Genomic DNA, 70,068 nt, shown 5'->3' with positions numbered 1-70,068 from the left:
GTGAAAGGAATGTCAAGCTGGAAGCCTGTCCCATAGGCATGGAGACAAAAATGTTATCTCCCGGATTTACAAGGGACCGGGTTCCGGAGAGTCCATCCACACAGCCAGGGCCCTTGCAGCCAGGTGGACCGGACAGATGGCTGAGAATGTGAACCTTCTACCCCTCATAAACCCTGAGCCCTAGCCCAAGAAGAAGATGGTTGTGTGAGGCTCTAGTCAGGCATCTTCTCACGTTCAGAAGCACTGGCTCAAATCTGCCTCCCTTGCAGATTTTGATCTTCTGTCAAAAAAAGACTTGACTTTCTGAAAAGGGGGCAGTTTGAACCTTCAACTCAGTAGCATAACCATCTGATTTTAGAGTCTTGTTGTCACTGCCCCCAAGAAAAAGACAGGTCCTACCACTAACAGTTGCTTCTCCCCCTCCCCTTTAGCCCTGGGCAAGGAGATGACCAGAAACTCTCTGGACATTTCCTATGCCGGGATCATACAGTGGCCGTGCTGCTGGGAGTGGCTTCTATCAGGTCGCATAAGGTGTTCACGCTTTAGCCATGGGTAGCGTGTGTTGATACTTTGTTCTTTTTTCGTGGCACAGTGATAGTCCACTCTATGACTAGGTTACACTTTGTTTATCCTCTCATCAGTTGCCTTTGAGTTCTTTCTATTTGGGGCTCTTATGAATGAAGAAGCAGTAACAAGAGTAGATAGCATAATGGTTATGCAGTGACTCTCATGCCTGAGCCTTCAAAGTCCCAGGTTCAATCCCCTGCACCACCGTAAGCCAGGAGAAGAAGAAGCAGTTCAACAGACAGGTACCAAGTCATGTGACACACGTCTTCAGTTGTCTTGGAAAGATTCGTAAGAGTGGAACTTTTTTTTTTTACTTCTTTTTTTTAATATTTATTTTATTTATTTATTCCCTTTTGTTGCCCTTGTTGTTTTATTGTTGTAGTTATTATTGTTGTTGTCGTTGTTGGATAGGACAGAGAGAAATGGAGAGAGGAGGGGAAGACAGAGCGGGGGGAGAGAGATAGACACCTGCAGACCTGCTTCACCGCCTGTGAAGTGACTCCCCTGCAGGTGGGGAGCCGGGGGTTCGAACTGGGATCCTTAAGCCGGTCCTTGTGCTTTGTGCCACGTGCACTTAACCTGCTGCGCTGCTGCCCGACTCCCTTTTTTACTTCTTTATTGGGGGATTAATGGTTGACAGTCAACAGTAAAATACAATGGTTTGTACATGCGTAACATTTCCCAGTTTTCCACACAACAATTCAACCCCCACTAGGTCCTCCTCCGCCATCATATTCTAGGAACCTGAACCTTTCCCACCCCACCTCGGAGTGTCTTTTACTTTGGAGCAATACACCAACTCCAGTCCGAGTTCTGCTTAGTGTTTTTCAACTTCTGTCCCTGAGTGAGATCATCCCATATTCAGCCTTCTCTTTCTGACTTACTTCATGTCACATAGTTCCTTCAAGCTCCATCCAAGATGAGGTGAAGAAGGGGAATTCACCATTTTTCAGAGCTGAGTAGTGTGTGTCACCTTTTTAAGAAGCTGCCTAACATTTTTCCAAAGCAGCAGGCCATACATGACAATAGCAGTGTAAAGGCTTCTAGTCTGTGCCAGTGTCTGTCTATGTTCTGCGTCAGCCACGTTACTGTGACTGTGCTTAGCCTGGCTCAGTGCCTCGTGGTGTTTTGAGCCTTTGCCATTTGCCTCCTGGTCATTAGATCTCTAGAGAAATTCCTACCCACCTGCTCGGATATTTTAGTTGTGTGTTTTGCCTTTTTTTTTTTTCATTTTTTAATATTTATTTATTTTCCCTTTTGTTGCCCTTGTTGTTTTCCGTTGCCGCTGTAGTTATTATTGTCATTGTTGTTATTATTGTTATTGTTGTTGGACAGGACAGAGAGAAATGGAGAGAGGAGGGGAAGACAGAGAGGGGGAGAGAAAGACAGACACCTGCAGACCTGCTGCACCACCTGTGAAGTGACTCCTCTGCAGGTGGGGAGTCCGGGGCTTGAACCGGGATCCTTACGCAGGTCCTTGCGCTTCACGCCACGTGCGCTTAACCCGCTGCACTACCGCCCGGATTCCCGTTTTTCTTTCTTTCTTTCTTTTTTTTGCCTTTTGTTGTTAGGTTGTATTTGTTTGTTTTGTTGTTTTTGTTTTTTAATTTCTGAGGATATTATGTGCTTTTATTTTAATTATATTTACTTAGTTATTGGATAGAGACAGCCAGAAATCAAGAGAAACAGAGAGACACTTGAAGTCCTGCTTCACCACTATAACGCTTCCGGTCTGCAAATGGGGGCCAGGGCTTGAACCCAGGACCTTGTTAACTTTAATATGTGTGTGCACTTAACCAGGTGCATCACCGCCTAGCCCCAGGTGTTCTTTACATATTCTGGATATTGAATTTAGATCTACAAATTGCAAGTATTTCCTCCCCTCTGGTGTTTTTCCTGCATGTATTTTTTTTTTTAGTTATAAAAATGAAGCATTGACAAAACCATAGGATAAGAAGGGTACAGCTTTGCACAATTCCCACCACCAGAACTCCGTATCCCATCCCCTCCCCTGATAGCTTTCCTATTCTTTATCCCTCTGGGAGTATGAACCCAGGGTCATTGTGGGATGCAGAAGATGGAAGGTCTGGCCTCTGTAATTGCTTCCCCGCTGAATATGGGTGTTAACAGGTGGATCCATACTCCCAGCCTGTCTCTCTCTTTCCCTAGTAGGGTGGGGCTCTGGGGAAGGGGAGCTCCAGGACACATTGGTGGGGTTGTCTGTCCAGGGAAGTCTGGTTGGCATCATGCTGGCATCTGGAACCTGGTGGCTGACAAGAGAGTTAACATACAAAGCCAAACAAATTGTTGACCAGTCATGGACCTAAAGGCTGGAATAGTGCAGATGAAAGAGTTGGGGGGTCCTCCATTTTGTAGATAGCTCCTTAATATGGGAAAGGGCTATAAATATTGTTGACTGTAAACCCCATCGATTTGATGTGATCTGGGGCACATAATTAGCTTAGGAGCCTATGTGACCTCTGCATCCCTGTAGACCTGAGCTCACACTCTGTGGTCATGAGTAGGAACATTCCAAGCTGCCCCAATATCAACCCATCTTCCTCAGGTGGAGCATAGAGTATGTTGTCCAGCCTCCCTTCAGAGGATGGAACATTCTCTACCATTGTTGATCCAAGTTGAGGGCAAGGTCCATTTGGGGACCACAAAGGGGTCTATTTTGTTGTTCCTGATAGAAATGACTGGTAACAATGGAGAGAGGGATTTATTCGAGGTCTAAGCCCATCAAGTCTGTTTGGGAATCTTAGGACTCCCCAACTAGGGCCCCAGCTGATGGGGTGGCCTGACAGTGACTGAAGAGTCATCGTTAAAGTCTGCCAGTCTCTTGACATTATTCAGCTTTTGCAGTCCTTGTTTTGATGAGGTTAGCTTTGGAGTGAGTGAGAGAACTGTAATAGGAAGTAGGTGAGGAGGTTATCTAAGTCTAAGTAGACAGTATTTCATGATGATACTGACTCACTGTAGACTATTGTGTATTTTTGCTTTCAGGTATATATTTTGCCCTAATTCATGAATACATGTGAACATATGCTCTATCTTACAGGACCTGGTCTATATATAGGTTTTGGGACTTTGTTAGGAAATGGACCTCCTAGAATGGAATTAGCAAAAACTATGAAAGGAAAGGTCTCACCTGAGTAATGAGGCTGAAGGGTTGACATTCCATGCCTGACATCTCTGGACACAGTCTGAAGTGAAGCTTGCTGAGGTGGTACTCATTGCACTGATTAGGTTGGGATCAGCAGATGCAATATCATTTGGTATGAGTTGAGAGAAGCATGCAGGGAAATGAGCCCCACCCCAGAGGTTCCTTTTTAACTATTTATTTATTTATTTATTTATTTATTGGGTAGAGATAGAGAAATCAAGAGGCTGAGAGATAGAGGGAGAGAGACAGAGAGACACCTGCAGCCGTGCTTCACCACTCATGAAACTCCCCCCCTACAGCTGGGGACCAGGGGCTTGAACCTGGGTCCTTACACTCTGTTATATGAGCGCTTAACCAGTTGCCCCACCACCTGACCCTGCATGTATTTTAAAAAATATTTTATTTATTTATTTATTTATCCCCTTATGTTGCCCTTGTTGTTTTTTTATTGTTGTAGTTATTATTGTTGTTATTGATGTCATCATTGTTGGATAGGACAGAGAGAGATGGAGAGAGGAGGGGAAGACAGAGAGGGGGAGAGAAAGACAGACACCTGCAGACCTGCTTCACCGCTTGTGAAGTGACTCCCCTGCAAGTGGGGAGCCGGGGCCTCGAACTGGGATCCTCACATCGGTCCTTGGGCTTTGTGCCATGTGCACTGAATCCACTGCACTACCGCGAGACTCCCTTTTTTTTTTTTAAGATAGAGACAGAGGGGGAGTCTGTCAAAAGCAACAAAAAGGAAATAAAGAAATAAATATTTAAATTATTTTAAAAAAATAAAGACTTATAAAAAAGAGGGGGTCAGGCGGTGGTGCAGTGGGTTAAGCGCATGTGGTGCAAAGTCCAGGGACTGATGTAAGGATCCCTGTTCGAGCCTCCGGCTCCCCACCTGCAGGGAAGTCGCTTCACAGGCAGTGAAGCAAGTCTGTGGGTGTCTATCTTTCTCTCCCCCTCTCTGTCTTCCCCTCCTCTCTCCATTTCTTTCTGTCCTATCCAACATTGAACAACATCAACAATGGTAATAATAATAACCACAACGAGGCTACAACAACAAGGGCAACAAAAGGGGGAAAAGATGGCCTCCAGGAGCGGTGGATTCATGGTGCAGGCACCAAGCCCCAGCAATAACCCTGGAGGAAAAAAAAAAAAGAGAGACAGCGGCAGGAGATATAGCATAATAGTTATGCAAAGAGACTCATGCCTGAGACTCCAAAGTCCCAGGTTCAGACCCCACCACCACCAACACCACCATAAGCCAAAGCTGAATAGTGCTCTAGTAGAAAAAAAAAAAAAGGGGGTGGTGGTGGTGGTTGGGCAGTGGTGCACCCAGTTAAATGCACAGAGTACTAAGTACAAGGACCCAGGCAAGGACTTTAGTCCAAGCCCCCCGGCTCCCCACCTGCAGGAGGGAGTGGCTTCACAAGCAGTGAAGCAGGTCTGCAGATGTCTATCTTTTTCTTTTCCTCTCTATCTCTCCCCCTCCTCTCAATTTATCTCTGTCTTATTCAATCAGATGGGAAAAAATGGCTACTAGGAGCAGTGGATTCATTGTGCTGGAACTGAGCCTCAGTGGGGGGGGGGGGGGGGAGAGAGAGATGGACCACAGCACTGAAGTTTCCCTTCGGTGTGCCAAGGGCTGGGTTCAGACCTGGACCACGTGCACGGCAAAGCCGCACACTCCAAGGAAGGGCGGTCACTGGCCCAGTTCTTCTTTTTTTCGCCTTTTATTTATTTATCTACTATTGGATAGAGAGAAATTGACAGGAGAGTGGGAGATAGAGAAAGAAAGAGACAGAGATACACCTGCAACAGTACTTCCCCACTCACGAAGTCTTTCCCCTGTAAGTGGGGACCAGGGGCTTGAACCCAGGTCCTTTGCTCACTGTAATGTGTGCTTAACCAGCTGCGTCACCTCCTGTCCCCCTGGCCCAGTTCTTGCTTGTTCTTTTGTGAGAGAGGACAGAGCGCCACTCAGCTCTGGCTTGTGCAGTGCTGAGGGTCAAACCCGCAGCCTTGCAACAGCCTCTCTGGCGGTGTGCCGCTCAGCTGTCTCCCAGGTGCTGTCCTGCTCTTCCTCCTCCTCCTCTGCCTCCTCCTCCTCCTCCTCCTTCACTGTTTGTGGTTTTGGTGCTAGTTTAGAAACGTGGACTGGGTGGGATGCATTGCACCAAAGCAAGGATGGGAGAGGGTGAAGAGGCCTTGGAGGCTTAATATACGATAGCAGGAAAGGCCTCAGGTGGGGGTGAAAGGGCCCTGCAGACACCTCTCATGAGGAGGTGAGAGATTGTACCCTTGTGTCAACAACCATACTGTAAAGCCCCCCAATAAATAAAAAGGGAAAAAGAAAGAAATCATTGGTGATCCGGGAGGTGGCGCAGTGGATAAAGCATTGGATTCTCAACCATGAGGCCCCAAGTTCAATCCCCGGCAGCACATGTACCAGAGTGATGCCTGGTTCTTCCTCTCCCACTTTCTCATGAATAAATTAATAGATTCTTTAAAAAGAAAAAAGAAAGAAAGAAAGAAAGAAAGAAAGAAAGAAAGAAAGAAAGGAAGGAAAGGAAATCTCTGCAGGGGCCAGGTGGTAACACACCTGGTTAAGTACTCATATTACCATACTCAAGGATTCACCTCCCGCTCCCCATCTCTGGGCGTTGGGGGGGGGGGTTTCTTCACAAGTGATGAAGCAGGGCTGTAGGTGTCTCTCTTTCTCTTTCCCTCTCTCTCACTCTTTTTTAAAAATATCTATTTAAATTTTTTAAAAAATATTTTCCCCTTTGTTGCTCTTGTTGTTTATTGTCATTGTTATTATTGTTGTTGTTATTGCTGTCGTTGTTGTTGGATAGGACAGAGAGAAATGGAGAGAGGAAGGGAAGACAGAGAGGAGAGAGAAAGACAGACACCTGCAGACCTGCTTCACCACCTGTGAAGCGACTCCCCTGCAGGTGAGGAGCCGGGGGCTCGAACCGGGATCCTGATGCCGGTCCGTGTGCTTTCTGCCACGTGCACTTAACCCGCTGCGCTACAGCCCGGCTCCTTCTCTTTCCCTCTATATCTTCCCCTCCCCTCTCAGTATCGCTCTGGCATATTAATAAAATAGAAAAAAAAAAGGGGGGGGTCGGGCAGTAGTGCAGCGGGTTAAGCGCACGTGGTACAAAGCGCAAGGACCGGCTTAAGGATCCCAGTTCGAGCCCCTGGCTCCCCACCTGCAGGGGGGTCGCTTCCCAGGCGGTGAAGCAGGTCTGCAGGTGTCTGTCTTTCTCTCCCCCTCTCTGTCTTCCCCTCCTCTCTCCCTTTCTCTCTGTCCTATCCAACGAAAACAATAGCAACAACAATAACCAAAACGATAAACAACAAGAGCAACAAAAGGAGAAAAAATGGCCTGCAGGAGTAGTGAATTCATAGTGCGGCACCAAGTCTCTTTGATAACCCTGGAGGCAAAAAAAAAAAAAAAAAAAGGAAAGATGGCCACCGGGAGAAAATGGCTGTCGGAAGCAATGGATTTGTAGTGCCAGCACTGAGCCCCAGTGATAAACTGGTGGCAGAAAGAAAACAGAGCAAAAGAAAGAAGTCATTGCCATAAGGGGCCGGGTGATGGCGCGCATGTTACAACGCTCAAGGACCCGGGTCCAGCCCTCGTTCCCCAGGTGCAGGGGGAAAGCTTCACAAGTGGTGAAGCAAGGCTGCAGGTGTCTCTCTGTCTCTCTCCGGCTCGATCACTCCCTTCCCTCTCAATTTCTGACTGTCTCTATCCCATAAATAAATAAAGAGAAGAAGAAGAAGAAGGAGAAGAAGAAGAAGAAGGAGAAGAAGAAGAAGAAGGAGAAGAAGGAGAAGAAGAAGGAGAAGAAGAAGGAGAAGAAGGAGAAGAAGAAGGAGAAGGAGAAGAAGAAGGAGAAGGAGAAGGAGAAGGAGAAGGAGAAGGAGAAGGAGAAGGAGAAGGAGAAGAAGAAGGAGGAGGAGAAGGAGAAGGAGAAGGAGAAGGAGAAGGAGAAGGAGAAGAAGAAGGAGGAGGAGAAGGAGAAGGAGAAGGAGAAGGAGAAGGAGAAGGAGAAGGAGAAGGAGAAGGAGAAGGAGAAGGAGAAGGAGAAGGAGAAAGAAAGACATCATTGCCGTGGTTGAAGAGTTAATTCAGCAGCTGAAGCACAGGGCTTGCATAAGGGAGGGCACCAGGAGAGCACCGCATATGCCAGCAGTGCTCTGGGCTCTTACTAAACAAGCTGCCCTCAGAGAGAAGCCAGAGGTACAACGCAGGACTCGCAGATGTTTGGTCCGAAGTTCGATCCCCAGCAACGCAAATGCCAGAGTAATGCTTTGGTCCCTTTCTCTCCTTCTCCCTCTCCCTTTCATAAATAAACAAATAAATAAATATTTTTTTTTAATCTTTAAAAAGAAATAAAAGTCTCCAACTACCCACAAATCATAGAGATTTTCTTCTCCTGGCAGGGATAGTAACATAATGGTTATGCAAAGAAACTCTCATACCTGAGGCTCAAAGTCCCAGGTTCAGTCCCCAGTATCACCATAAGCCAGAGCTGAGCAGTGCTTTGGTAAAATAAATAAATATTCATATAAAAAGGGGTGTGTGGTGCTAGTGCAGCAGATTAAGCGCACATGGAGCAAAGTGCAAGGAGTGGCGTAAGAATACCAGGTTCGGGGAGTCGGGATGTAGCGCAGCGGGTTAAGTGCAGGTGGCGCAAAGCACAAGGACCGGCATAAGGATCCCGGTTCGAACCCCGGCTCCCCACCTGCAGGGGAGTCGCTTCACAGGCGGTGAAGCAGGTCTGCAGGTGTCTGTCTTTCTCTCCTCCTCTCTGTCTTCCCCCTCCTCTCTCCATTTCTCCCTGTCCTATACAACAACAATAATAACTACAACAATAAAACAACAAGGGCAACAAAAGGGAATAAATAAATTAAATAAAATATTTTTAAAATTATTTAAAAAAAAAAGAATACCAGGTTCGAGCCCCCCCCCCCCGCTCCCCACCTGCAGGGGAGTCCGTTCACAGGAGCTGTAGCAGGTCTGCAGGTGTCTGTCTTTCTCTTCCTTTCTCTGTCTTCCCTCCTCTCTCGATTTCTCTCCTATCCAACAACAACAGCAATAACAACAACAATAGCAACAACAACAATGATATACAACACGGGCAAAAAAGGAGGAAAAATGGCCTCCAAGAGCAGTGGATTCATTGTGCAGGCATCGAGCCCCAGCAATAACCCTGGAGACAAAAGAGAGACAGAGGGAGAGAGGAAAGAATTAAAAAAAAAATAACTATTCTTTCCCTTGTAAGTTATTTGGCAACTTTATGGAAAGTCAATGGCCATAAATATAAGGGTTTATTTCTTGACCTTCAGTTCTCAGCGTATGTTCATTTTTGTCTCACCCTGAGTTACCAAACATATTTCCATCTTTGAAGTGACATCTTGACATCTCTTCTTGTGTACCTATCGTCTAGTCATGTCTTCTGCCAAATTTTTCCTTGTATGCTTTTTTTTTTTTTTTTTTAATCCTCCCAGACTGTTAGAAGTTCTTTAGTGTCTGAGGTAATCTTTGCCCCTTTTATCTGTGCTGGTAAATTGCAAGCATTTCCTGCCTTCTGGTCATTTATCTTTTGACTTTCTTTGTGGTGTTTTCAATCATGGAAAAGTTTTTATGGTTCTACTACAGCCAGATGGATAAACATTTTTCAAATGTCGTAGCTGGATTTTGAGACATGGTTTTAAAAGCCTTTCCCCACATTAGAAGAATCCACACATGGTTTCCTCTAGCCCTTATTTAGTCATCTGGTTTCATCTTTTGTGTTTAAAACTCTGACCCATTTGGAATGTCTTTTTGTGTGTGGGCTTAGGAATCATTCTGGTTTCATCATTTTTTCCAAATACTCCTCCAGCAGCCTCAGCACTTACTAAAACTTCCCCCATTTCCATCTGAATTTTAACACTATCTTGCCCAGTTTACGGAAATAGTTTATTAGTATTTTTCTCCAGCCTGGGTTAAATTTACAGATAAACCTGGGGAGAGCTCTGAGTTACTCAACCAAGGGAGAAAGGGTGTTTCACCGCTTGTTCATATCTACTTTTGTGTCTTCCGGGGAAAGTTCAGGGTTCTTATGGTTTTTCTGTCCATAATTTCCACCCTCTTTTTTTTCTTTCCATAATTTTTATTTTCATAGTTATTTCTCAATGTTTTGCCTTCTCTGTATAGCTGTTATACATTTTCTCTACAACATTATTCAGATGATTGTTGATGTAAGAGTGATTGCTTGGTTTTACTTATATACCTTGGGAAATTCTTTAACTATCTGGGTTAGATTATCAATGATTCTCTAGAATTTACTAGATAAGCTATCCAGTCTCTGGCAACAGAGTTAGTGTTCATTTGTTTGTTTGTCTTGGGATTTATCTTACTTACTTCACAAGATAGATAAGTAGGGAGCAAGGGAGGGAGAGAAATGGCACAACACTCTGACATATGTGATGCTGAGAATTGAACTTGAGACCTCAAGCTTGAGATTCCAGTGCTCTACCTACTTACTATGCCACCTCCCAGGCCAATATTTTTCTATTCTTATGCCCATCTTGACTTCTCTAGTCTGGCTGCACGGGCTTATACCTCCAGGACAATGCTCACTGGGAGTGAATTTGGGGGATGGCCTTGCCTTATGGCTGGTCTTTAGTGAGAGTGGCTTGAGGACAAAGGCGCTCATATTTTCTCAGTGCCGGCACTATGAATCCACTGCTCCTGGTGGCCATTTTTTTCCTTTTTATTGGATAGGACAGAGAGAAATTGAGAGAGAAGGGGAAGATCCAGAGGCTAGGGAGGGAGAAAGAAAGATAGACACCTGCAGACCTGCTTCACTGCATGTGAAGCGACTCCCTATATAGGTGGGGAGCCGGGGGCTTGAACCTTAATCCTTGTGCTTTGCACTGTGTAAACTTAACCCTGGTGCACCACTGCCCAGCCCCCTGGGAATATTGTTTCTTTTTTAAAAAATTCTTTTTTTCTGTATGACTATTTTATAATAATAGAAAGTTGAAAATGCTACATGCTAGCAGACAATATGATACACAATCTTGGCAGGAGGGGAGAGTCAGAGGGAAAGTATGGCTGAGGCCACTGGTTAGACTAAGAGCCTTTCAATGCACTGCTGAATAGACTGGACCTGCTGCTTCAGCTGGGAGCCTTCTCTGATGGTGACAGAACAAGCAATGACAGGCCTGGAGACCCCACAGGCTTGTCCTAGAGCCCTCTTGGAGCGCGCAGACGCATAGGGCTCATTCTTGTCTTCACACAGTAGGGGAAGGTGCAGGATTATTATTTCCAGGGGCTCAGCATCTGCAGCCGTCACAATGAACTCAGAGATGCCTCTGTGGAGAGTTTTAGTGGCCTCACTGGCTCCTTTCTGAAGCTGCTTGTAGTTGCATGACTGCTGAACGAGGTCCAGTAGTTTCTTGGTAAGGTGGGCATCTGCGAGGGGGTAGGCCTTTGGATTGACATCAGCCTCAGTCATGGCGGCAGCCCCACGCTCTCACCACTCTCCAGGAAGCACGGCCGCCCTCAGAGCAGGAGAGACAGACTCTTAATGAAAGCCGCACGGAAAACGGAGTAGAAAATTATTTAAAATTTTTTTTTAAGGCTTTACGAATGAAAGAGACCAAAGCACCACTCAAGCACATGTAGACTGAGGGAAAAACCCAGGGCCTCAGACATGCTGCCTGCTGAACAACCTTCCCTACCACTGAAGCTGCTTTTTGTTTTAATTTAACTTATTTATCTTCCTCCAGGGTTATTGCTGGGACTCACTGCCTGCATGACTCCACCACTCCTAGAAGCCTTTTTTCGCCTTTTCTTCCCCACTAGAGGGTTAGAGTTAGGGAGAGAGAGAATGATGAGATCAAACAGTACACCACCACTCACCACCACTTGGGAAGGTTATTATTTTTATTCTTATTGATGTCATTGTTGTTGGATAGGACAGAGAGAAATGGAGAGAGGAGGGGAAGACAGAGAGAGGGAGAGAAAGACACCTGCAGACCAGCTTCACCGCCTGTGAAGTGACTCCCCTGCAAGTGGGGAGCCAGGGCTCCAACTATGATCCTTATGTGGGTCCTAGCGCTTTGCCATGTGCGCTTAACCCACTGTGCTACCATCCGACCCGCCCCCCTTCTCCATTCTTTTTTTTTTTTTTTTGCCTCTAGGGTTATCACTGGGGCTCAGTGCCTGCACTGTGAATCCACTGTTCCTGGAGGCTATTTTTTTCCCTTTTGTTGCCCTTGTTGTTTATTGTTGTTGTCATTGCTGTCGTTGTTATTGGATAGGACAGAGAGAGAAATGGAGAGAGGAGGGGAAGACAGAGAGGGGGAGAGACAGACAGACACCTGCAGACCTGCTTCACCGCTTGTGAAGCGACTCCCCTGCAGGTGGGGAGCCGGGGGCTTAAACGCCAGTCCATGTGCCCTTTGCACCATGTGCATGTAACCCACTGCACTATAACCTAGCCCTCCCTTCTCCATTCTTATGTGGTGTACTGGGGCTCAAACCTGGGACCTTGGTGCTGTTTTTTTTTTTCCCTCCAGGGTTATTGCTGGGGCTCGGTGCCTGCATCATGAATCCACTGCTCCTCTGTTGTTGGATAGGACAGAGAGAAATTGAGAGAAGGGAAGACATAGGGAGAGAAAGATAAACACTTGCAGACCTCCTTCACCATTTGCAAAATGTCACCCCCCCTTTTAGGCTCGAACTGGGATCCTTGCATTGGTCCTTGTGCTTCCTACTATGTGCACTTAGCCCTGTGCACCACCGCCCTCCCCCGCCAACCCCATGCTGTTGTCTTTAAAGAGTCTGTAGAGTGGCCCGGAAGGTGGCACAGTGGGTAAAGCATTGGAATCTCAAGCATGAAGGCCCAAATCAGGCAGTACATGTGCCAGAGTGATGTCTAGTTCTTTCTCTCCTCCTGTCTTTATCATTAATAAATTAATTAATCAGTAAAAAAAAAAAAAGGGAGTCGGGCAGTAGCAGAGCGGGTTAAGCACAGGTGATGCAAAGCACAAGGACCGGCCTTAGGATCCGGGTTCGAGCCCCCCGGCTTTCCACCTGCAGGGGAATCACTTCACAGGTGGTGAAGCAGGTCTGCAGGTGTCTTTCTCTCCCCCTCTCTGTCTTTCCCTCCTCTCTCCATTTATCTCTGTCTTATCTAACAACGACGACATCAATAACCACAACAACAATAACTACAACAACAATATAAAAAAACAAGGGCAACAAAAAAAGGGGAAAATAAATAAATAAATAAATAAATAATTTCTTTTTAAAAAATGAGTCTGGGAGTCAGGCAGTAGCGCAGCGGGTTAAGCACATGTGGCGCAAAGCACAAGGACCGGCACAAGGACCCTGGTTCAAGCCCCCGGCTCCCTACCTGTAAGGGAGTCGCTTCACAGGTGGTGAAGCAGGTCTGCAGGTGTCTATCTTTCTCCCCCCACCTCTGTCTTCCCCTCCTCTCTCCATTTCTCTCTGTCCTATCCAATAACAATGACAGCAATAACAATGACAATAATGACTACAACAACAATAAAACAATAAGTGCAACAAAGGAAAAATAAATAAATATAGAAAAAAAAATTTTAAGTGTGAAATTCTTTGTGAAACCATCTAAGTGTTTTGATGAGGGGTAGTTCTTTGTTAACATTTTATTATTCGTCTTTGACTCAGATTGATTTTTTTTTAAATATTTTAATATTTATTTATTTATTCCCTTTTGCAGCTGCACTACCACCTGGCTCCCAGACTGATCTTTCACCTCAGGGATGGGATGGTTGAGTTTTCATTAGGCATTACTCACTGCAGCAGGTTTACACATTATCTGCACAGGGCTGGAATGTGCAGATGGACCCTGACGACTTTTTTTCACGGTAATAGAATAGGGAGTGAACTCGATGGGTACTGGATTTTCTCTGGGGGTGATGAAACCGTTCTGGAATCTGATAGCTGCGGTAGTTGCGAAACGCTACACATGGACTTAATGCCACTGAAATGTACTCCTCAGAATAGTTGAAAGTGTTTTATGCTGTGTTATTTCTTTTGAAGTCATCCCATAGATCTGTTTTCAGTATCTCTTAATCTCTTTTTGAGATTTCTTACTTATTTTTTAGTTGTCGCTAATTTGTCCTCGATCTTGCTAATTCTGCCTTCAGCCTCATTTATTCTCTTCTCTCTCCCCTCTACTGTTTTCTGGAGTTGATCTATTTTGTTACCCTGTTCTGATACTGTTTTAGCTCGATCAGCTAGTTGTGTTCTTAGCTCAGCTATTCCACTTTCAAGCTCTCCAATAACCTTGAGATAATTAGTGTTTTCTTCCAGAGTCTCATTTGTTGTTTCTGCATTTCTGATGACAATTCTTTGAAATTCTTTGCTCACTCCTGTGACTATTTCCTTAGCAAGTGTTAGGATGTTGACCTCACTATTTTGTGGTACAAACTTTGGGGGGCTTTTAGCTGGACTCTTGTCCTGGTTCATTTCTCCAATATTTCTTCTTGTTGGTTTAGCCATTCTGTGTAGTATGTTATGAGGTCTCTCTCTCAGTACTTTTCAAACTACTGATCACTCTTGCCTGGATTGCCTTGTGTCTAAGTAAAGTACTTAAAGAGTTCACAGTTGTGGAAATTAACAGTTGTTTCAATATTATTTCAATCCCTGAGTTGGAGCACAGAGGGTTTCAAAAGCCTCTTTTGGGGAGTCGGGCACAGTGGGTTAAGCGCATGTGGCACAAAGCGCAAGGAGTGGCTTAAGGATTCCGGTTCGGTTCGAGCCTCCGCTCCCCACCTGCAGGGGAAGCAGGTCTGCAGGCCTCCCCACCTGCAGGGGAAGCAGGTCTGCAGGTGTCTATCTTTCTCTCCCCCTCTCTGTCTTCCCCTCCTCTCTCCATTTCTCTCTGTCCTATCTAATGACGACAATATCAGTAAAAACAACAATAATAACTACAACAATTAAAAACAACAAGGGCAACAAAAGGAAAAATAAATATATATTTTTTTAAAGCCTCTTTTGTTCTTTTTCTTGCCTGTAGGCTATGGGAGCCTGAGGGCTTTTAAATTATAAGTAGGCTTCTTAACTTTATCACTCACTTCTGAGCAAGAGATAAAGCAGGGTGGGGAGAGATAGCACAGTGGTTATGCAAAGAGACTCTCACACCCCAAGGATCCAAAGCTCCAGACTCAATTCAGCTTCTCTGCCAAGCCAGGCAGCACTGCTGGGCCCTGTGAGTTTCTGAACAAGTCCCGTTTATAGCCTGTAGGTTCTGAGGCAACTATTCACCATGTTCTCATCAGGAGAGCAATGTGGAAAGGCTCCCACCACACAGCCCCACTGCTAGGCCACCAAGGTGTAGCTCTTCTCCTGAGTTTCCTGGTCAGCTCTCTGTCCCCCAGTGTCAGCACAGGGCCTCCCCCTGCTGCTCCAGCCTCTGAGGGCAGTAGCAATGGAGACTCACAGTTGCATTTGGTGAGTCTTAGGGGAGTCTTCTCCTCCCTTTAGCCATCTTTTTGTTGGTAAAGCAGAGTGGAGGTGGTGCCTCAACTGGTAAACTGCCGGACTGTTAGCAGCCGCTCAGCCTCTCCCTAGGCTCCTCCCTGTCACACGTGTTTGCACTCACAGGTGGTTTGGGTGGGTTCCTGCAGTCATTGTAGTTCCTGCCTTGTTTCGGTGCCAGGTGGTCTTGGGGTTGTATTGTTGTGTATAAATGTTACACATGTACACACTATTGTATTCTACTGTTGACTGTAAACCGTTAACCCCCCAATAAAGAATTTTTTTTTGCCTCCAGGGTTATTGCTGGGATTCAGTGCCTGAACTACGAATCCACTGCTCCTAGAGGTTATTTTTTTTCCCTTTTGTTGCCCTTGTTGTTTATCGTTGTTGTAGTTATTATTATTGTTGTTACTGCTGTCATTGTTGTTGGGTAGGACAGATAGAAATTGAGAGAGGAGGGGAAGACAGAGTTGTGAATCAACCCCCCCTGCAGGTGGAGAACCGGGGGCTCTAACTGGGATCCTTAAGCCCATCCTAGCGTTTTGCACCATGTGAGCTTAAACCAATGCACTCCTGCCCGAGCCCCATGAAATATATATTTTAAAATACTTTCTTCTTTTAAAATACCTTTTTGTTCTTTTATTTATTTATTTACTTATTCCCTTTTGTTGCCCTTGTTGTTTTATTGTTGTAGTTACTGATGTCGTCGTTGTTGGGTAGGACAGAGAGAAATGGAGAGAGGAGGGGAAGACAGAGAGGGGGAGAGAAAGATAGACACCTGCAGACCTGCTTCACCGCCTGTGAAGGGACTCCCCTGCAGGTGGGGAGCCAGGGGCTCAAACCAGGATCCTTAAGCCCTTACGTGGGTCCCTGCGCTTTGCGCCACTTGCGCTTAACCCGACTCCCATGAAATATTTTAAAAGAAGAATTACAAGAGGGCACTGAATTAAAGTTAAGACAGAAATGGGTGGGAGTCAGGCAGTAGCGCAGCGGGTTAAGCACACCTGGCGCAATGCACAAGCACTGGCATAAGGATCCCGGTTCGAGCCCCCGGATCCCCACCTGCAGGGGAGTCCCTTCACTGGCGGTGAAGCAGGTCTGCAGGTGTCTGTCTTTCTCTCCCCCCCTCTGTCTTCCCCTCCTCTCTCCATTTCTCTCTGTCCTATCTAACAACGATGACATCAATAACAACAACAATAATAACTACAACAACAATAAAAAGACAACAAGGGCAACAAAGGGAAAATAAATAAATAAAATTTTTTTAAAAGATAGGAAGGGGCAAGATACCATTGCTCTGAACTGGAAGGCTTGATACTGTATAGATGACAATACTCACTAAATGAAATTGTTCTTTGCCTTTTGTTTATTTTGTCCTTTTTGTGTGTGTCATGAATGGTGGGTTCCAAGATTATAGGATAACAGTGTGTACTCCTCACCACACCCACCACCAAAGTGCTGGTGACCTCACCTCACACCTCCCAGAGTTCTCACAAAGTCTTAGAAGAAGTTTGTTTGCTTTTCTTTTCCCTTTCTCTCCCCTTTTTCTTTCTTTCTTTCTTTCTTTCTTTCTTTCTTTCTTTCTTTCTTTCTTTCTTTCTTTCTTTCTTCCTTTCTTTCTTCATGAGAAAGATAGGAAAGAGAAGGAACCAGACATCACTCTGGTACATATGCTACCAGGGATTGAACTCGGGACCTCTTGCTTGAGAGTCCAATGCTTTATCCACTGCGCCACCTCCTGGACTATGATTGCAGAGGAGTATTCCATGGAGTATAAACTCCATGCTTTCTTTGGTCAGTCACACGCCAACAGACATTTATGCTGCTTCCGCCCTTTGGCCAGTGCACTGCTCAGCTCTGACTTCTTGTGGTACCAGGGACTATGCCTGGGACCTTAGAGCCTCGAGCAAGAATTTTTTTTTTTTTTTTTTTTTTGCTTAACTGTTGTCTTTCCAGCCCCCCCCCCACTCCCCTCCCACTCCCCTCCCATTGAAATTACCTGCATTTTCATTTCTTCAGAAAACAGAAGATTTTGGGGCCAGGAGGTGGCGCAACTGGCTAAGTGCACATGCATGGGGTGGGATAGACAGCGTGATGGTTATGCAAAGAGTCTCTTATGCCTGAGGCTCCAACATCCTAGCTTCAATCCCCCATAACACCATAAGCCAGAGCTGACCAGTGCTCTGGTAAAAATAATTAATTAATTAATTATAAAAAATCAATAAGTGGTACTATGCACAAGGACCGCTCCCCACCTGCAGCAAGGACACTTCATGGGCGGTGAAGCAGGTCTGCAGGTGTCTATCTTTCTCCCTCTCTGTCTCCCCCTCCTCTCTCCATTTCTCTGTTCTATCAAACAAAAGAAGGAGAAGGAGAAGGAGCAGGAGGAGGAGGAGTAGAAGGAAAAGGAGAAGAAGAAGAAGAAGGAGAAGGAGGAGGAGGAAGAGGAGGAGGAGGAGGAGGAGGAGGAGGAGGAGGAGGAGAAGGAGAAGGAGAAGGAGAAGGAGAAGGAGAAGGAGAAGGAGAAGGAGAAGGGTTGCCAGGAGCACTGGATTTGATTTGTATTGCCAGCACCAAGCCACAAGCCCCAGCAATAACCCTGGAGGCAAAAAAAAAAAATATTTTGAAAAGGAGAATAAATTTGAGGGACTTATACTTCCCAACTTGAAGACTATGAAATCACAGTAATCAGGACAGGCTGGCTTAAGTACAGACCAATGGAATAGAGCTGTGAATCTGGAAATAAAAGCTCTTAGACTTATGGCCAATTGATGTGTTTTATTTTATTCTTTTTAGATAAAGACAGAGAAGTAGAGGGAGAGTGAGAGAGAGCGCAGCACTGAAGCTTCCTCCGGTGTGGTGGGGGCTGGGCTTGAACCTGGAGACACACTGCCAAGCAGCATGCTCTCCAAGTGACAGCTATCTTTGCTGGCCGGGTTAACTGATTTATAACAGAGGTCTGGAGATATCGGGGAGTGGCCTCTCAGTAGGGAAAGGAGATTCACCCACAAACACTGCCACATAGTGGAAGTTCGCACAGGAAAGGAAGAGACTGGGGCACCCGCCTGGTGCTCTGTGTCAGTGTGAACTCAACATGGATTAGACTCAGAACTAACAACTCCTTCAGGAAATCAAGAGATTTGCTCCTGTGACTTTGGTTAGATAGTAGTTTCTCTTGCGTGAACTCCAGAGCACACGCAATCAGTGGGGGGGGGGGTGAGACTTGACAAAGATAGAAAGCAGGGCTGGCCGATGGCACACTGGGTTAAGCATATACAGTGCAAAGTGCCAGAACCGGCGCACAGATCTGGGTTCAAGCCCCGGGCTCCCCACCCACAGGGGGGTCGTTTCGCAAGCGGTAAAGCAGGTCTGCAGGTGTCTCTTTCTCTCCCTCTCTCTGTCTCACCCTCCTCTCTAAAGCTCTCTATCCTACCCAACAATAACAACAGCAGCAACAATAACAGTAACAACAATGGGAAAGACATGGCCACCAGGAACAATGGAATCTTAGTGCAGGCACTGAGCCCCAGCGATAACCCTGGAGGAGAGAGAGAGAGGGGCGGGGAGACATGGGGCCAGCAAATGCTCACCTGCATAGTGCACTGCTTTGCCGTGGGCGTGACCTGGCCTTGAGGAAGCTTCTATGCTGTGGTTTTTCCATCTCTCTGCCTCTATCCGAAAAGACAGCAAAATAAAATAATAAATAAATAAAAATAAAAGTTTTTTTTTTTTTTACCAGCGTGAGAAATAGCCCAGTTGGTTGCAGCCTTTTCATTGATGTCTGTCAATGTTGTCTGACTACAGACCCCTGACTTTTTCATGTCTACATGACTACAACCATGCCTTTTCTTCAAAATCACCTTAGACTTCCCAGCCCCTTCCTAAATCTCCCATTCCCATTATAGCCACATTGTAAACTCAGACTTCCTGGCCAAAAGCCCCTTCCTCAAGCTGTCTTTCCCAGTCTAGTCACATTGTCCTGGCCAGAATCCCCTTCTTTGCACTCCCTTTCCCACTATAGCCCCCCACCCCCTTTTCCTGATTGTAAGTCAATTCCCTCTCACCAAAGGGGAAGAGGACAGGTTGTTCCCATGTCCTGTGATGTATAAAAAAGGCTCTGCAGATGGCCTTTGGTGTGCTTGCTGATTTATACCCGTATATATATGTAAAACTTTTGCTTTGCTTATGACTCTTGGTGTCTTAGTCCTTATTTTCAGGCATAGACAGAGTGCGTTTTGCACTATTTCCCATACCAGCAGTGTAGCTTAGTATTTGAGCACCGGACTGACTGCCATGCTTGAGGCTAGGTTGTCACTCCTATCACCACCACCACCACCCCAGCATGGCAGAGCTGAGGAGTATTCTGGCCTTTCACTCTTGCATAAAAATAACACTAAATAAACAAAAGACTAAACTTTCATGTCTCAAAGGGCACTATGGGAGAAAATCAAAAGGCCACCCACAGTGAGAGAAACTAAGGCATTATCACATACCTGCTAAGGATTCAGAATGCCTTTACAACAATGCAAACAGATAAGAACTGATACTTGGAAAATGGGCAGTGGATCTAGGCTTTATTTTTCTTTAGCAAAACTAGATAAATGGTCCACAGGCAGCTAAAAGAAGTTAGAAGGGCAATGAAATGCAAGTCAAAACCGCAGTAAGATGCCCCACACCACCACCCACTGAGATGTCTATAAAAACAGACAATAAAAAGTTTTGGCAAAGATGCAGAGAACTAGAGCCCTCATAAGCCCTCATAAGTGGGACTATCATTAATGGTTTAGAAAATAGTTTGCTAATTCCTGAGGAGGTTAACTCATAGAGGTCCCACGGGACTGAGCAACTCCCAGGACCGGCCCAACACAATTCCAAAAAGGAAGGCTACACAAAAGTCTGTTCCTAAGGGGCCAGGCTGTGGCGCACATTATAGTGAGCAAGGACCCAGGTTCAAGCCCCTGGTTCAGGAGGAAAGCTTCCTGAGTGGTGAAGCAGGGCTTCAGGTCTGTCTCTCTCTCTCCCTCCCCCTCCCCTCTCAATTTCTCTCTGTTCCTATCCAATAATAAAGAAATATATTTTTTTAAATGTTTGTTCCCAGGAGTCGGGCGATAGCGCAGCGGGTTAAGTGCACGTGGCACAAAGCGCAAGGACTGGCATCAGGATCCCGGTTCAAGCCCCGGCTCCCCACTGCAGGAGAGTTGCTTCAGTGGGGGGTGAAGCAGGCCTGCAGGTGTCTGTCTGTCTCTCCCCCTCTCTGTCTTCTCCTCCTCTCTCCTTTTCTCTCTGTCCTATCCAACAACAACGACATCAATAACAACAACGATAATAACTACAACAATAAAACAACAAGGGCAACAAAAGGGAATAACTAGGGAGTCGGGCGGTGGCGCAGTGGGTTAAGCGCAGGTGGCCCAAAGCACAAGGACCGGTGTAAGGATCCTGGTTCAAACCCCCGGCTCCCCAACTGCAGGGGAGTCGCTTCACAGGCGGTGAAGCAGGTCTGCAGGTGTCTTTCTCTCCCCATCTCTGTCTTCCCCTCCTCTCTCCATTTCTCTGTCCTATCGAATAATAAGGACATCAATAATAACTACAACAATAAATCAAGGACAACAAAAGGAAATAAATTTTTAAAATAGAACTTTAAAATTAAAAAAAAGAGAATAAATAAATATTTCTTTTAAATGTCTGTTCCTGAGTGTTGTCAACAGCCAAAAGGTAGGTACAACTCACATGCCCATCAACAGATGAATGAATAAACAAAAAGTGGTGTGCTCTACACAACAGAATACTCTTTGGCTGTGAAAAAGACCAAGGTTCTGATCCATGTGACGTCATGGGTAGACACTAGAAACATCACAGTACCTAAGGGGGGCCAGTCTCAAAGAACTGCTTATGGTTCCACTTACAGGAAATGTCCACAATAAGCAACCCTGCTTGGAACTGAGGCTGAGGGTTGGAAAGAAGTGGGAATGAGGCAGATGTTTGGGGGGAGGGGCAGGGGGAGACAGCATAATGGTTATTTCAGACTTTCATGTCTGAAGATCTAAAGTCTCATCACCTGAAGGTCTGATCCCTTGCACCACTGTAAGTCAGAGCTGAGCAGTGCTCTGGTTTAAAGAAAGAGTACTACTCAGCTATTAAAAATGGTGATTTCTAATCATGAACCTAAAGACTGGGAAAATGCAGATGGTTTTGTCAGTGTTTCCTTTTTATAAACAAAATTTAAAAAAAAAAACTAAAAAAAAGAAAGAGAAAAAGAAAGCAAGAATAGAAAAAAAAATAGTGATTTCACTGTTTTCAGCCCATCTTGGATAAAGCTTGAAGGAATCGTGTTAAGTGAAATAAGTCAGAAACAGAAGGATGAATGTGGGATGATCTCACTCACAGGCAGAAGTTGAAAAACAAGATCAGAAGAGAGAAGACTAAGCAGAACCTGGATTGGAGTTGGTGTATTGCCCCAAAGTAAAAGACTCTGCGCTGGGTGGGCAGGGAGAGTACAGGTCCTGGAAAAGAATGACAGAGGACCTAGTGGGGGCTGTATTGTTATGTGGAAAACTGAGAAATGTTATGCATGTATAAAGTACTGTATTCACTGTCGACTGTCAACCATTAATCCAGTTAAAAAAAAAAAAAGGAAAAAAGGGAGTTGAGTGGTAGCGCAGCGGATTAAGCGCATGTGGCACAAAGCGCAAGGACTGGTGAAGGATCCCGATTCTAGATTCCGGCTTCCCACCTGCAGGGGAGTCGCTTCACAGGCGGTGAAGCAGTTCTGCAGGTGTCTGTCTTTCTCTCCCCTTCTCTGTCTTCCCCTCCTCTCTCCATTTCTCTCTGTCCTATCCACCAACAATGACATCAATAACAACAACAATAATAACTATAACAATAAAACAAGGGCAACAAAAGGGAATAAATATTTTTTTAAAATAGGAAAAAGTGAAGAGAGAAATGAGGGAAGGGAGAGGAATAACTGAGAATGGGTATGGAGTTTCTTCTGGGATTCATGTATATTTGGAGTTAACTGAATGTGCTAGAAACCAGTGACTTACAGTTTAAACTGGTGACATTTACAGTATATGCATTGTCTGACTAGAGATGTAATAAAATAGAAAAACACAGACACAGAGAAAGACTGCACTTTCTGTAGTAGGAAGGTCTTTTTTCCTTTTTTCTTTTCACTCTTTTTTTTTTTTTTTTTTTTGCCCCCAGGGTCATCGCCGGGGCTCGGTGCCTGCACCGCGAATCCACTGCTCCTGGAGACCATTTTGTCCCCTTTTGTTGACCTTGTTGTTCCATCATTGTTGTGGTTATTATTATTGTCATTGTTGTTGCTGTCGTTGGATAGGACAGAGAGAAATCGAGAGAGGAGGGAAGACAGAAGGGGAGAGAAAGACAGACACCTGCAGACCTGCTTCACCACCTGTGAAGCGATTCCCTTGCAGGTGGGGAGCCCGGGGCTCCAACCGGTATTCTTACGCCGGTCCTTGCGCTTCGTGCCACGTGCGCTTAACCCGCTTCACTACCGCCAGACTCCCCTCTTTTCACTCTTTTGACCAGAGCACCACTCAGCCCTGGCTAGTGGTGGTGTTGGGGATCAAACCTGGGACCTTTCGCCCTTTAATATAGAAGCCCTATGAAGCTCAGAACATGAATAGAGGCAAACAGATGGGGAGACTGAGCTGTGCAGAAACTGAAGCCTGAAGCTCAGATGTCGGATCTCCAGTGCAGGATGAAAGAAAAAAAAAAAAAAAAAAAAAGCTTGGCCAAGAGGTGGTGGTGCAGTAGATAAAGTATGACTTTCAGGAATGAGGTCTTGAGTTCCATCCCTGGCAACGTGTGCCAGAGTGATACCCTGATCCTCTCTTGTTAATAAATCCATCTTTTTAAAAAAGTGCTGGGTAGGAGAAATAGAATAATGGTTATGCAAACAGACTCTCATACCTGAGACTCCAAGTTCACAACCCTATACCGCCAGAACTGAGCAGTGCTCTGGTGTTTCTCTCTCTCTCTCTCTTTCTCTCCCTGCATCTCTCTCAAAAATAAAATAAATAAACTATTTTTAAAAATGCTTATATGTAAACCAGATCCCAGTCTGGAAGGCTGGGAGTAGAGCTGGGGTGGGGGGTCCTGGCCAGCACAAGCTCCCCTAGGCCTGGTGTCTGCTCTAAGGCAAAGGCAGGGTGGCCACCGTCCACAGCTGAGACCCTCTCAATGAAATCGCTTTCTTCCAAGTGCCAGCTCCTCAGTGCTTCTGAGAAAGCGCTTGTCACGAGGTGCGAACCATCTGTTTAACAGATATCGAGGAAGTCTCTAGCATTTCCAGATCAGATTCAGGACAAAGCAATCCCTTGGAAAACGTTCAGCATGCAATTTCCCTCCTCCAGGAAAGTGATGAAGTGCTTGCTATCTGCCTGTCAATAATAAACACTCCACCCAGAAGGCTCTGATAGGGCTTCTGACAGGGTGCTTGAACTTCCCAACTACCTCCATTGCGTCTGAGTAGGGCTAGGCTGTTCAGGACCCGTCCTGGGACCTGAACTACCCTGTTCAACTTAAGGCAGCAGACTTCTCTTGCTCATGAGACTTTTCTGTGCCTTAATCTAAGTCTGAGGTGTTAGCCTGCTGCACCCTTGTTTTCTTCTGATGATGATCAAATAAACATCAGCACCCAGATCTTTGTCTGCAGTTCAGAAATTCCACAACTGGGCTCCCAAAGTGGCCTGTCCGAGGGTATGGATGATTTTAAGACTTCTGATCCGTTTGGTGACCAAGACTGTTTTTTTTCCTTCTTCTTCTTCTCCTTCTTCTCCTCCTCCTCCCTCCTCCTCCTCCACCTCCTCCTCCTCCACCTCCTCCTCCACCTCCTCCTCCTCCTTCTCCTCCTCCTCTCTCCTCCTCCTCCTCCACCTCCTCCCTCCTCCTCCTCCTCCTCCTCCACCTCCTCCCTCCTCCTCCTCCTCCTCCTCCTCCTCCTCCTCCTCCAAAATGTACACTCCCATCGGCAGTGTATGAAGAACTATTTCAATGCAAATTCCAAGCTGGAGGCCCTCTCTTAGGTATTGCACTTACAAATTTGTATGTTAATGCCAAGCAGAAAGCTTGGACCCAGGATTTGTTTTCTTAAAGGTCGGGAATAAAAAAATAAAAAAATAAAACGGAAAAATGGAGCAGAGGGGAGGGTTTTTACAACAGCTCTCAGGCAGAAGGAAAGCTGTAGAAAGGCCCAGCATTGTAGACCTTCTCGGGCACCATGGCAAGAAGCAGGATTCTGAAGGGGCCCATTAATGATCTGGCGTAGACTCGGAGAGCCAGCGCCAAGAATGCCGGGTGTGGTCGCTGGAGCACATTTAGCGGAGGGGAGAGCGGGGGGTTTCTTTCTTCCCACTCAGTTCCCAGACCCTCTCGGCTACCTGCAGGGAGCCAGCAGCCAGCAGCCAGCAGCCAGCAGCCAGCTTTGTGTCTGGGCTGTGTCCCACGCCCCCTGCTCCCAGGCCTCCCGCTTATCTCCGCTCCCCAGGCCGCCTGCCTGGAATCGGAGTCCCGCCCGCAGCCACCGCCGCCTCTCCTCCCGATAATGGGGGGCAGAGATTGGAGGGGGGGGGTCCCTCCCGGGAGTTGCGGCGGGCAAAAGGAAGCCCAGCCTTGGGGGGCTGACACTGGATTCTGCACAGACCCCAAGTGTGCTGGGACCGCGAGCTCCAGTCCGGACCCCACTGCGTGTCCCCCCAGCCCCCACTCTGCAGTTTTCCGGCGGGGCTCCCTCCAGCCCCCCCTCCACCCCATCCCCCGGCCAGTCCGGCATGACTACTTGTCTGGGACCCCCTTGACCCGCCGCACTCCGAGAGAGGCCGAGGGGGCGCCCGAGAGCGGGCCCCTCCCCCTGCTGGCCTCCAGGCCAGGCTCGGCCCCGCCCGCGCCCCCACGCCCGCGCCCCCCGCCCCGCGCGGCCCTTTCTTCTTCCTGCCTCCCCGCTCCCTCCTTCCGCGACCCCCGCGGCGCCCCCGCCGACGCCCCGCCCCCACGGGCCCAGCCAATCACCGTGCGGCCCGAGGCCCCGCCCCCCAAGCGCGGCCAACCGGCGTGCGGCCCGAGGCCCCGCCCCCGGCGCTTCCGGGCGGGCGGGCGGACGGCGGCGCGGCCTGGCGGGCGGGCGGGCGCTGAGGGGCGGCGGGCGGCCGGCATGGGCCGGCCCGGGGCTGGCGGGGCCGTGGCGGAGGCGGGGGCGGCGCGCGGGCCCGGAGGCTGAGGGGGCGGGGGCCGAGCCTCGCGGTGGGCGGAGCGGCGGGGCGGGGCGGGGCCGCGGCGGGCGGCGGCGCCGAGGAGGGCCCGCACCGGGAGGAGCGCCCGGAGGCGGCGGCCGAGCCCGGGGCCCCCATGGGCGGGTGTGTGGGCGCCCAGCACGACTCCTCGGGCAGCCTCAACGAGAACTCGGAGGGCACCGGAGGTAGGTGAGCGCCAGGGGGCGGCCGAGGCCCCCCATTGTTCCCCGCCGACCCGGCCACCTGTCCCGGCCCGCCGGCCGCGCTCGGGGCCCCGCGTCCCTTTGTCGTCGCCGCCCCCGCGTCACCGGGCGGCCGGGCCGGACCCGCAAGTTCCTGCGGCGCTCGGGACTCCCGGCGCGGTCCTTCCTGAGCCGCGGAGCAGCTCCCAGCCGGGACTCCGGGACGCTGATCGGGGGCCCCGGGCTGCCGAGCCCGCCCCCCAGCACCCCCGGCTCCCCCCGGGCTACCGAGCCAGCCCACCAGTACCCCCGGCTCCCCCCGGGCTACCGAGCCCGCCCCCCAGCACCCCCGGTTCCCCCCCCCCCCCGCTACCGAGCCCGCCCCCCCAGCACCCCTGATTCCCCCTGGGCTACCGAGCCAGCCCACCAGTACCCCCGGTTCCCCCCGGGCTACCGAGCCAGCCCACCAGTACCCCTGATTCCCCCTGGGCTACCGAGCCCGCCCCCCCAGCACCCCCGGTTCCCCCCCCCCCCCCCCCGCTACCGAGCCCGCCCCCCAGCACCCCTGATTCCCCCTGGGCTACCGAGCCAGCCCACCAGCACCCCCGGTTCCCCCCGGGCTACCGAGCCAGCCCACCAGTACCCCCGGGCTGCCGAGCCCGCCCACCCAGCACCCCCCGGCTCCCCCCGGGCTACCGAGCCCGCCCCCCAGCACCCCCGCTTCCCCCCCCCCTACCGAGCCCGCCCCCCAGCACCCCTGATTCCCCCTGGGCTACCGAGCCAGCCCACCAGTACCCCCCGGTTCCCCCCGGGCTACCGAGCCAGCCCACCAGTACCCCTGATTCCCCCTGGGCTACCGAGCCTGCCCACCAGTACCCCTGATTCCCCCTGGGCTACCGAGCCTGCCCACCAGTACCCCTGATTCCCCCCTGGGCTACCGAGCCTGCCCCCCAGTTCCCCCCGGGCTACCGAGCCGGCACCCCAGCACCCCCTGATTCCCCCTGGGCTACCGAGCCTGCCCCCCAGCACCCCCTGGTTCCCCCTGGGCTACCGAGCCTGCCACCCAGTACCCCTGGTTCCCCCTGGGCTACCGAGCCTGCCACCCAGTACCCCCCGAGTGCTCCCGGGCTACCGAGCCAGCCCCCTAGTACCCGGAGTCATCCTCGACCTCCCCACCCTGACCCCCAAGGTGCTGGACAGAGTCCCTCCAACCAAGGAACTAAATTCCCCGAGCTGCTGAACCAGCCCCCCAGTGTCCCCTGACTACTGGACTAGGGTTTGCCCAGTACCCCGAGTCACCCGCATATGGGACCCCCCCCCCAAGACGCAGAGCCAGGTTCCCCCAGCCCCAGCCTATGGCGGTGGGACCGAGTGCTCCCCAAGTACCCAGGGCTGCTGAGCCAGTACCTCCCCCCCAGTACCTCCAGGGCTACCTAGCTGGGTCCCCCCTGCCCCCAGTCTCTGCTGGCTCCCAGGCCACCTAGCCAGACCCCCCCTCCCCGCATGGTGGTGCCTGAGAGAGCACTGCTCCCCCACCTCTCTCCCTCCCCCCTCCCCTCCCCTCCCTATCCCTTTTCCTCCTCTTCCCTTCCCTTCCTTCCCTGCTCCCTGCGGGCCGGCCGCCTGGCCTGGCTCAGCTTTCCCTGGCTCAGATGACAGCCTCTGTGGCTGCAGCGGGACCAGCGGGACGTGGGGACCTGCGAGCCAGGGGGGAGCTAAGGGGAGTCTGCTCACCCCCCAGCATCAGAGTGGAGGTTTGCCGGCGGGTGGCAGAGAGCTGGGCCGGGGAGCACCTCTGGCAGAGGGTCGAGCTGGCTTCTGTCAACGACAGCGCTCCCAGCGTGCCGAGCTTGTGTCAGGTGTCCAGACACCCGGGCGTGAACTCGAGAGTCGCTGAGCAGAATCCTTGGGGTGCACGAGGGCCTGAAGCTTTCTTGGGACACCAACCCCCCCCTCCAGCTCCAGCTGTCACCCGCACACCTAACTTTGGGCTAATGAGCTTCCTGCGGTGGCATCCGGGGTGACTGCCCCCACTAAGGCTTCAGAACCCAGGGCCGGTGTCAGGACAGAAGCATCTCCCTCCTGGCGGTGCTGCCTGGTGGCCAGGAACAAGGTCGTCAGTGAGGGCAGAGCAGGAAGCTCGGGAGGGGAGGGCCTGGTCTTCACACTGAGGCCGTAGGGGCCACCAGAACGGCTTCCTCGTCTGGCTGGGTGACGCTGACCGGTGCAGTGTGGGGCTTGTCGGTAGTGTTATTTTTAATAAATTCCCACTCAGTAGTTTTCTCTTTGCGGTAAAGACCTTGGCCCGCTGTGTTTAAGAAAATGTTTTTACTTGTTTGTTTGTTTGTTTGTTTGTTTATTGGGGGAAGAAACCAGATCATCACTGGGGCACATTTGATGCTGGGAGCAAACTGGGACCCTGATGCTTCTCTCTCTGTGCCAGCTCCTGGGCCACAACCTTCCTTCTCTCCCTTTCAACAGAGAGAAATTGCCAGGGAAGGGGGAAGATAGAAAGAGACACTCACTGCGGTTCGGAAGGTGGCGCAGTGGATTAGACACTGGACTCTCAAGCATGAGGTCCTGAGTTCAGTCCCCGGCAGCACATGTACCAGAGTGATGTTTGGTTCTTTCTCTCTCTCCTTCTGTTTCTTATTAATAGATAAATAAAACATTAGAACAAAAATTTTAAAAAGGGAGTCGGCTGGTAGCACAGCGGGTTAAACGCACGTGGCGTAAAGCGCAAGGACCGGCATAAGGATCCCGGTTCGAGCCCCCGGCTCCCCACCTGCAGAGCAGTCGCCTCACAAGCAGTGAAGCAGGTCTGCAGGTGTCTGTCTTTCTCTCTCTCCCTGTCTTCCCCTCCTCTCTCCATTTCTCTCTGTCCTATCCAACAATGACAACATCAATAACAACAACAATATATATATATATATTAGAGAGAGAGAGACACCCGCAGCCCTGCTTCACAGCTCATGAAGATTGCTCTCTGCAGGTGGGGACCGAGAGCTTGAACCTGGGTTTTGTGCATGGTAGCCTGTGCACTCTGCCAGGTATATCACCACTGGCCCCTATGTAGGTCTTTTTGGGTTCACCCACAGGTCTCTTGGCTGACCCTAACCCAGGCATTGCTGTCATGGGCTTTTAAAAGCAGAGTCATCTTCGATCCGGGTAGTTAATTATCCGAGTCAAATCTCTTCATAGATTAGCTGTAGTGGTAGTTCCTCAGGGCCGTAACCATGCCAGAGTCAAGTTCAAGAGAAAGGAGCAGCGGTCAGGACCAGCAAGATAGCTTTCCCAGACAGTGCGTCTGCTTTGTCGTCTTCCAGCCGGGCCCCCACTGCATGAAGGAAGCTTCCTGCTGGGTTTTTCTTCTTCTCCAGGTATTGTATTTATTTATTATTGCAGAGGACAGAGAGAAATTGAGAGGGGTGGGGCAGAGAGGCAGAGACACCTGCAGCCCCACTCCAGCACTCGTGAAGCTTCCCCCCTGCAGCTGGGGCCAGGGGCTTGAACCTGGGGTCTTGTGCACTGAACCTGATGCGGCACCGCCTGGCCCCTCCGTGCTGTGTTCTCTTTCTCTCTGCCTCACTCTTTTCTTTCTGAAAAAGCTGGCCGGGAGCAGCGAAGTCCCAGAGACAAACAAAAAAAGGAACATCGGCCCCCAAACAAACCTCTTTCTCCTGGAGAAAAGCCATGGCCCTGACTGAGGGTGGGTAGAGAGGGCTGTGCGGGGTAACAGTTATCTCTGGGGTTGGATCACCGAAGCCTTCATTCCTTGGCGTTGTCGTGGTAGTTAGAGAGTCAGTTGTGGTGAGAGGATTGCTTCAGGCTGACATGTTAAACAACCCTCATTTTTCTTAAGTTTTGAATGAGAAGGGGAAGGCCGTTTTTCTTTGACTTTTCAGACTCAGAGTGCTGCTTCGTAGTCTTAATATGGACAGACTGACATGGGGTAACGGACAGGTGTGGGGATGTTTGCCACAGAAGGATCCAGATGTTCAGGACACTTCATTGCGCTTTCAGAATTGTGTGGACATTCCCATTGTAGAATGCCAGACCATTCCTGAATATCAACCAACCTTAGTGAAGGGGGGGGGGGGAGACTATTATTTGTTTTAAAATAACGACCTTTTGTGGCTAGTTGAAATGGTGCCCCCTTTCCTGCGGTCCCGGGTCCGAGTCTCCTGTGTATGCAAGTAATGCTGTGTGCTTAGAGGAATTTTTCCTTACGAGATAGATCATTGACTTCTTTGAAGTCACCAGGGAGTTTCTTTTTTTTTTTTTTTAATTTTTTTTTATATTTATTTATTTTTTCCCTTTTGTTGCCCTTGTTGTTTTATTGTTGTAGTTATTATTGTTGTTGTCGTCGTTGGATAGGACAGAGAGAAATGGAGAGAGGAGGGGAAGACAGAGAGGAGGAGAGAAAGATAGACACCTGCAGACCTGCTTCACCGCCTGTGAAGCGACTCCCCTGCAGGTGGGGAGCCAGGGTTCGAACCGGGATCCTTATGCCAGTCTTTGTGCTTTGCGCCACCTGCGCTTAGCCCGCTGCACTACAGCCCGACTCCCCACCAGGGAGTTTCTGCAGAGGACCTTAGAATTTGGGAACAACTTAATTCAGTCTGTAGGACTTGGAGTGACCTTCACTGGCTTTCTCCGGCTTCCTTTCCCTTAGTCTTCACTTTTACGGCTTCAGGCTTGACTGTTTTCCAATCCTGAGTTTTAATCGAGACCAGGCATATTATAAGACTTATGTAACATTGAGGGCCAGGTGATGATTCACCCACTGGAGCGCACGTGTTACTGTGTGTGCGGATCTGGGTACAAGTCCCCGGCCCCCATCTGCAAGGGAGAAGCTTCACAAGCAGTGGAGCAGTGCTCCAGCTTGCTCGCTCTCTCTCTCCCTCCCTCTCTCTCTCTCTCCATCTCCCTCTCTCCCCCCTCTCTCCCTCTCTCTCTCTCTCTCTCTCTCTCCATCTCCCTCTCTTTCTCTCCCTCTCCCCCTCCCGCTCTCTCCCCCTCCCCCTCTCTCCCCCTTTCTCCCCCTCTCCCCCCCCCTCTCTCTCCCTCTCTCTCCCTCTCTCCCTCTCTCTCCCTCTCTCCCTCTCTCCCTCCTCCATCTCTCACCCACTGTCACAAAGGAAGGAAAAGGAAAGTTAGACAAGATTGTTCGGCGTTTCTCTGCAAACTTCCATGTGTCAGAATCCCTGTTGTTTTGGTCTTTTTGAAGTCGCTCGCTCTGTGGTTCTCCATATGGTGGCATGGCACTGCGGTGTTTGGCACTTAGTATATTACCTCTAGACCAGCTTTTGAGCCATGGTATTGGCTGGGGAATTAATCTAGTATGATTTTTTAAATATTTATTCATTCCCTTTTGTTGCCTGTGTTGTTTTATTGTTGCAGTTATTATTATTGTTGTTATTGATGTCATTGTTGTTGGATAGGACAGAGAGAAATGGAGAGAGGAGGGGAAGACAGAGAGGAGGAGAGAAAGACAGACACCTGCTGACCTGCTTCACCGCCTATGAAGCGACTCCCCTGCAGGTGGGGAGCCGGGGACTCGAACCGGGATCCTTCCGCTGGTCCTTGTGCTTCGTGCCACCTGCGCTTAACCCGCTGCGCTACCGCCCAACTCCCCCAGTGTTTCCTTTTTATAAATAAATTTTTTTAAAAAAAAAATCTGAGAAAGATGCCAGCGGGTTGAATTCCGTGAAGGCAGCCCACTAGCTTGCTGTGCTCACGTCCTCCCTGAGTGTCGTGGTGTCCATAGTAAGGTCAGAGTTTCTTTGGGGGCCGTCGATTCTGTCCGTGCAGGGTGGTGCCCACAACTGGCACGGGGGTCAGGACTTGTGGTTGGGGGCGTGGCTAGGTGCTGGCATACATCCCTTCACTTCTGAGTGTCTGGGAGAAAACCTTGGCATCCTTGTGGCTCTCCGGGCTTTGTGAGGAGCACAGTGGCAGCTGACACTCATGAGGGATTTGCTGTGTCAAGGGCACCATGCCGAGTGTGACCTGCCAGCCCTTTCTGCTTTCCGGGCCGGGCCGTTGTGGCTCGTGGGTGGCAGGGTCAGAACTTGAGCCTTTCTGAGCTTTTAATTGTGGCAAAACATACAGGAGACCGTGTCTCTTCAGAGGCACATTCCGGGGCACTGATTGCATTTACAGGGTGTGTAACCGTCGCCGCTGTGTATCTCTCAGGGCTGTTATCCCAAACAAACTCTGGCTCTGGAGAGCCGTGGCTCGCTCTCTGCTCACTCCTTCCCACCACCGCTGATCTACCTTTTGACTTTATAAATTAAAGTTTATTTATTTTGGATAGAGACAGAAATTGAGAGGGAAGGCAGAAGTGGAGAGAGAGAGAGAGAGAGAGCGCTGCTTTATCGCTTCACTCTGAAGCTTCTCCCCGATTATTTATTTTTTAATTTTTAATATTTATTTTCCCTTTTGTTGCCCTTGTTTGTTTTTTATTGTTATTGTTGTTGTTGTTGATGTCGTCATTGTTGGATAGGACAGAGAGAAATGGAGAGAAGAGGCGAAGACAGAGAGGGGGAGAGAAAGACAGACACCCGCAGACCTGCTTCACCGCCTGTGAAGCGACTCCCCTGCAGGTGGGGAGCCGGGGCTCGAACCGGGTTATGTTTTCACTGATGAACTCCACTCACGTCCATTGTAATTCAGTCCAGTCCATTTTTTTTCTGCTGCCACCCTTCTCATTTCATATATGTGTTCAGCTTACTGATAGGGGGAGGAATAACTCTAGAACGAATGAGTCACAGTCTCCCAACTAACCTGACTCTTCTCTGCTAAGCCCTTCAAGTGCGTTTCCGTTGTCTAACCTGGCAAAGATGTCAGTCAGCAGCGAACTGGTTTTTTTTTTTTTTTTAAAGATTTTATTTATTTATTGAGAAACATAGGAGGAGAGAGAAAGAGCCAGATATCACTCTTGTACATGTGCTGCCAGGGACTGAACTCAGGACCTCATGCTTGAGAGTCCAGTACTTTATTCACTGCGCCACCTCCTGGACCACAGCGAACTGGTTTTTAAGAAGCTGACAGAGGTCATGCAGCCGCCCAGTTTGGCGTCTCGGCTGAAGCGACGGTGCCACTTTCTGGAAAAGTGTCTCAGAGTCACCACGCGCTGAAGACCCACCTCGGGGCCCACGTCTTGGCTGCTGTGGTTCCCAAAAAGGAATCCTCCTGCTGCCTGAGTCCGTCAGAGCCCGTTTGGGGAAAGCCTGGCACCCTGTGTGTGAGGGGCTGTGCAAGCAGCCTGCAGGGGCTGCCCGCACCAAGGTCGGGGGACAGGTGAGGCCAGCGGGGCCTCCCGGGAGTGGCCAGGGAGTGCCGGCCTGTGCACCCCATGGGTGGTGTGTGCTGGGGCAGGCGGTGGGCTTAGGCTGGAGCACGTGAGCCGCAGGAAGCATGGGGAGCACGGAGGAGTGTGCACAGCCTGTGTGCAAGGGGCCTCGCAGGCTTGATCCCAGCACCACCGATAGCCGGGGCTGATGGCATTCTGGGTCAGAAAGGGAGAGGTGGGCTGCGGAGACCGCGTAACAGGATCCGGACAGACTCTCATCCCTGAGGTGCTGAAGTCTCAGGTTCAAGCCCCTGTACCACCATATGCCAGAGCTGGGCAGTGCTCTGGCAAAGTAAATAAGTAGATGAATAAAACGATAAACAGGAAGAGGGAAGAAGGCAAGTCTGCTCAAGGGCCTGGGTTCGAGCCCCTGCTCCCACCTGTAGAGGTGGGGGAACGCCTTACAAGTAGTGAAGCAGGTCTGCGGGTGTCTCTCTCCCCGTCTACCTTTCTCCCCTCTCAGTGTCTCTCTGTGCTGTCAAACAAACTAGTAAAAAAAAAAGGAAGAGAAAATGGCTGATGAGAGCAGAGGGTTCATAGTGCCGGCACCGTGGCCTGGCGATAACCGTTAGTAAGCTTACCACGGGGAGCCACTCCGCTGGGAGAGCACAGGGCTCGCATGCCAGAGGCCCTGGGTTCAACCCTGGGGCTGCGCGTGCCAGAGTGGCGCTCCGGCTTCTCTCTCTGACATGTGAAACACCCACTCTCTCCTTCCTCTACAATAAAACTTTTTGAAAGGGGTGGCGGTGAGAGATGCCTCACCTGGTTGAGCACAACACGCTTTACCGTGTCTGAGGACCCCAGTTCAGGCCCCATCCCCACCTGCGAGCACCACAGCTGTGGAGCCTTACCTCACCCCTCTGGTTCTTTAATGAAATAAGAATGGAAGGAGAGGAGGAAAGTGGACCCAGAGGGGTGGAACTGAGTATGCAGGAAGCCTGCGGGGGGTGGGGGGTGGGGGGTGGGGGAGCAGCAGCCCCCCAGTTCCCCTGTCAGTACGTTAAGACTGGGAGTCGGGCGGTAGCGCAGCGGATTAAGCGCAGGTGGTGCAAAGGGATCCCGGTTCGAGCCCCCAGCTCCCCACCTGCAGGGGAGTCACTTCACAGGCCGTGAAGCAGGTCTGCAGGTGTCTGTCTTTCTCTCCCCCTCTCTGTCTTCCCCTTCTCTCTCCATTTCTCTCTGTCCTATCTAACAACAATAACAACAACAACAAGGGTAACAAAAGGGAAAAATAAATTTAAAAAAGATGTGGCTGACAGCAGAGTTTCTGAGAGTGGTGCAGAGCCTCAAGATTTAGAACTAGCTGTGTGTTGGGGGGGACTTTGGGCTCAGCCAGGGGAGGGCTGACTGCTGCAAATGAGCCAGAGGAGGACAGAGGGACACGGACTGAGTCACGCAGTGTATACAGACGGTGGATCCTGATGTTTACGCCTGAAACTTACACAGGGTCACAACTCAAAAAAAAAAAAAGTCATGAAAAATTTATAAAAGGAAGAGAAACTGGGTCCAGGAGGAGGCGCAGTGAATAAAGCTTTGGACTCCAGCATGAGGTTCCAAGTTCGATCCCCAGCATCCTGGTTCTCTGATCTCTTATTAATAAGTAAACCAACAGACCAGCAGACAAGACCGGTGGCGAGGTGGGAAGTCACCCTCTGTTAGAGTGAGCCCGATCCTCGCAGCAGGGGACCCTGCTGCATTTTGTTGAATTCTGGGGAGACAGATCATTTCATGAAACCGATAGACTCTGACTGCATTTGAACAGACTGCTTAGACTGTCAGAAAAGAATTCAGTCCGTAAACTGCATCCCAGTGTGTCATTTGCTCCTCACAGGCGACACCTCCTGGACTCCACCCGGGGTGCATAAGCCGGCCGCCTCGGAGCTCCGTGCAGCTCCTGCGTGCGGCTGTGAACTTGTGGACTCACCACATGCGTGCCTTGTGTGTATCTGCAGTGCCTTACTCCTGTGTTATAACCGACCGGCGTGCTCACTGAATCTTCTGCTTCAGCTCTCTGAGCTTTGCCTGTCAGAAGAAACGAAACAGAACAGAGAATGGAGACTTAGTCTTTCAACCCTCGGGTGCCCCGGGGACTGAGAGGAGTGCATACAGTCTCATGCCAGTCAGAGAGCCTCTCTGTGAAACAGGAGGCCTTTGCTGGATGGAAAGCAATAGGTTACACACCAGTGTCAACCTCCCCAAAAAAGTCATGAAAAATCCATATGAGGGGGCCAGACGGTGGTGCACCTGGTTAAGCTTACATGTTACAGTGTGCAAGGACCTGAGTTCAAGCCCCTGGTCCCCACCTGCAGGGGGAAAGCTTCATGAGTGGTGAAGCAGGGCTGCAGGAGTCTCTCTGTCTCTCTCTCTCTCTCTGCCCCCCCCTCTCAACTTCTCTGCCACTATCCAGTAAATAGATAAAATAAAAATTTTTAAAAGAAAAATCCATACGAGGAAGAGAAGGCACTAGACTCTCAAGCATGAGGTCTCAAGTTCAATCCCCAGCAGCACATGTGCCAGAGTGATGTCTGGTTCTCTCCGTCTCTCTCTCCTATCTTTCTCATGAATAAATAAAATCTTCAAAAAAGAAAAGAAAGCAAGAGGTAGCCGATTTTAGGTGGAGTTGAGAGGACCAATAAGAAAACAGGCAGCGAGAAAGGGGAGGTTGGGAACCCAGGGGTGGTGGGAGGGCAGGTCTGGCTGGACTCAGGTCAGCGAGGCCCCAGGAGGGAAATAAGGGCACATGGGGAAGCTGGGTCTCTAGTCGAGAAGCACCAACCAGTGCGTGCGGATGTTACAGAGGGCTGTGGCCGTCTGGCCAGTCGGCACCTTTCTCTGGGCTGGTCCCGGTCCATTTCAGTGTTCTGCCAGATGAAGGGTTGAAACTTTTTTCTCCCCTGTCAAGACAATCCTGGAAATAATGTTTGAAAGGCATTTTAAGAGCAGATCGGTAACTATTATGGGGCGCCAGGCATCAGTTACATTACCTTCTGTGGAGGACGGAAGCTTCTGACCATCAGGAGGGATAGGACCCTTCATTCCTCTTTCTTTCAATATTTATTTTCCCTTTTGTTGCCTTTTTTTAATTGTTATAGTCACTGTTGTTACTGATGCCATCGTTGTTGGATAGGACAGAGAGAAATGGAGAGAGGAGGGGAAGACAGAGAGGGGGAGAGAAAGACAGACACCTGCAGACCTGCTTCACCGCCTGTGAGGTGACTCCCCTGCAGGTGGGGAGCTGGGGGCTCGAACCGGGATCCTTACGCTGGTCCTTGTGCTCCATGCCATGTGTGTTCAACCCACCGCACTACCGCCCGACTCCCACCTTCATTCCTCTTTTGCTTTTCTTCTGGGCACACTTTAATAGATGGATTTTATTTCTATTTATTGCTGTGGCTCATGATGGTGTGGGGGATTGAACCTGGGACTTGAAAGCCTCAGGCAGGAAGGTCTCTTTGCAGAGCCAGTATGCTATCGCCCCCGCCCTCGTTTGGCAATATTTTTAGTAGCTCTGGTTTAAGGTGTTGCCAGGGATTGAATCTGGGATCTCAAGGGCCGTGCACAAGGTGGCTTTTACTGCGCGATCCATCGGACTCTTACGGTAAAGGCACTGCTTAGTCAGCACCCTGGCAGTAGCACTCTTCCCTGGTGCATCCTTTAATAGAGCGACTGAGGGGCGATCACTAGGGACGAGCTTGGACCTTGAGGTTAATGCACTCATCCTAGCTCTCTTGACTTCTCACCGGAACCCGTTCTTCTGATTACAGGAAGGTATCAGGTTGATTTCAGAAAGCAGCAAAGTGCCGTTCAGCCGTTCACTAGGCCTACCTACCGATCCGTTTGCTGAGTTTTTTTTTTAATATTCTCTTTTGTTGCCCTTGTTTTATTGTTGTAGTTATTATCGTTGTTATTGTCGTCGTCGTTGGACAGGACAGAGAGACATGGAGAGAGGAGGGGAAGACAGAGAGGGGGAGAGAGAGAGAGACACCTGCAGACCTGCTTCACCGCCTGTGAAGCGACTCCCCTGCAGGTGGGGAGCCGGGGGTTCGAACCAGGATCCTGACGCCGGTCCTTGAGCTTCGCGCCACCTGCGCTTAACCCGCTGCGCTACCACCCGACTCCCTAGTGTTTATTATTATTATTAACTGCAGACCACCTGGATGGCATACTTGGTGCCCCACTGCCCCAGCACTGTCATCTCCCCACCCCCCACCCCCACAACTGTTTCAGCCAGTACTAGCCTTCTAGCAAGCTCCTGGGGATTCTCTAGGAGCTCACAGACCACTGGTTGAGACCTGGGTAATGTCTCTGCATACTTACGGATGCGTTTGTTGTAGCGGCCACCTCTTGCCCGCAGCACAGATCAGAGTTCGACGCCCTCCACCCACGGAGCCGGGAGCTACACCTGGGTGCTATGATGCCATGGCATTACTGCATGTTTGCAGTAACTTCTAGAAGTTTCCATCACAGTTGCTTTCAGAGAGGAAACTTCTGTTGAAGTTATTGGTGATCACCTAAGGAAAAAAGAGTATTTTCAGGGGGGCCAGGTGGTGGCGCACCCAGTTAAGCGCACATAGTGCTAAGTGCAAGGATCCCGGTTCAAGCCCCTGGCTCCCCACCCGCAGAGGGACACTTCACAAGCGGTGAAGCAGGTCTGCAGGTGTTTCTGTCTTTCTCCCTCTCTATCTTCCCCTCCTCTCTCAATTTCTCTGTCCTGTTCAATAAAGTGGAAGACCTGGCTGACAGCAGTGGGTTCAGCGCCGACACCGAGTCCCAGGGGTAACCCAGGAGGCAAAGTGTTTTCAAGTGAAAGTTATTTTAAATGAATTTTACTTGAGGTCTTTTTTTTTTTTTTAAAGATTTTATTTATTAATGAAAAAGTAGGAGGAGAGAGAGAGAAAGAACCATACGTCACTCTGGTACATGTGCTGCCGAGGACTGAACTCAGGACCTTATCTGAGAGTCCGACTCTTTATCCACTGCGCCACCTCCCGGGCCACTTAAGCGTGAGGTCTTAATGGTAGACATTTGCTCCAGACTTGACCTGGTCATGGCTTAGCGGCTTGGGGGATTTTCTGATTAAGTTCTCACCCTTCGGATATTTCAGCGTTTGTTGTAATTGGCTCGGGGGCATAAGCAGGATCAGGGTGCTGCGGTGTGTGGGTCCCCAGGCTTATGGGCTGTGGGGCAGAGTAACAAACAGTTCAGGTCACTTAGTCAGATGTCTTCTCCCTGAGGCTGAAGAAAGCCAGCCTTCATTGCTTCTGGATTTTATTTACTTTTTTTTTTTTTGATAGAGACAGAGAATCCAAGAGGGAAAGGGCAGATGGAGGGAGAGAGAAAGAGAGACACCTGCAGCCCTGCTTCACCACTTGCGAAGCTGCTTCCCCTGTTGGGGGAGGCGGGGCTTGAACCCGGGCCTTGGCGCCTGGCGACTCCAGCAGCTGCTCAGCCTTGGCCGCAGCCCCGCCCCGCCCCGCCGAGCAGAGCGGTAAATGAGGAGCTGGAGAAAGTCTCGGGGCTCTGGCTTCTTGGCGGCGCCGGGGGAGAGGTGTGCAGCCGGCAGCCACTTCCCGAGGAGATGGCCTGCCACGCGGGGGTGGAGAGAGCCCTGTTCCGAGGTCAGGACGCGGAGTGGAGCGGGCGAGAGGGCTGGGAACCCGGAGCAAGGCGCCTGGGGCTGGGACAGGGACAGCGTCCTGACTGGGGGGGGGGGTTAATTCACGGTGGGCCCACGTTGAGACCGTTTTGTAGGTGACTGAGTCACTTAGCACTATAGCAAGGATCCGGGTTGGAGCCCCCGGCTCCCCACCTGCAGGGGAGTCGCTTCACAGGCGGTGAAGCAGGTCTGCAGGTGTCTGTCTTTCTCTCCCCCTCTCTGTCTTCCCCTCCTCTCTCCATTTCTCTCTGTCCTATCCAACAACGACATCATCAGTGGAGAAAAGACAGCGGCCAGGAGCAGTGGATTCCTAGGCCAGGCACCCAGCCGTAGTGATACCCTGGAGACAAAAAAAACAAACCTATTTTGTGTGTGTATCACAGTGCGGCCTACCCGGTGGCTACCATCTTTTAACGCAGGGGGGTTCTTGGTGGCTTTACTGGTGTTCTCCCGTCTCACTTGTCTGTGCATCAGCGTTTGGGTTTGCGCCAGCTGGGCCTGTGTCTTGGCCTCCTTTTCTCTGGACTAAGACTCTGCAGGCCGGCCTAGGCTCTGGGTCTCGCTTGAGAAGCCCTCGCCAGCTGTGGTGCCTGCAGCTGTTTCCTTTCCTTGGTGACCGTGGAGAGTAGACGGGGTCGTCAGCAGGAGCATACAGCTAGCGGGCAGAGCGCCTGGGCTGGAACCTGGGACCTCTTGTTTGCAAGGCCCGTGAGCTGCCACTGCACAATCTCCCTGGTCAGTCTGCCTAATTCTTTCCTTAAACCCTCCCCTTTTTAAAATAATTGGTTCATTGATTGATGAGACAGCGAGAGCAGGCCAGAGCATCACTACCATGTGAAGCCACTAACCAATCACTGCTCAACCCTTTTGTTTATTTTTGCTCAGCCATTTGACACGTGCCAGGCTAGTTTCGAGGGGGCAGGAGACAGATGACGAGGGACTCATGGCTGAGTGGGAGCGCAGTGCAATCAGTCTAATCCCTATTCATTAGAAAGTCCTGTCCTTTATATTTCCTGAGGCGGAAGTATCAGGTCAGAAGAGGAAATACGTAGGATGGGGGTGGGGAGAAGGAAAAAGCACACGGGTTTGGGAGTATCAAGCTTGCATCTAACCAATGGGGATTAAACCAATGCCCTGCAGGCAGGTAAAGCAGTGATTATGTAAATAGACCACAGCTAAGCAGTGCAAGTGCACCTAAGGCATGATCAAAACAGAAGGGGTCTTAGAAGCAGAATTAGAAGCAGACCACCAGACATGTGGACCTGTGACTGTACCATTCATCTCAGCACACAAGACTCTTCTACCTCACGGCTGTCCCGTTATCCCTGCTGAGGCTGCTGCTTGTTCCCCTAAGAATCTCCCGGATAACTTTCTCTCCTACCTGTGGGGCCTCGTGCCTGTCCCATTCCTCCTGTCCTGGAAGGCTTTTGATTTCTCTGTCAGTCTCAGAGAAACAGAGAGAGACTGAGAGAGAGAGCACGCATAGCACTGCTCCACTAGGCCTGATGGTTCCCCTGTGTGGCACTCCCTGTGCTTGCTGGCTTGAATCCGGGTCCTGGGTGTGCTCTCTCTACCAGGTGAGCTACCTCCCGACCCCCACAACGACATTGTCGTTGCTTTCTTGGAAAACAGGGACGGTGTGGTCATTGTCTGTCGCCACCAGGGTTGTCGCTGTGGCTCGGTGCCTACATGACAGATCCACTGCTCCCAGCAACGACAACTTTTTGTCTTGGTTTTAGTTGATAGAACAAATCAAGTAGGGAGAGGGAGAAAGACACCTGCAGCTCTGCTTCACCACTTGTGAAGCTCCCCCCTGCAGGTGGGGTTTGAACACTGGTCCTTGAGCTTGGTCATTCGTGCTCTCAGCTGCTCACACCACTACCCAGTCCCTGTTCCTTTTTACTTTGATTGCATAGGGTCATTAAGGCCCACGTTTACTAAAAACCAAATAAACGTTCTAGGGCTGGCGGACAGCTCACTTGAATAGTGTGCCCTGCTCACCATGTGTACGACTCAGGTTCAAGCCCAGCCTCGACCACAGTGAACGGAGCTTCAGTGCTGTGGTCGCTTTCACTCTGCCTTCTCTCTCTTTAAAAAAAATGCCTTGGTCTTCTAAGCTCTGATTTATTCGCTTATTTCCACTAGGGTTATCCTTGGGGCTTGGTACTGGCACTATGAAGCCATAGCTCCTAGTGGCCATTTTCTCCAATTTTCTTGGGTAGGACAGAGAAACGGAGGCAGGGAGGAGAGAGGGAGAGAGAGACACCTGCAGGCCCGGTCACAGCTCATAAAGCTTCCCCCTTGTATGTGGGGAGCCGGGGCTTGAATCCAGGTCCTCGCAGGTGTGATCTCGGCACTCAACGGGGTGCGACACAGCCCAGCCCTGGGGTTACTTAAGCTTGAATCGCCAGTATCACCCACTATACTCAAAACTTGCAGCGCTGCTGTGGACCATGATGGCTTACGTGGGGTATTTTCACTAAGTATTGTTCAATTACTTTTACAATGAAGATTTAGAGACTATTTTAAACCGTGTGAGAGAGATACCTCAGTATCACTGTGGCACATACAGTGCCAGGTCTTGAACCCAGAGCCTCAGACCTGTGAATTCTGATATCTTCCCCCACTCCTCTGTGGTGGGAACATGTACTGGGCACAGTGTGAGGTGGCTTGGTTATAGTGGGTCCAGACGGAGTCAGTTTGCTCAATGGCACGGTGTACACGGGTGGGCAGACAAGGACCTGTCACGGCACAGGGCTGGCTCCCTGCAGCCCGGTGGCTTTCCTGTGAGGATTCTCTCAAGTTCCTGTCTTCTGTGTGCATAGAGATGGTTAGAGGGGCTAGGGAGACAGCATGATGGCTGTGCAAATGACTTGCACACCTGAGGCTCTGGGCTCCCAGGTTCGGTCCCCAGCACCTGAGCAGGGCTCTGCTCTTTCTGTTTCTCTCCTTAAAATAAATAAAATATTGAAGTCGAAGATGGGGAGAGGAGCTTTGTTCTGATGCCCTCTGCATTGGTCTCTTGGACCACATTCCAAGACAGTCTTCACATTGATACTTAAAAGTTAACATTCGATGTGTGGCGCTTTCACATTTATTTAAAATATTAAACATACTGACATTTGATAAGAAAAAAAATACCAGAAAAAGTATTTCACAAGAATTTTGAGTTCTGTTTGTAGAGTGCTATAAAGCCTGTCTGTTTTTTAAATGTTATTATTTAATTATCTTCATTAGTTGGATAGAAACAACCAGAAATTGAGAGGGGGAGAGGGTGATAGGGAGAAAGACAGCAGAACACCTGCAGCCCTGCTTCACCATTCTCAGAGCTTTCCCCCTGCAGGTGGGGACAGGGGGCTCGAACATGGATCCTTGCGCACTGTAACCTGCGCTCAACCAGGTGCACCACCACCCGGCCCAAACCTGTATATGTGTGACCCTTGAGTTCTTTGTGGCCAATTTTCAAGAGGATGATCAGATCCTGGGGTGTACCTAGCACACGGTATTTCACGCACATTCTCGAGAGAAGGTTGCTTCGAAGAGGAAGAGAAAGCATTCCAGCGGGGCCGGGGGGGCTCCTGCAGGCAGCTGTGACAGCCCCCCCGCTAACGCCCAGGGTGGTCAGCTTACAGGCCGGCTGGGAGCAGGCCTTCACGTGCTCTTCCTCTTCCTCTTCCTCTTCCTCTTCCTCTTCCTCTTCCTCTTCCAGAGCTTCCTCGGGCTGCAGAACGTGCTCTGCGCGTGAAAGCGTTTCCTTAGTTCAGTGCCACCCGGCCCAGCCAGCCATGAGAGAGAGGCTGGAGCACTCCTGGGCACTGCCGGGCCGACTCCTCCCGTGACGTGGCTTCACCCCGCTCCTTCTAGGGGCCATCAACCGTCCGGCCTTCTCCCCACAGCCGCAGCAGACCTGCCGTAGGAAGTGTAAACAGGGTGCCTCGTGGAAGGGGGGGCTAAGGGATGAGACCTTGTGTCCCAGGGGTCTGACTGAGGTTTCTGGAGGAGGGGCTGCAGAATCAGCTGCCACGCTGAGAAGGACCTGGTAGGTCGGTCGGTGCTGACCGGTGTGGTCTGAGGTGACACAGCAGAGCAGAGCCAGTGTCTCTGGGCCATCCTCGCATCCCGGGACTGTGGGCTTCTGCTCTCCCGGCCGTTGCCTGTTCTCGTAGTCGCAGCGCAAATGTCTGCTACGTGAGGCTTTCTACTCGAGTTCTGAAAAGTGCCGTGGCCCACCTGCCTGCCCCATAGTTTATCATTTACAGTTGCTTTTCTTTTTTAAAAAAAACCTATTTATTTTCCCTTTTGTTGTCCTTTTTTTAAAATTGTTATTGTTATTGATGTCATCGTTAGATAGGACAGAGAGAAATGGAGAGAGGAGGGGAAGACAGAGGGGGAGAGAAAGATAGACACCTGCAGACCTGCTTCACCGCCTATGAAGTGACTCACTCCCCTGCAGGTGGGGAGCCGGGGGGCTCGAATCGGGATCCTTAACAACGATCCTTGTGCTTTGCGCCACCTGCATTTAACCCGCTGTGCTCCCGCCCGACTCCCTACAGTTGCTTTTATTGTAGAAATAACTCACTGGGAGACTGGGCAGTGGTGCACCCCATTGAGTGTGCTAGAGTGCAGGAAGGCCCAGGTTCAAGACCCCAGTCCCCACCTGCAAGGAGAAACTTCACAAGTGGTCCCTGGAGGTGTCCCTCCCCCCTTCTTTTAAAAGATTTTATTTATTTATGAGAAAGACAAGAGGAAAGAGAAAGAACCAGACATTACTCTGGTACATGCGCTTCTGAACTTTTTTTTTCCTCCCTCCAGGGTTATCGCTGGGACATGGCGCCAGCACTGCAAGCCTACTGTGCCTGACGGCCATTTCTCCTTTTTGTTGCTAGGACCGAGAGAAACAGAGAGAAAGGGGAGAGGGAGAGAGATAGACCCCTGCAGACCTGCTTCAGTGCTCGTGAAGCGACCTCCTTGCAGGTGGGGAGCCGGGGGCTCAAAACTCTGATCCTTGAGCTTAGTCCTACGTGTGCTTAACTGGGTGCGCTACCACCCGGCCCCAATAATAACTGATTTTAAAATCATTCATTTGTCTCTGACCCACAGTCCTATGGACTCTGAGGTCATGGGGCCCATGTCCCAAGTGGTAGTGGAGCCCTCACTGAGTGTTAACAATAGGTTCTTGGATGTTTCCAGCTCGAAGCCGGTGTTCTGAAACCAGTTTCACAGTAGCTACACTGTTCACACGCGCACGGCATTTAAGGTTGGATGGCTCTTTAGTGAGCACGGAAACCCCGTCAGACTTGGACATACAGACCCACCCTACTTTTGCACGCCTGCTGTTCGCTGATTCCACTTCAGGGTGTGGGGTCTGTCCCGCCTCAGGCCGCGTTACACACCCCCACCCCAATCCCCTTAGGCCAGTTGTGCCATGCCCGCGAACCCTCCACCTTGGGGGATGGGGGAGACCCCCGCAGCTACAGGTACAGCCCTGCCAGGGCAGGGACCGGTGTTGTGGCCGAGTGGTGAGTTCTGAGCGCAGCTGTGGAGACCTGCTCAGCCAGAAGCCGCCCAGAGAACTCGGCACAGAAAGGACGACCGGCAGCTGGGCTGTTTTGTCATTTGGGGACGTTTGTTTCCTACTGGCGTAAATCATAAACCGACACCGGGCTTTGCGTGGTGCCCTTTCACTACGAGCTCCTCGGTGGCACAGAAAGTCTCCCCTCGCTCATCGGCTCTGGATCAGACGGTTTGCCCTCTGATGGAAGGAAGCCGTGTGGGACTGGCTTGGTGGAAGCTGCCGCCCGCTTGTTTGGTGTTGAATTTTGTGGGTTTTTGCCGTCACTCCTTGCGAGCTGGGGTGGGGGGGGGGCTTGAATTGCCTTGGTGTGGACACGGCGTCAAGACAGCCCACCCAGCCCTGTGGAGTTCGCGTGGCGGCCCCAGGTGGCCGACTGAAGCAGAAGGAAGGGGTTTATAGTCCCAGGATTAGAATGCACTCTTGCACGGTCTCTTTGTTCTGCGGGAGGGCAAAGTTTGCGGCTAAGTCCTAGGATTCTGCCCTTTGAAATGACCCTTGTCAAAGACTCTTTTCACTGTGGGAGTCAAAACTCTTTACATTCCTGTTTGAAACCACATTCCTCCACAGTCCAGCTAAGCTCTGAAGAGCATTTTGGAGGAAGGTTTGTTACTCAGTTACGCAAATGTAACTGTGATGTGTGTATATTTAAAACATTAATTACTTTCCTGAGAGGGACAGGGCAGAGAGAGAGAGAGAGAACACGCAGAGCCCTGCTCAGCTCTGGCATATGGTGGTGGTGCTGGGCATTGAACCTGGAGCCACCCACCACCACAGGCCCCCCAGCCCTGGGGCATGCTTGCCTCATGCCTCCCCTGTCCCAGCACGCGTGGTTTTGTAAGACATGACTCAGGAGACAGTAATGCAAATGTATTTCCCACTTGTTGTCCCACTTTTTTCTCCCTGTTGCCTTTCTAATAAACATACATCGAGTTTACCTGTGTGACATCCTTGGACTTGGGCTTGGTCTCAGCAGGGCTCAGCACAGTGCCTTGGAAGTGACGGGCATATCACGAATACTTGCCGAAGTCACCAAAGCAATAGTTTTTAGCCCTTTAAAGTTCACAATGCGAAGAAGTATGTTGTGTTTTTTTTTTTTAAAGATCTTTACATAAGGGGCCCTGTGGAGGCTCACCCAGTTGAACACAATGTTACTGCGTGAGAGGCCAAGGCCCCAGGCTGTCATGCTGGCTTCACGGGCGGGAGAGAGAGACGACCAGGGACTCATGGCTGAGCTGGGAAGCAGTATCTCTTTATTGACGAGCGGGGATGCGGTTCAACAATCTAATCTCTTCTAATCACAACACAGTTCTGTCCTGCATCTCTCCTGAGGCAGAAGAGTCAGGAACAAGGAAGCACGTAGGATAAGGGGCGGGCAGAAGGGAAAAGCGGGAACCAGTGAGGATTAAACCAATGTCCCGGAGGCAGGGGGGTTTTCAGTCAGCAGTGGCTATGTAAACAGAAGGTCTTATAAGCAGGATTTAGAAGCAGACCAACACTAGGCCCCACTCGTGGGGCGGGGGAGGGGGAGAAACTTCACAAGCAGTTGAGCAGTGCTCAAGGTGATATTTTTCTCCTTGTCTTTCCACTTCTGCCTCTCCGTTTCTCTCAGGAAAAAAGTAAAAATAAAAAGGCTGCAGGGGGTCACCTTACAAGCAGTGAAGCAGGTCTGCAGGTGTGTCTGTCTTTCTCCCCTGTCTTCCCCTTCCCTCTCAATTTCTGGCTGTTTCTATCCAATAAATAAAGATAATTAAAAAAGAAAAGAAAAACTTTTTTTTTTTTTTAAAAAAAAAAGGAATGTTGGAGTTACCATGCACCAAGCCCTGGTGTCAAAAAAAAAAAAAAAAAAGGTTTTTACATGTTTCCTTGATTTGTGCAAAGGATCTTTAGACTTTAAGGAAGGCTAATAATACCAGTAGTTTTAAAAGATATCTCTATATATATATTTTTTGTTTTGGCTAGAGAAGTGAAGAGAGAAGGGGGAGTAAGAGAGGGAAAAAGAGACATTCAGCACTGCTTCACTGCTCATGAAGCTCCCCCTGCATGTGGGAGGGGACTCAGGATTTGAACCTGGGCCCTGGAGCACTGTGATAGTGCCTTCCACCAGTCGTGGTACCACCCAGCCCCTTAATGTCAGCACTGAAGTTTGTCTGACTAGGGCATCTGGAGACTCGCCCAAACTGTAGCCGTCCGCCATTCCTGACTCCACTTCTCGGTGCAGATGGTGAAGTTTGGCCAACTCTTTCCCTGGAGCAGCAGGGGCTGTGTGAGTATTTTCCTGCTGCCGGTAGACACAGCCACGCTAAAGTTAACGGAATGTGGCCCTCCAGGCCTCTCTGTGTCCTTCCTCCCAAATGCTGGCGACAGCAGTGGAGAATCGAGGCAGGTAATTGTCTTTCATCTTCAGTCAACGAGTTCTGTTGCATTTCACAAGATGGAAAATTTGAACTGAGAAATTATCTAACAGGATCGACTAGCAAAAAAGGAGGACTGGGGGGACGGGACCCAGGGAGGAGCCGGCATAATAGTTCTGCAAAGAAACTCTCTCTGAGGGTCCAAGGTCTCAGGTTCAAAACCCCCACCACCACCACCATAACCTATGAACAGGCTCCCAGTTGAGGAAGCTCCATAGGCCAACCGACGCTGTTAAAAGGGGCTTCGCCCAGCTGTAGGTGATCATGTCTGACCCTGCTGAAGGTCGGCTCAGGGCAGTTCTGGTCTTTGCTAGGTCCTGGGCCTTATGGGCATGTTACATGGCATCTCCAGCTTAAGGAGAGCTGACAAGTGGCAGACTACCGGCAGATCTGCCCCGGGCCCAGAGGTGGTGGCTGTCCCCAGGAGTGCATGGAAGCAGAGCCGGTGGGAGCCCTCTGGTGCCGCCACAGTCCCAGGATGTGGGGCACAGCCCACAAGTGAGCGGGCGGGGCACTTCCCGGGCCAGCATATGGACGTGCGGAACCACCTGCTTCTGGAGCCGACCCAAGGCACACCGACCATCTGTCTCCTGAGAAGCGGGGGGGCAGGCGGGCATTGTTGGGCCTGTCATACAATTTTGTCAACCTAGCTTATGCTTTTTCTGGAAGTTACCATACACTTCCGCCCTGGACTGGAGTGGCCCTGCAAATCGTAATCTCAACTTGATAGTGATTAGATCCTGGGTAACTTTGCTAAAAATTGACACGGGGCCCATTGGACGAAACCTCCTGTGAGCCTGGCTTCTGCCACTCAGGATTTGTTATTTAATTTAATTTTATTTTATTTTATTTTATTTTGCCTGCAGGGTTATTGCTGGGCCTCTGTGCCTGCCCCATGAATCTACTGCTCCTGGAGGCCATTTTTCCCCTTTTTGTTGCCCTTGTTGTTGTGGTGGTGGTGGTTATTATTGTTGTTGATGTTGTTCATTGTTGGATAGGACAGAAAAATGGCGAGAGGAGGGGAAGACAGAGGGCGAGAAAGAGAGACACCTGCAGACCTGCTAACCCTTGTGAAGCGACTCCCCTGCAGGTGGGGAGCCGGGGGCTCAAACCGGGATCATCATGCAGGTCCTTGCGCCCTGCGCCACGTGCACTTAACCCGCTGCGCTACCGCCCGACCCCCCACTCGGGCTTTGTGGTGGTTAAGTCCCGTCACGGGTTCTTCTCTTGCTGAAAAACACTGAGTTGTCTGTGTGCCCTCATAAGCCTCACACTTGAGAAATGAAAATGTCTCGGCGCCGCCACCACCACGTAGTACAGGTGAGTCCCTAACGAGAAAGAACTGGAGAATGAATACCCAGTGCTCTGGGGACAGATGCTGAATCAGACACCTGGATGTAAGGAGAGCTCTGAGAACAGGAGGACTCGCTCATCAATATTGAATGAAATGTAATATTCTTGGACGCACTTGGTATCTCTCAGCTTGGCCATGGGCTGAAAAACAGATTCTTAGGTGTTTTTGCTTCCTGTGCAGCAGCCACCGCTGAATCTCCAGACAGAAGCCACAAAGGAGCAGCGGAGACGAGCGAGTGGCTGAAAATCTAAAAATCCAGCTTTTTTTTTTTTTTTTTTTTTTGCCTCGGGTTATTGCTGGGGCTTGGTGCCTGCACTATGAATCCACTGCTCCTGGAGGCCATTTTTCCCATTTTGTTGCCCTTGTTGTGGTTGTTGTTGCTATCGTTGTTGGATAGGGCAGAGAGAAATGGAGAGAGGAGGGGAAGACGGGGAGAGAAAGACACCTGCAGGTGGGGAGCCGGGGGCTCGAACCGGGATCCTTCCGCCAGTCCTTGCGCTTTGCACCACTTGCACTTAACCCACTGCGCTACCACCCAGCCCCCCAAAATCCAGCTTTTTTTCTTGCCCTGCAGCTTGTTCCTCTTGCATTTTAAGATTCTCTTGCCCAGGTGGTCCGGGGGGTGGCGCAGTGGCTAAGGCTCTAGGCTGTCAAGTATGAGGTCCTGAGTTCAATCCCTGCAGCACGTGTACCAGAGTGATGTCTAGTTCTTTCTCTCTCTCCTCTTGTCCCTCTCATTAATAAATCATAAAAAAAAAAGATGCTCTTGCTCAGAAATTGATCATTTCTGTATGGGATAGAATTCTGCTCTGTAGATTTTTGGGGCGAAATCTGACCAGTCTCGCTGTGTTCTGTCCTCTGGTTGTGTTGTCCGTAAGTGCAAGAGGCCTGTGGCTGCACTGAGGAACCCCGTCAAGGAGAAGGGCTTGGCAGGTGTGTGCAGTCACGAGCTAAGTGCATGTAGCCATGCTGTTTGCCAGGCTCCCAAACACTAGAATTGCTTTTAAAGGGGAAGGGGGTGATATGGAGAAAAAGAAAGACACCCACAACCCTGCTTCACCACTTGCAAAGCTTCTCCCCTGCAGGTGGGAACCAGGGGCCTGAACCCAGCCGGGGTCCTTATACATGGTAGTGTGTGCGCCTAACACTGCCTGGCCCGAGATCTTTTCTGGGGCGCCGGAGGGTAGCTCGCCGGGTTATGCACACATAACGTGAGGCGCAAGGACTCGAGCAACAATCCCGGTTCGAGCACCCAGGTCCGGCTCCCCCGCTACATTTAATTCTTACAGTTGAAGCTGACAGGAGAGAAAGTGCTGTCGCCTCCCCCCTCCTCGTCGGTGCGCTGCTGTCCCCAGAGGGGTGAATGCTGGCTAGCTGGGCTGGGGGCCTGTCTTTGTCTGCCAAACACCCTTCATTGCGCATCACGGAAGCCTCAAAAGACGGAAAACAAGACGTTTTATGTCGTGTGAACCGCTACGACTGGCTTGGTCTGCGGAAGAGAGCGCATTTGCCGGCACAGGCGAGACGTGCAGCGGTACAGTGGGAAGGCTGCTGGACTTGGCATCTCTTCATCCGGGCTCCGCACTGCATCTTGGCCCTCCTGGTGTGTGTTCCTTCTGTCAGACAGTAAGGTTGGTTCCTACAACCCAAGACCCTGTCTACCACAAACTCCTCAGAACATAGAGAAGCCGTGGGCTTGACTGTTGACTTGGCACAAGGATGCTCCCTCCCTTTTGATCCCAGCACTCGGAGCTGCTTTAAGCAAACACTGTGACTCTCTCTGTAGGTAGGAAGGAAAATATATGGGTCATTCTACATGTGAAGAGAAGACTACCCGTTTGGGCCAGCACGATCTGTTGTAGAAGGATTCTGAGGAATTTTTAATGAGATAGTTTCTTTGGCTGGGGGGTGGGGGATGGGGGGTGGGGGTGCTCAGACAAACCCAGGGTATGTGGGATTGAATTCGGGGCCTGCCCACTGAGCCACCTCCCAGCCTCCACAGGGTCTGTTCTTAACTCTTGGAACGGCAGGACTTTTTCCCCCTTGTGTTTTCATGATCATTAGACTCAAGTAAGTCTAATACAGAAGCTTTACCCTATCTCTCGCTCTTTAAGGCCCTCGGAGTTCTGAGAACAGCCCTTTGTCTTGTGGTAGTCTGGGCTGTTGGAGAAGGAGAATGAATGCCTCTTGTTCTCCTTGAGTTCAGGCTGCATGAATTGAGTCAGATCTTAACATTGACCTGCCTCTGCAGTATGGCTGTTCCTTTCTGAGTTTGAAGAGTTCCAACGTTAAATTTCCAGAGTCTCAAAAGAGCAAAACTGCTACAGACAAATTTGATCTTGGAGTGAGATCTCCCCCCTCCCCCCCGGTAAAGTATTCAGACGCTTTTAGTGATAGGACAAAAAGTATTCAGGATCCTGTTGCTGTTTCGCTCTGAGAAGCCAACTTTTTCCTGTAAGTTGGAGCTGTCTGTGTCAGAGTGGGCAGAACATGGAAAGGCCACAAGGCACAGGAGAGAGAGAGAAATGGGGCTGAGGGGTGCCAGGGACATGATGGCTTCTGAAAGCTGCAGATACTCACGTGCAGGGAAAAGTGAATCCGATGGCGTGTAATCTCTTCATTTTTATTTTGATTATCTACTCACTTTAACATAGATGCTTACTTTTGTTTATTTTTTAGACAGACACAAGTACAAAGATGGAGGGAAAGAAACCACAGCACCAAAACGTCCCTCAGTGCCACGGAGGCTGGGCCGGAACCTGGGTCCTGCATATGGCAATGCAGTGTACTTTCCCAGAGAGATTTTTTTTTTATTTTTTTTTTTTTTAGTATCTTCATTTATTGGATAGAGACAGCCAGAAATAGAGAGGGTAGGGGGAGATAGAGAAGGAGAGAGACAAGACACCTGCAACACTACACCGCTTGCAAAGCTTTCCCCCCCCTGCAGGTGGGGGTCATGGGCTTGAATCCGGGTCTTTGCACATTGTAACATGTGCGCTCAACTAAGTGCACCACCACCCAGCCCAGTGAGTTTTTTATTAAAATAAAGTGGTCTGGGAGGTGGCACAATGGCTAAGGCACTGGACTCTCAAGCATGAAGTCCCGAGTTCAATCCCCGGCAGCACGTGTACCAGAGAGATGGCTGTTTCTTTCTCTCCTCCTGTCCTTATCATGAATAAATAAATAAAATTTTAAAATATTTTATTTGGGGGTCGGGCGGTGGCGCAGTGGGTTAAGCGCATGTGGTGCAAAGCGCAGGGACCGGCGTAAGGATCCCGGCTCGAGCCCCCGGCTCTCCACCTGCAGGGGAGTCGCTTCACAGGCGGTGAAGCAGGTCTGCAGGTGTCTATCTTTCTCTCCCCCTCTCTGTCTTCCCCTCCTCTCTCCATTTCTCTCCGTCCTATCCAACAACGAACAACATCAACAGTGGCAATAATAATAACCACAACGAGGCTACAACAACAAGGGCAACAAAAGGGGGGGAAATGGCCTCCAGGAGCGGTGGATTCATGGTGCAGGCACCGAGCCCAGCAATAACCCTGGAGGGAAAAAATTATTTACTTACTTTTATTATTAGACACAGAGAAGTTGAAAGGGGGGAGATAGAAAGAGGGAAAGAGGCAGAGAGACACCTGCAGCCCTGCTTCACCAGTCGTGAAGCTTCCCCCGGGGTCCCTGGGCACTGCAATGTGTGTGCTTAACCAGGTGTTCCACTTCTGGCCCCAAGAATTTTTTTAAATTTTATTTATTGGATAGAGATGGCTAGAATTCAAGAGGAAGCAGGAAGGAAACAGAGAAAGATAACTGCAACACTGCTTCACCACTCACAAAGCTTTCCTCCTACAGGTGGGACTGGGCTCGAACCCAGGTCCTTGTGTACTGTAACTTGTGCGCTCAGCCAGGTGCACCACCACCCTGGTCCGAGACTTTTTTTAAACACAAAATCTTCCTAGATTATCAGTTTCTTTAATTTTTTTTTTTATTTATCAGATAGGACAAAGAAACTGAGCTAGAGAGAGACATTATAGCACTGCCTCCACAGCTAATGAAGCTGCCCTCTCCTCTGCAAGTGGGGAGCGGCGGCTTGAACCTGTCACTGAGCAGTGTGATGTGTGTGCTTAACCAGGTGCACCACTGCCGAGCCCCCCCCCCCCGACACACACACACACACACACACACACACACACACACACACCGTGAGCTTGCTTGCCTACTTCAAGGTAGATGCCATTTCTTTTTTCTTTTTTTGTTTTAATTGCCTCCAGGGTTTTCACTGGGGTTCAGTGCCTGCTTGGCAAATCTACCACCACCCCTACCCCAGGGGCTTTTTTTTTTTTAAGAGATAGAGAAATTTAGAGGGAAGAAAGAGGCAGAGAGACACCTGCAGCGCTGCGTCACCACTTGTGAAGCTTCCTCCCTGCAGGTGGTGGGGACCAGGACTCAAACCCCGGTCCTTGTGCACGGCAACATGTGTGCACTGCCGCGTGGGCCACTCACTGGCCCCTGGTTTTTAGGGGGGCCGTGGATGATAGCTGTGGGCCGGGAAGATAGCTGAGGAGGAGAGCACAAGACGTGCAGGATTGAGTTCCCTGGTTTGATCCCTGGTGCCAGATCGGCCAAGACTGGGCGGGGCTCTGGCTTTTCTCCCACTGTCATTAAACATGTTTAGAATCTGACCGGGAGGTGGCGCAGTGGAGAAAGCACTGACCGGTCCCCCTCCAGAGGTTCCCAAGTTTGGTCTCTGACTTAGCATGTGCCCGAGTGATGCTCTGGTTCTTTCCCCCTCACTCTTCTCTCTCTTAGTCACGAATATATAAATATTTAAAAAGAAGCAGATTTAAAGTATAGAACTGGTTGGTTAAGAATTGGGAGCAAACTTGGGGTGTAAGAGGAGTTCCCTGTCTTGGCATTCATTGTCAGACCTAGCACGGACTCCCAGGCACCCTGAAGGGTACTGAGCATCTCCTGGTGTCAAGAGTCAGACATGAATGACGGAACTGTGGACCTCTCAGAGCACAGTGTCACCCAGCTGGGGCTACTCGGCGTCATCACTGTTGAAGGTGGTTGACTAGGTGCAAACGGTGTCACTGAGCTGCTGGCTGATTTCTGTGTCCAGGTGTTTTCGGAGCTTCCAGTTTGTGACACTGCCTAAAATGACACTGTGAGGTTTGGAGAGCCAGCCCTTAGGAAGCCTGCTGCTGAGTTCATGAGGAGTGCTTGAAGGTTGTGAAGATACTGCGTAAGGACCCGGGTTCGAGCGCCCTGCTCCCCACCTGCAGGGGGTTCACTTCACAGGCGGTGAAGCAGGTCTGCAGGTGTCTGTCTTTCTCTCCCCCTCTCTGTCTTCCCCTCCTCTCTCCGTTTCTCTCTGTCCTATCCAACAACGACGACATCAATAACAACAACAAAACCACAAGGGCAACAAAAGGGAGAAAGAAAGAAAATCTTTCATACTGTTTTTACTAGAGCCCTGCTCAGCTCTGACTTTTGATATCACTGGATATTGAACCTGGGACCTCTGATTCCTCAGGCACTGCATGTTGGTTTCACCACCCATGAAAGGGTCTCCCCCAGCCTGGAAATTTATTTTTCCCTATTGAACACTTTTAGCATTATTAAATACCAACTCTTACTTTTGCTGCTTCAGATCTCACGTCAGACCTGAATGCTGTCAGCGAGAGGCTGACCTTGCAGACGCTCCCTTTTCAGCGAGTGAGTGGACAAAAGTGAGACAACCAACCACTTTCTGTCTGATGCGGGGTCTTTAACCCCCTTGCTGGAGTCCAGTGCACTGTATGCTCCTGGTGGCAACATTTTATTTCCCCCTCCTTCCCTTCCTCCCCCCTCCCCTCTCCTTTTCTTCCTTCTTGTTTTTGAGAGAGAGAAATTGAGGGGGAAGAAGAAAGAGCTGCGACATTGCTTCACTGCTTGTGAAGCTTCCCCCTCCCACCGGTCCTTGAACCCGGGTCCTGGCGTGTGGTAGTGTGTGTGCTGTACCAGGTGCACCGGAACCCTAGAAAAGCATGTGAATAGTGGCCGTCATTCTGCGTCAGCTGTGTCCCCAACAGCAGGGACAAAGACGGACCCAGACAGAAGTGACAGCGCAGGCTGCCTTCATCTCACACGCATTTATTGGCAACGCCCGTGTTCCTGCACAAAGTAATAGGCTCGGAGCCTCCGAGAGCTCACAGACTCCGAGGGCATTGGCAGCTGTGACCGCTGGAGGAGACGGTGCTCGTGGCTCCGCTGGCATCTGTATTCACGCATCTGTATTCACGCCTCCCGTGGGGGGGGGGGTGCGAGAGGAGAGAGAATGCTTTTCGCGCGTGTGTGAGGACGGTCCTTCACCGCGATCCGACCCGCCTTGGCGAATGTCTCTGTTTGCCGGGTGACTTTCTCAGTTGATGACTTTCAGCTTCGGGGCTTTCCATGCTGCAACTGCGGGCCTCTCGCCGCTTTTTGCTATGTGGTTCTTTCACAAGACAGAATTCGACCAAATGCTCTCTGGTGTGTTTAATGTTCAGGGAGAGACTGTTCAGTAGATAGCTTATTTGAACGTTCTGATTTTTTTAGGGGCAGAGTGAAAGACACCACAGCCCCGAAACTCGCTTCAGTGTGGTGGGGACTGGCCTCAAACCTGGGTTTCCCCTGTGGCAAAAGGGGCACCCTGCCCAGACGAGCTGCCACCGCGCCCACCCCCTGCCTGCGCTGTCCCTGAGCTGTTTCTCACTCACCTCGACGTCCACAGAGCAGAAAGTAAAGTTCACCTTTCCTTGACCTTGGTAGAGTCCGCCGGGAGGGGTGGGTTGCAGTTACCTGGAGTGTCCAGACCACCTTTTGGACACTCCTGCTCAGTCTGCAAGGGTCCTTATCCTTTAGAAGATATGTGTTTGGGAGTGGGGGGGGGGTTAAATCTGCAAATGTTTGCAGACTGCCGGGTGTCGCTTGGGGTCAGTCTCTAGCTCTGCTCCCAAGTGGACAGTTTTCTGCTGTGCACACCTCTCACCAGTCAGAGCCCCGCTGCTCTGCAGCTCAGAGGACCAGGTGGGAGGCTAAAACACTGTGGGATCTCAGAGAGAGGCCTGTGGCTTGTGCGGCTTGCACCTTGAAGGGAAGAGAAGGGGGTTCCGTGTGTGCTGCCCTGAAAATACGTGACCGGGCCGGGCTGGGAGAGGGAATCCGCCCGCGGCTTACGTTGCTTCTGTCACGTAATGGCCCCCAGATTCCCGCACCCTGGCTTGGAGGCCAGGCAGAGAAGGCCGAGCGAGGGGCCAGGGCCTTTACTCGGTCTGCGAGGAGCAGCCCAGATTTCCGATGGGCCCAGACCTCCGAGGCAGCAGTTCATTTGGTGGGTTCTGGAGAACCACTTGGAGAGCGATTTCGCTGAAGTTAGTGTTCTCGCCACACTTATAAACAGCAGACGTTCAGCTTGACACACACCTCTCCATCCCACCCGCTCTGTCATTTCCAGATGTTTCACCCACTTCCCCAACGCTCCGTCAAGCTTCAGTTTTCTCTTCACCGCTTCTCTCTCTCTGTGGCACCGTCTAGGGCAAGACTGGTTCCGTGCGACAGCGTGAGGTCCCTGATCAAACGCCTGGGGAGTGTTGGCGACGTGGCTTCAGCCTTGTTGTACGTAGTGCTGCCATGGAACATTCTCCAAGGCGCTCTACTGCCAATGGGGGGGGGGGGGGAGTGCAAAAAAGGAATGGACAGGAGGTTGGGCGGTAGCACAGCGGGTTAAGTGCACATGGTACAAAGCGCAAGGACTGGCATAAAGATCCCGGTTCGAGCCCCTGGCTCCCCACCTAGAGGGGGATTCCCTTCACAGGCAGTGAAGCAGGTCTGTCCTTCTCTCCCCCTCTCTGTTTCCCCTCCTCTCTTGATTTCTCTCTGTCCTGTCCAGCAATGACAACAATAACGACAACAACAAGGGTAACAACAAGGGCAACAAAATGGGGAAAATGGCCTCCAGGAGCAGTGGATTTGTGGTGCAGGCACCAAGCCCCAGCGATAACCCTGGAGGCAAAAAATAAAAAAATAAAGAAGTGGACCCCCTCTTTCTCCTCCCGGATTGAAACTACAGTTTCCACGTCCCCCTGCTCCTCGGCCCCGTATTCCGGGTCTCCTGTTCAGTGCTGGCTCCGCCAGAGCAGGGCACTAAGTCTGCCCCTCTCCTTACCCTGTCTTTTAGATAGTCACAGAGAGAAACTGAGAGGGGTGGGGGAGATAGACAGAGAGACACCTGCAGTCCTGCTTCACCACTTATGAAGCTTTCCCCCTGCAGGTGGGGACCAGGGGCTGGAACCTAGAACTTTGCACACTGTAACACGCACACTTAACCAGATGCGCCACCACCTGGCCTCCTCACCCTTTCTGAATGAGCTAGCTCAGGGGTGAGTTCCAGCAGTTTCCTGACGGTATTTGTGGGTGCAGGAAGAGGCGTTCCTGCTTCCAGTGCTCCTGCCGCTGCGTCTGGGGTTTGGCTGTTCCACCTCCAGGCACAGCAGAGCTGACCCTTGCCCCTTCTGGAATTTTCGCCTCCTGCTCTCTGGTTCATTTGCCTAAACGTCCTGAGATCTGAGCTACTTTGTCTTTTTTTTTTTTCTCCCCCCCCCTCCGCCCCCGCCGCGATCTGACATCTCTTTTTAGCAGCTGTTCACTCTTTCAAAATCCCTGGTGTTACAGCCCAGTCAAACTCCTAGTGCCATGTTTCTAGGTAATTTTTTTAAAAGTATTCTTTCGTAACTTGTGCTCAGTGGAAAAGCGAGTGCTAATTTGCCACTGGAAGTTTCGCTGAGAGACACCAATAGCTCCCTGTGCTCCTGGACTCGGAAGTAGGTCAGAGGAGCCGCAGGCTGCTGCCGGTTAGTGAAAGGCTCAGAGACAGCCAGGTAGTGGCTCTCTAGTCCTGTGTCAGCCTCTGCCTTTTCTTCTCAGTTGCTTTAGGTCGTAACCAGCCTTTGAAAAAGGAGAAGCCCAAATGGAAGAGTGATTACCCCATGACAGACGGACAGTTGCGCAGCAAGAGGGATGAATTCTGGGACACCGCACCTGCCTTCGAAGGCCGGAAAGAGATCTGGGACGCCTTGAAGGCCGCCGCGCACGCGTTTGAGAGCAACGACCATGAACTGGCTCAAGCCATCATCGACGGCGCCAGCATAACCTTGCCACACGGTAGGCCCACGGCTCTCTGGGGCGGGGGCGACCCGGCCCGTTCCTAACGGCAGGAAGCTTCCATTTCTTTGACTGGGGACCGCCCCGTGGTATTTCTGTGCCGCAAGGAGTAACGTTCTTTGCTGTGTCTTCACATGAAGACCTCGCAGCTGAAGAAGATAAACTGATGTGTTTGGTCTTGAGCAGAACGCTCAAGGATGGTAACCCCGGGGCCAGGTGGTGGCTCCCCGGGTAAGGTGCATACCTTAACCATGTGCGAGGACCTGGGTTCAAGCCCTTGGTTCCCACCTGCGGGGGTGGGGGGGAGCTTCATGAGGGATGGAGCGGTGCTGCAGGTCTCTCTCTCTCTCTCTCTCCCTCCTCTGTGTCTCATTCTCTTTTTTCTTAATTTTATTATCTTTATTTTATTAAATTTTATTATCTTTATTTATTGGATAGACCCAGCCAGAAATCGAGAGGGAAGGGGGTGGTAGAGAGGGAGAGAGACAGAGAGACACCTGCAGCCCTGCTTCATCACTTGCAAAGCTTTCCCCCTGCAGGTGGGCACTGGAGGCTCGAACCCGGGTCCTTGAGCATTGTGACGTGTGCTCAACCGGGTGCGCCACCACCCGGCCCCTCTGCCTCTCACTCTATCACAAAGAGAGAACTCCTGTTTTCTGGTTCAAGATAACGTATTTCCCCATCACCCCATGTCTTACAGAGCTTCTGCTTCAGCCGTTCCCGTGCACCAGAAAAGCTTCTCAATTTAGACCTCAGTGGATGCTTCCTGAGCCCGTCTCCTTTCTCCTGGAGCTATTTTGAGCACAGTGATCAGACCTAAACTTAGAGGTTCTCATAAAGGACATGTTCTTAACGGGCAGTTTTGTGTGATGGCAGCCTGAACGTTACTATGAGAACCCTCTCTCATTTCTCAGACCCGCTGTCAGCTGTGAGTGTTCCTGGGGTCCACATGCCGGATCGGGTACTGCCTCTCGTTCGGTCTCCTTGACTAGAAACCCCCCAGGTCGTCAGGCTACGCCGAGATGTGGGTGTCCACTTTGTATTATGGTCTTGGTTGTTGGAGCACCGTGTCTACAAGCTTTATTTTTAATTTTATTCTCTTTACTTATTGGATAGAGACAGTAAGAAATTGAAAAGGAAGGGGAAATGGAGAGGCCGAAAGGCAGAGACACACCTGCAGCCCTGTTTCACCGCTGGAAAAGCTTTCCCCTGCAGCTGGGCCCCAGGGGCTCGAACCCAAGTCCTTGTTCACTATAACGTGTGCACTCCACTAGGTCCACCGCCACCCGGCCCCACCTTTTACTATTATTTTTGAAATGTCTTTACGAGGGGATTAGTGGTTTACAGTTGATCGTGAAATACAATAGTTTGTACATGCGTAGCATGTCCACATAACAATACAACCGCCACTAGGTCCTCCCCTGCCATCCTGCTCCGGGACCTGAACCCTCTCCCTGTCCCCACAACCCAGAGTCTGACTTCGCTGCAGTCCGCCAGCTCCAGTCCAAGTTCGGCTTTGTGTTTTCCCTGCTGGTCTTGTTTTTCAGTTTCTGTCTGAGTGAGATCACCCTGTGTTCACCTTTGAGTTTGCTGGTTTGTTTCCTCAGACTCATTTTGGTCATCTCTATAGCCCTGCATTGCTTTCTGGCCATTACCTTTATTGTCTTACTTTGTAATCGCTTGTTATTGTTTGTATTTCCAGAGGAATGGTGGTTTCTCAGCGTTTGATTGTTGCTCTAAGACCTTTGCCTTCTCAATTTTTTTTTAAAGGCAAAGCCTTCTATTTATTTATTTATTTGTTTTATTCCCTTTTGTTGCCCTTGTTGTTTTATTGCTGTAGTTGTTGTTGTTATTGATGTTGTTATTGTTGGATAGGACAGAGAGAAATGGAGAGAGGAGGGGAAGACAGAGGGGGAGAGAAAGACAGACACCTATAGACCTGCTTCAGTACCTGTGAAGCGACTCCCCTGTAGGTGGGGAGCCAGAGGCTCGAACTGGGATCCTTACGCTGGTCCTTGCACTTTGCGCCACCTGCGCTTAAACCACTGCGCTACCACCGGACTCCCAATTTTTTTTTTTTTTTAGTTATCTTCTTACTTATTGGATACAGACAGCCAGAAATTGAGAGGAAGGAGGAGTCACCTGCAGCCCTGCTTCACCACTTGTGAAGCTTTTCCCCTGCTGGGGGCTCAAACCTGGGTCCTTGTGCATTGTAACGTGCGCTCAACCAGGTGCACCACCACCTAGCCCCGACTTCTCAATTTCTTTAGAAATTATTTTTGGAGCAGGGGAGCCAAGGCCATATACACCTGCAGTTTCAACATTCATAGGTCCACGTTTTTGTTCAGATGCACACATACACACACACCACCACCAGAGTTCCCCTATGCTGTGCTGTCACAATTTCAGGTAACATACTTAGTAACGATCTCAGGGAGTTGGGCGGTAGCGCACTGGGTTAAGCGCACATGGCATAAAACGCAAGGACCAGCGTAAGGATCCCGGTTCGAGCCCCCAGCTCCCCACCTGCAGGGGAGTCGCTTCACAGGCGGTGAAGCAGGTCTGCAGGTGTCTATCTTTCTCTCCCCCTCTGTCTTCCCCTCCTACTCGGTTTCTCTCTGTCCTATCCAACAACAACGACATCAGTAACCACAACAGTAAAACAACAAGGGCAACCAAAGGGAATCAATTTCAATAATAATAATAATAATAATAATAATAATAATAAAATAACGACCTCAGTTTTCCAGATGCCCATTCATCTGTTTTACATTCCATAGCACTACTTTTCCTTCCTGTGAAAGCCTGTTGGCATGAGCTTGTGTTAATGTTTATTTGGGTGCCGGGAGAGAGAGCTCACCAGCGGAGCACACGCTGTGCCATGCATGGGGACCCCAGTTGGCCCAGCACTGCACGGGGGCACCGTGCTCGGCACGAGGGGTAACTTCACGAACAGTGCGATGGTGTCTCTCCCCTCTGCCTCTTCCTCTCTGAGTCCTCACTGCCGGGATGAGGGTGATGATGTAGTGTCAGGCTTATGTGTAGATCACTCTTCTGCACGTGTCAGAATGATTGCTCCAAATTCGGGCAGTTGGTGATACAATGGCCATTTAGTCCCTGTCCTCACAGGTGGTCGCTAAAGTCCTCGTCCGTTCCATGTTTGAGCTGGCCGTCATCTCGCGCAACCGCCTTCCCCAGTCATGGGATTGCTTTGTCTCAAGTTCCACCTTCATTAATATGAATCTGATCACAGTCCCCAGGTAGCGAGCGGGGTGAGAGGAGTTGTGCGCGGTCAGTTGTGATTAGAAGCCGAGACCCAGAACTTTCGAACTCTGGCTTCTTGTCCACGCTTACAGCAGCTGTGAACAGGAGTGTTTCATTTTATCTGGTAAACTGTGGCTGCTTGATGAGTCCATAGAAGCAGAGTCATGCTGTGCCATAGAAAATGGGCAAGGTAGCTCAGTCACTAGGGTGTGACTTTGCCATGTGTGTCACCCAGGTTCAAGTCCTGCCCAGACTGCAGTCACTGTTTCCTGCCATGTAGAGAAGGGACGTGCTCGCCGGTCTTTATCTGCTAGTTTCCGACTTTACGACTTCACCTTGACTCTATTTCTTTTTTTTAATATTTATTAATTTATATATTTCCTTTTGTTGCCTTTGGGTTTTGTTGTTGTTGTTGTTGTTGTTATTGATGTCGTCGTCGTTGGATAGGACAGAGAGAAATGGAGAGAGGAGGGGAAGACAGAGAGGGGGAGAGAAAGACAGACACCTGCAGACCTGCTTCACCACCTGTGAAGCGACTCCCCTGCAGGTGGGGAGCTGGGGGCTCGAACCAGGATCCTTACACCGGTCCTTGTGCTTTGCGCCACGTGCGCTTAACCCGTTGCGCTACCGCCCAGCTCCCAACTCTTTCTTGTAACCAGACATAAGCATAGCTAGCTCATCAGTTGGACTTTTTTTTTGCCTCCCAGGTTATCACTGGGGCTTGGTACCTGCAATCCACAAAGCCACTGCTCCTGGAAGCTATCTTTTTTCCATTGTTGTTGCTGTTGTTGGATCGGACAGAGAAATGGAGAGAGGAGGGGAAGACAGGGGGACAGAAAGACAGACACCTGCAGACCTGCTTCACCCCCTGTGAAGCAACCCTCCTGCAGGTGGGGAGCCGGGGGCTCGAACCGGGATCCTTGCGCCGGTCCTTGTGCTTCTCACTATGTGCACTCAAACCACTGCACTACCACCAGCCCCCTGGACTTTTTTTTTTTTTTTTTTTTTTTTTGGGACTTCAGCTACCTCTGGCAAGGAAGTCTTTTTACAGGACCACCATACTATCCCCCCAGCCCTTCCACTGCACTTTTGAAAGCCTGTTTTATGCTAAGGATTTGGACGGTCAAAAAATATTTTGAAAGATTTCTTAATGACGGGAAAGAGATGGGGGGAGGCGTGGACTAGAACACTGATTAGCTCTGACGTAAAGTGGCGCCTGTGATTAACCCTGAGACTCTGTAGCCCGGAGGAATGCAGGTGGGTGCTGTGCCAGACTGAGCTGATTCCCTAGCCCAAAACATCTTACTATAAAACATAACTTAAGGGAGTCGGGCTGTAGCGCAGCGGGTTAAGCGCAGGTGGCGCAAAGCACAAGGACAAAGCGCAAAGATCCCGGTTCGAGCCCCGGCTCCCCACCTGCAGGGGAGTCACTTCACAGGCGGTGAAGCAGGTCTGCAGGTGTCTGTCTTTCTCTCCTCCTCTCTGTCTTCCCCTCCTCTCTCCATTTCTCTCTGTCCTATCCAACAACGATGACAACAACAATAATAACTACAACAATAAAACAACAAGGGCAACAAAAGGGAATAAATAAAATAAAATAAATTTAAAAAATAATAATAACTTTAAAGTAAATGACTGCAGGGACCAGGCTATGGTGCACCAGGTTAAGCACACATGCCACCATGCCAAGGACCTGGCAGGTCTTTGGTCCCCACCTGCAGGGCAGGAAGCTTCGTGAGTAGTGAGGCAGTGTTGCAGGTATCTCTCTTCCCCTCTCTCTCTTTCCTTCTTTCCCCCTTCCCTCTCAGGTTCTCTCGGATTTTGATGTCTGTCAAATCAGTGAAGCACCTCTGGGAGCAGTGGGTTGGTCACACAGGCCTCAAACCCTTGGCACCCCACGGGAGCACCATGGTTAGCATCAGCGGAAGCTCTGTGAATGGTGGAGCCTTGCTGTGGTGTCTGTTCTTGCTCCCTGTCCAGAATTAAAGGGAGAAAGAAAAGCCTCTGGGAGGACAGTAAAGAGTCTCCCCCTCCCTAGACAGCACACCGAAATAAGTCTGCTCGCTAGGCTAGCTCGGGAGAGAGACCCTCACGGCCAGCAGGTGGCCTTTGTCACCAGGCTGTCGAGAAGCAGAACGGCACCTTCCTTGATGCAGGGCCTGCTGACTGACTGATCCTGAGTGAATGTTACATCCTTTACATCCATCTCCTCTCAAAGCAGCGACAAGGGAGCCATCCGCCTTTGCTCGGCTCTGCGACAGCTGGGCTGGGAGGCTGCCCTGAGCCAGTCAGCGCGCTGTCTCTGAAGGAGATCTCTTTCCAGTTCTCCGACTCTTCCAGAATCGGACACCGCGGAGCCCACCAGAAGGTGGGGTCCTGCCAGCTCTCTTTCTCGGGAGCTTTTGGCTTCCTGGCCTCCTCCCTCCTGGTCTGTACTTGCAGGGGGAAATATGCACAAGCAGTTTCTTTCCCTCTCTGTATCCCCCTTCCCCTCAATTTCTGGCTGTCTGTACCAAGTAAATAACATTAATAAGAATTAAAAAGATTTATTTGGACAGGGGAGAGAGACGAGGAAGGAGAGACAGACCCACAGCACTGCTTCACAGCTCCTGACGCTTCCCCTCCGCAGCGGGCACAAGGCTTGAACCTGGGTCTTTGTGTGCTGGGTGCCCACCCGGCCCCCACACGTGCTTCTTCGGGAGTCTGGTGATTTCAGCCTGTCACCGGCTCACCCCTTCTTTGCTGTCGGTAGAGTGAGTGTAAATAGACTTGTGTCTGGAGGGCTCTTGTGGGGTTGAGTGTCCACAGCGTCAAGAGCTTGGAGCTGGCCCGGGAGCTCTCCAAAGTGTTTGCTTTCATGTTTCCGTGCGTGTTCTCGCAACCTGCCCTCTGCAGACAGACGGCTGGCACCCTTTTCCTGGCATGCCCACTCATAATCCCGCTGGAGCCCGTCTTTCAAACGGAAAGGCTCAGCGGCCTCGCGCGGATGCCTGCCACCCTCACCGCCTCGCTAGGTGGTCCTCCTCCTCGGTGCCCACCAAGCGGAAGCTGCCATCAGTCCCCAGGGATTCTCCCACGGCTGTTCTTTGCGTGGGGCTGGTCAGGGGATCGCTTTGGCCCTTAGAAGCCCCTGCAGAGCTTCTGTGACAGAGGCCGTTACTGGCAGAACAGTGCTGTCTTGTTCCAGAGCCCGGAGCCATCACGTACTGAGTTGTCGCAAAAGTTTAGGAAAAGGGGGACCGGAGACACTGTAGCCCGGAAGCGGGAGTAAGACCACATCTGGCTGCACAGTCTGAATCCCTCCACACACACACACTGGTGCCGTTAGAATTTGGCGGGCAGAAGTAAGAAGTCAGTCAGCCGGAAGAGTCGGGGTAAAGCAAAATGCAAGCTGTCTTCGCCCCCCAGAATAAAATGTGGGTGTCCTCCGCAGTAGGAACTGGGAGACTTGTCTCCGGCGTCAGACATGCGGTGCCCAGGCTGGAGCAGGAGGACACTGCTGGCCCCTTGGTGGGTCTTGTCCCTGGAGCTGGAGGGAGGCAGAAGGGGAGAGAGACCCGGAGCGGCTCAGTGTCCTAGGTGACCCGCAGGACGCTGCTGGCCCCTCTGGCTCCATTACTGGGGGTGTAGGGGTGTTGCAGGAGTCAGGGCATCCTCCTGCTAGTTTGACAGCTTTGGCTCACGCTATTTAATTAATTTCTTTTTTCTTATTGCCCTCAGGGTTATCACTGGGGCTCGGTACCCGCATATCAAATCCACCGCTCCTGGTGGGCATTCCCCTCTCCCTTCCCCCTGCATTTGCTTTTCTTTTTTATTATTATTATTATTTTTAAAAAGTTTTTCTATATTTATTTTCCTTTTGTTGTCCTTGTTTATTATTACTATTGTTGTTGTAGTTATTATTGTTATTGATGTCATGATTGTTAGATAGGACAGAGAGAAATGGAGAGAGGAGGGGAAGACAGAGAGGGGGAGAGAAAGACAGACACCTGCAGACCTGCTTCACCGCCTGTGAAGCGACTCCCCTGCAGGTGGGGAGCCGGGGGCTCGAACCAGGATCCTTAGTTGGTATGTGCTCAGCACCACCTGTGCTTAACCCGCTGTGCTACCGCCCGACTCCCCCTTTATTTTTTGTATTTTTTATATTTATTCCCTTTTTTGTTGCCCTTGTTTTATTATTGTAGTTATTATTGTTGTTGTTATTTTTGTCATTGTCGTTGGATAGGACAGAGAGAAATGGAGAGAGATGGAGAAGACAGAGGGGGAGAGAAAGACAGACACCTGCAGACCTGCTTCACCACCTGTGAAGCTGTGAGGAGCCGGGGGCTCGGACCGGGATCCTTACGCTGGTCCTTGCACTTTGTACCACCTGCACTTAACGTGCTGTGCTACCGCCCAACAACCCCCCCCCACACACACACACATACACACACATTTCCTTTGAGAGGGGCAGGGAAGATAGACACCTGCAGGTACCTGCTTCACAGCTTGTGAACCTCCCCCGCCCACAGGTGGGGGGCGGTGGCTTGAGCCCTGGTCCTTGCACATGTGACGTGACGTGTGTGCTTGACAAGTGCACCACTGCCTGCAGCCTGCTGAGTTTCCTCATTTCTTGTCTCCAGGGTTATTGCTGGAGCTCAGTGCCGGCACTACAAAATCGTTGCTCCTGCTAGCCATTTATTCCATTTTATTGGAGGGGACGGGAAGACAGAGAGAGGGAGAGAAAGAGAGACACCTGCAGACCTGCTTCACCTGCAGGTGGAGAGCCGGGGGCTCGAACCTGGATCCTTGTGCAGGTCCTTGTGCTTTGTAACCAGGCGCAACGCTGCTCGGCCCTCCTTAATTTACTCTTTGAAAGCTTGATTTATTTTGTGGCCCAGGAGATGCCTCAGTGGATAAAGTGTCAGACTCTCCACCATGAGGTGTCCTGAGCTCAGTCCCCCGTGTCACCAAGCCACAGAAATGCTTGGGTTTTCTTTCTCTTTAGTAAAGAAATGCTAGTTCAAGTTGTCAAGGGTCTTAAAAATGTTCACTTCGGGGCCAGGTAGTGGCGCACCTGGTTGAGCGCACACATTACAGTGCACAAGGACCCATGTTCGAGCCCTTGGTCCCCACCTGCAGGGGGAAGGCTTTGCAAGCGGTGAAGCAGTGTTGCAGGTGTATATCTCTCTCCCTCTCTATATCACCCCCTTCCCTCTTGATTTCTGGCTGTCTCTATCCAATAAAGATAATTTTAAAAAAGAAACTTATGTTAAAAAGTTCACTTCACGAGAGGGAGACTAAGCGATGAGAGCACCTCTCCAGGACACGTGGGGCCGGACTGACCCGGGAGCCTCCGGCACGCTGACTCTGCCCTGCCAGCTGAGCCATCCGCAGCCCTCTGTCTGCTCCTGCCTGAGTACTGAGTGTGGACGTTGTTCCAGTATCTTTCCCATGCAGTGCAGTGATTGACAGCTGGCTCTCTGTCCCTGCGCTGCTGTCTGCATTCGTGGAACACCTTCGGGCTCTGTGGCCTCTTGTGCTCACCCCGTGTCCCCGTGTCCCCGTGTCCTGAGGGGGAGCCGCTCTGGGCGGTCGGTCTTGTGGCCTTGGTTTGCCCGGTGAGGACGCTCAGCGAGTGGGACACTACAGGGTTGTCTGCCTCCTGACACGAGGGGTGATTTGCAGTGCTGCCTCTCTAGCTGCGGCTCCAGCCCGACGAGTGTGCAGACATTCTCCTCCAGCGCCGGGGAGGCGCTTCTGAAGGTCCTGGTGGAGGCCGGGGGTCTGTAGCGGCCTCTCCATCCCTCTGTGGTGGCCACACCCGGACGACACCGCACTGCCCACTGCCGTAGACTCGCCCACACCTTGTTGGAGGGCGTCCACGCGGGTGGAGTCACAGGAGACTGGGCCGGGGAGGCAAGGCGCACGTGTGTTAATAAGATTTACGTAGCTTTCACACTCTCCACTGGGAGTCCCGTGATCATAGGGCACTTTCCTCTTGTAAAGAAGCCAGGCACGAGGGGCCGGGCCGTGGCACACCTGGTAAAGTGCATATAGTATCAAGGATCCGGGTTCGAGCCCCTGGCTCCCCACCTTCGGGGGTGGGGGGCCCCTCCACAAGCGGTGAAGTATATCTGCAGGTGTCTGTCTTGGTCTCTCCCTCACCCTCCTTTAATTTCTCTTCTCTATCCAATAAAAATAATGAAAATATGGCCACCAGGAGCAGTGGATCCATAGTCTCAGTGATAACCTTGGAGACAAAAAAAAAAAAAAAGAAAGAAAGAAAGAAAGAAAGAAAGAAAGAAAGAAAGAAAGAAAGAAATTAGCCATGGACTCATTTTCCCCAGCCATAACTAGCTGATTATAAACTCTGTGCTTTTTGTTCTTCCTTTTAAACTCAAATTCTCTGTAACCAATCAACTAATCAGGGTTAAATAAACCTCAATTATTTCTGCGGATTCTACCAGGAGTCGGCAGTGGCTGGGAAGCTTCGGAGCTCTACTTTGTGACCTTTTGGACAAATACTGACCAAATATTCTGATTTAAGACGTCTGTGTGCTGGGAGAGGAAGTCTGAATTGGGCTTAAAGACCCAGCTTTTTTATTTAGTCTTTTTTTTTTCCCTAATTACTCACTTTTAAGAAGATGCAGTGCAGTTTGACTCTGTTCTTCCTGCGATAGAAGTATTACCTGCTGTTGGCAAATTTGAGTTATCTGTGCTTTTTTTCTTTTTCTTCTGAGAAGGGTGCCTTGGATATGGAGTGACTTAGAACAGGTGAGGGAGCCCTGGCTAGAGAAACGAGGTAAACACCCAGATAACTGATCGGAGGCCTTGGAGCTCCGCATTCCATTCAGCATTCCATTCATGTTCAACTGACATGGGTTTTCTTTTCTTTTTTTTTTTTTTTGCCTCCAGGGTTGTCTCTGGGGCTCGGTGCCTGCACTATGAATCCACTGCTCCTGGAGGCCATTTCTCCCATTTTGTTGCCCTTGTTGCTGCCCTTGTAGTGGTTGTTATTGTTATTGTTGTTATATACTGACATGTTTTTTCAATTTATTTATTATTGGATAGAGACAGAGAAATTGAGAGAGGAAGGGAGAAAGAGAGGGAGAGAGAAAGAGCGACGCCTGCAGCCCTGCTTCACCACTCATGAAGCTTGCCCCCTGCAGGTGGGGACCGGGGACTTGAACATGAGTCCTTGTGCACTGTAATGTGTGCACTTAGCCAGCTGCGCCACTGCCTGGCATTGACATGTTTTCAAAAACACTTTTTTTTTTTCCCTCCTCCAGGGTTATTGCTGGGCTCGGTGCCTGCACCATGAATCCACTGCTCCTGGAGGCCATTTTTTTTTCCCCTTTTGTTGCCCTTGTTGTAGCTTCGTTGTGGTTATTATTATTATTGCCCTTGTTGACGCAATTCGTTGTTGGATAGGACAGAGAGAAATGGAGAGAGGAGGGGAAGACAGAGGGGGAGAGAAAGACAGACACCTGCAGACCTGCTTCACGGCCCGTGAAGCAACTCCCCTGCAGGTGGGGAGCCGGGGGCTCGAACTGGGATCCTTACGCCGGTCCCTGCGCTTTGCGCCACATGCGCTTAACCCACTGCGCCACCGCCCGACCCCCTCAAAAACACATTTTATGGTGCCAAGAGGCTCACCCAGCAGATGGGGGTGGTGTTCAAGCCTCAAGCCCCCTGCCTGCAAAGGGGAAAGCTTCTTCTCCTTTTCAATTTCTTTATTGAGGCATTAATGGTTGACAGTCGACAGTAAAATACAGTAGTTGGCACATTTATCACATTTCCCAGTTTTCCACATAACCATACAAGCAGCTTCTGTTTCTGTTTCTATCTTACCTTCTGTCAAAGGACAAATGAAGGCCACCGGGAGTGGTGAGGCTGTGCGGGCACCGGCCACAAGATCTGCACACAGGTGCATCCTCCTCGCTAGCAGGAGGGGCTGGAGCACTTTGCCCGGTGTGAGCACGCGTGCGCCCACCCAGACTCTGACGCGTGTCTGCTTCTCTCCCTGAAGGTGCGCTGACAGAGTGCTACGATGAGCTGGGGAACAGGTACCAGCTGCCCGTCTACTGCCTGGCACCCCCCATCAACATGATCGAGGAGAAGAGCGACACGGAGGCTCTGGACATCCCCGAGCCGCCCCCCAACTCCGGGCACGAGTGTCAGCTGCGCCTGCGCCTCTCCTCGGGCAAGGACCTCAGGCTGGCCGTCCGCAGCACGGACACCGTCCACCACATGAAGAGGCGGCTGCACGCCGCGGAGGGCGTGGAACCCGGCAGCCAGCGCTGGTTCTTCTCCGGCAGGCCCCTGACCGACAAGATGAGGCTGGGCGAGCTGAAGATCCCCAGGGACTACGTGGTGCAGGTCATACTCAGCCAGCCCCTGCAGAACCCAACTCCGGTGGAGAACTGAGCTGAGCCGGCCCCTCCCGCCCTCCTCCAGGGTGTGACGTGTCCTCTCACAGTTCCGCGTCCTGAGGAGTCACAGCGAAAGATTCCATCTGTGATGGAGACCAACAAATGAATTAAATAAAACACAAAAGGGCCAGCCAGCCTTTGAGACTCCTGTAGTTACCACTGCTCACTTGAAAGAAGGTTAGGAAACAGATAATCCGTTTATTCTCTCCTCCCCAGTTCCTCGGCTGTCTCTCTCTCTCTCTCTCTCTCACACACACACACACACCATCACGGCTGCATTTCATTGATTCCGACTGTAAATAGAACGTTGCGTCCATGAAGACAAGCACCCTGCACCTATGGAGCACAGAATCAAAAGGCAAGCAGGCAGGCAGTCCAAGCCCATCTTCGAGAATCGACAGTGATGAAAGAGCTCGGAGCCTTTTGACGGGGGCTGTGGGGGGAGGGGGGAGGGGTAGGAGGCTCGCTTCTGGCCCATTCTGCACTCCTCACTCAGCTGCTCGCCGCCAGAAAGGAGCAGAGGCTGGCAGGCGCCTTTCAGTCAGTCCTGCTTTCCCCGCAGCCGGCCGTGTGTCCAGCTGCCCCTGCCCCCCTCACGCTCAGTTCTGGTGCCTTCCAGCATGCTGCCAGTGTTGTCTCCCGGAACGCTAGGCAATAGTGGAGTCCAGGGGGTGGGCGGACGCCTCCAGTCCCCCCTCTGTCGAGGGCCTTGGCAGTGTCTCTATGCTGAAGTGCCCTTCCTCCCCGGGCTGGGAGTCACTGCTGGCTGAAACCCTCACTGAGCTGCCCACCTTCTTGGCACTGTCCAGAGCAGACTGTACATACCCCCTGCGGCATGAGTCCCGGGCCAGAGGGTGCAAGGGAGTCCAGGGCGGCTTGTCCACTGCAAGAGGGCCAAGGGATCGTCTCCCTCCTCCCTCGCCCACCCCACCCCTCAGTCTGCAGGAAGGGTGTAAGGAAAGCCCGTTCTATCTGTGCCTGGGAGAATCGTGCCTATTCTTAGACTCTTAGGAGACACTTTCACCTCGTAACTTACTAGTGTGAAAGGTTTACCGACATCACTTCACCACCAGCAGTGAGAGCAAAGGCCTTTGCTTCCTGCTGCAGTGCATTCAGTCCACCGTTACCTCATCCTGGTGGGTCATGCTTCTCTCCTCTTCTCCCC

General features: G+C 50.8%; 2 protein-coding genes across 2 annotated transcripts; one reads left to right on the top strand and one right to left on the bottom strand.

Annotated features, from left to right (window-relative positions):
• Positions 1–10,804: 10,804 nt before the first annotated feature.
• LOC103111548 (NHP2-like protein 1) lies at positions 10,805–11,340 on the bottom strand. The gene has a single exon (XM_060196904.1). The coding sequence runs from the start codon at positions 11,242–11,244 to the stop codon at positions 10,855–10,857; it is 390 nt and encodes a 129-aa protein (XP_060052887.1). The 5' UTR covers positions 11,245–11,340; the 3' UTR covers positions 10,805–10,854.
• A 14,089-nt stretch (positions 11,341–25,429) lies between these two features.
• Positions 25,430–69,037, top strand: UBTD2 (ubiquitin domain containing 2). Its single transcript, XM_007520836.3, has 3 exons — positions 25,430–25,698; positions 56,989–57,225; positions 68,501–69,037. Exons 1-3 carry the CDS (start codon positions 25,629–25,631, stop codon positions 68,896–68,898), a joined length of 705 nt encoding a protein of 234 aa, XP_007520898.1. The 5' UTR covers positions 25,430–25,628; the 3' UTR covers positions 68,899–69,037.
• The last annotated feature ends 1,031 nt before the right edge of the window (positions 69,038–70,068 follow it).

Source organism: Erinaceus europaeus, chromosome 9, assembly GCF_950295315.1.
Source record: "Erinaceus europaeus chromosome 9, mEriEur2.1, whole genome shotgun sequence".
Lineage (NCBI taxonomy): Eukaryota > Metazoa > Chordata > Mammalia > Eulipotyphla > Erinaceidae > Erinaceus > Erinaceus europaeus.
This window is presented reverse-complemented; position numbering and strand designations above follow the sequence as displayed.

Coding starts and splice junctions, on each gene's coding strand:
- LOC103111548 (XM_060196904.1), bottom strand. CDS start 11,244: ATGACTGAGGCTGATGTCAATCCAAAGGCCTACCCCCTCGCAGATGCC.
- UBTD2 (XM_007520836.3), top strand. CDS start 25,629: ATGGGCGGGTGTGTGGGCGCCCAGCACGACTCCTCGGGCAGCCTCAAC. Junction 25,699..56,988: donor GAACTCGGAGGGCACCGGAG/GTAGGTGAGCGC, acceptor TTTTCTTCTCAG/TTGCTTTAGGTCGTAACCAG. Junction 57,226..68,500: donor CAGCATAACCTTGCCACACG/GTAGGCCCACGG, acceptor CTCTCCCTGAAG/GTGCGCTGACAGAGTGCTAC.